Source organism: Equus caballus, chromosome 3 (genome assembly GCF_041296265.1).
Source record: "Equus caballus isolate H_3958 breed thoroughbred chromosome 3, TB-T2T, whole genome shotgun sequence".
Lineage (NCBI taxonomy): Eukaryota > Metazoa > Chordata > Mammalia > Perissodactyla > Equidae > Equus > Equus caballus.
In genome coordinates this window covers 70,809,039-70,881,127 of record NC_091686.1, presented here as the reverse complement: position 1 = coordinate 70,881,127, position 72,089 = coordinate 70,809,039, and the positions used below count along the sequence as shown (strand labels likewise).

At 34.8% G+C, this 72,089-nt stretch overlaps 2 protein-coding genes across 6 annotated transcripts; one reads left to right on the top strand and one right to left on the bottom strand.

Annotated features, from left to right (window-relative positions):
- The first annotated feature begins 16,162 nt into the window (after positions 1–16,162).
- On the top strand, positions 16,163–32,406 carry CSN1S1 (casein alpha s1). Of its 2 annotated transcripts, NM_001081883.1 has the most exon segments (19): positions 16,163–16,215; positions 17,633–17,695; positions 19,316–19,348; positions 19,820–19,840; positions 20,194–20,232; positions 21,304–21,327; positions 21,414–21,455; positions 22,678–22,701; positions 23,755–23,787; positions 24,587–24,610; positions 24,707–24,751; positions 25,607–25,648; positions 26,751–26,768; positions 27,244–27,276; positions 28,175–28,201; positions 29,162–29,185; positions 29,995–30,152; positions 30,781–30,824; positions 32,015–32,406. In NM_001081883.1, coding segments are annotated over 17 exon segments (639 nt in total). In that variant the 5' UTR covers positions 16,163–16,215; positions 17,633–17,644; the 3' UTR covers positions 30,782–30,824; positions 32,015–32,406.
- Positions 32,407–40,201: 7,795 nt separating this feature from the next.
- CSN2 (casein beta) lies at positions 40,202–48,590 on the bottom strand. 4 transcript variants are annotated; one of them, XM_070261648.1, is made up of 9 exons: positions 48,542–48,576; positions 46,496–46,555; positions 45,733–45,759; positions 45,578–45,622; positions 44,208–44,231; positions 44,068–44,112; positions 42,188–42,715; positions 41,296–41,337; positions 40,202–40,536 (listed from the first exon to the last, which is right to left on the bottom strand). In XM_070261648.1, exons 2-8 carry the CDS (start codon positions 46,544–46,546, stop codon positions 41,332–41,334), a joined length of 726 nt encoding a protein of 241 aa, XP_070117749.1. In that variant the 5' UTR covers positions 46,547–46,555; positions 48,542–48,576; the 3' UTR covers positions 40,202–40,536; positions 41,296–41,331.
- Between the last annotated feature and the right edge of the window lie 23,499 nt (positions 48,591–72,089).

The following is a 72,089-nucleotide window of genomic DNA, read 5'->3' as shown; positions in this document are numbered from 1 at the left end:
TTTTTTCTTCATAAAGAAGGAAGTAGTAGCGGACTGCTAGTCACCCTAGATACTATGCTCCTGATCTCTTGGCTTTCACAAGTTCTCTCAATTTCAAAAGATTGGAAAATTATTAACCAAATTCCACATTTTTTTAATTAACTCACAATTTGTGGAGACTCTGAATTTCCTAATGGTGTAACCTACCTTCGATCGGTCACATGGTACATTAGGTAGGTCACAGGGTTTTTTCTAAGAAGAGTATGATCAATGCACAATGTTTCGTATTGTGTGAGTTTACAGATATTACTTCTGTAAGGAGGATCAGCATCATCTCTATAATATTTCCCAGAAAACTTTGTTTTAAAAGTTAAAGAATATTCTGTAAAGTGGATTAATAACCTCTAATCTACTCCTTTTGCCTATACAACATGATTTTATTCTATATTATGTGAATATAATATAGAATAATTCTATCACTGTGATAGTATCATTTAAAATTTCATTGATAATTATATTACTACCAGAATATTCTTCTGAATACTCAACTTGAGACCCAATATGCGTACTGTGACATTAAATCTCTGTAAGCAGCCAATATTATTATAATCTTTTGATCTTCTGTTCTCAGAAACTATGATCTTCTATACTTCTTAATTGATCTTCTATTCATGTTTGTTCATTCGCTCAACAATAATATCTTAGTTTAATCTATATACGTGTTAATAACATCTATGGACCAATTACTGATTCATTATTATTATTATTACCATCAGAATTTTAATTTCTCTCAGCTTGAGATAATATAGCCTGTAGACTACACCAGATCCTAGAAAGGTAAAGTTTTCTGTATCCTGCCTTACAAATTCTAAAAGCTCTTGCTCTGTGGTCTATACCACACTTGGATTATGAATGGCCAAAAAATACTCTATGTCTTGTTAACCCTCAACTTGTAAACTAAAACTTTTTTCCCACTGGAAATTCATCATTTTATTTCAGAATAAACAGTGGAAATTTACACATCGACATGGAAATGGAAATGGTAAACATAAACCATCAAATGGCCAAGAAGTCACTATAAAAAAAGAAGTCTGTGTGGAACTTGTAGCAAGAGAAGGTGAGAGTATGTGATAATCTAAGTAAATACAATTTTTTAAGAAATCTGAGATGCACTAAGAAGGCCTCTTCCTAGTCAGTTTTACTGGTATCTCCCAAAATTTTAGAGATGTAATTGATACGTCAAAAAAGAAAGGGTTCCTTTATTAATATGTTTTGGAAATACTACATTCTATAACCTTTCTCTTGGAAATTTGTAAAGTAAATTAGTGCATTAAAAGCTTGAAAACTCTCTTGTAGTAAAAAAAAAAAGGCTTTGGTAGTCTTCAACCAACACTTAACTAAATGTATTTAATCATAGATTTGTTTTCCCCTTACCTTGTAACATTTTGCAAAGTGGTATTTAGTTTGTAAAATGGAGATTCAGATTTATCAATTGAGTATTACAGAGAAAAATATAAGTAACTTCCTCAATATTGTTGGAAAACCATTGATTGTCATACAATTTTTTATTTATTTTATACAGGATTCTTAAAGTGGAATAATCTTGACTGCGAAGAAAGAAGGTCCTTCTTGTGTCAAACATTGTAAGTCTCTCAAGGGTTGTAGTTTCTCATTCATCCATCTTGGAATTTGCAGAAAATCCTATCTTACATTAATTACTCTCACAGTTATAAAGATAAGAATGCCTCCCATGGTGAATGCAACATATAAATATTGTTTTAAGCATTTCTTTTCATAGATTTGAGAAGAAGCCACATTTTTTCAAACCAAAACACTTCCCGAGCAATGTTTCTTATGAGATCAAAAGCCAGAAAGTCAGAAAAACATGTATGATTCCAGGCACTTTAAGTTCCAAGTTAATTAAGTTAATTATAGTAAGACTATTATTGTATAATATGAGAAGAACTCAGAAAATGAAATTGCGAGAACATATTATTCATATCCTATCTATTGCAGGAGATACAGTGACCTCTGTATCCAGTACATACATTTCCAAGCATGGTACTAGGCATTGAGAGTAAGACAAAAAAGATTCCTGCTCACATTCTAATGGAGAAGTCAGAAAATAAAGTAAATAAATATACACTATGACTACCAGATTATAAATACTATGTAGATGTGTGTTATCTACATTAAAATTCTCTTATGTACTAGTTACCCCCTTTACCAATAAAAGCAATTCTAGCCATAGCCCATGCATCCTGATTTGCTACAATGCAGTAAATATAAATGACTTACAGATTATCAAGCTGCTGCTTTATCAGCAATTGAGAGAATTTCCTCCATGTTTGAATAGGGTTTATATTGTGCAAATCCTAAAACTTCCACTTTTAAATAGCTCTCTGAATTCCTTTGGAGATACTCCTTTCCTCTATTGTGTGAGGACATTTGCACATACTTGATTTCCCACTGTGGAAGCTCAAAGAACCAGATCTTACTTTCCCATGCTTTGTTATAGCCCACATGACCCAAGCTTGATAGTCTGAAACTTCTCTCCTAGAATTGTGATCCTTGATTGAGCAACCCCAAAGTGAAGACATGTTTAGATATTTTGGACCAGCTGCTGAATAGGGCTCAGACTATTCCAGCTAGATGCCTATGCTGTTCTATCCTATACCCTTCAAAGCTACCTTGATCACTTAATATTAAATTATCCTTTAATTCTGAATCTTCTTCTCCAATAGCCTTTTGCTCAAGGTAGTCCGAGCTGGTTTGAGGAGTTTGCAATCAAGAACCATAAACTCCTGGTGTTTGACAAGTCTCCGACTAGTTCTACAAGAAATACATGGAAATTTAGATGCAAAGAGAGAAATGAGGACCATACGCCTGGAATCAGACAAAGTGGTGAAGTTTCGAGTTAGGCGCTTATCTAGTCTTTCTCTGACGACATGTGTGGTATTACTTCCCTGATACCATGAATCACTGAATAATTTTATGTTATCCAGGACCTCCCATAGCAGGATCCCCCCTACAAATCCACATAAGCCAACCACTTTCCTCTACTACTAAATTTTCAAAATCTCCTCCTGTCCACCACATTCTAGGTGTCCTATGTCTCTCACTGGCATAACCCTAATCCCTTCTAGGTTATCTAGTCTGAAAAAGAAAAACAAAACAAAGTTTACTGAGTACAGAAAATTAGCTTATATCTTGATAGGGGTGATTAGTAGAATACATACCTTTACCAAAATCCAAAATTTAAAACAGGTGAAACTGTGTCTTTTGGTGAAGCCCATTATTAAACTACATAAGCATTATTATGCCACATAAGCATGGTTACACAGGGCTTGCTTATTTTTTAGATTTTTTTTTGTTTGTTTAATAAATTTAGATTCTTACATATTTTCAGTAATAGTCCAAACATTTCTGTATTTATAGGCACCTTCATTCAGAATTACTGATGAAAGAGAGTAATGTCACAAAATTAAGCAAAGTAACGGAAAGTAATGACAAAAACAAGGACTATAAATTAACCAAATATGGTGGTAAAATAAGAGAAAAAACAACAACTAAGGAAGATCAAAAAATAAAGGAAAACCTTTTTACAAATGTAAGTTCATAGCCCATTTTATTCCTTCATTTCATTCTCCTTTTTGCATTTCTCTCCCTCTTTTCTTTCATTGCTTCTTTCTATCCTTCACTTTAGGAACTTTCCTTTCTTATTTCTGTTAATATTGATATACAAAATGATCAAACCCAAAGGACATGTGGTTAAAACTTAACTTCTAACTGACTAAAATGTGGTGTGATTATGAATAAAATTGAAAGTCTTGATTCACTACCTTTTGAAAAGTTTTGATAACCCTCTTTTTCATGCTCGTATTTTAAAAGCTCATTAAATTGTCATATTCACCACATTGGTTTCTAGATGCCAAGAGATTGACAGTTTCCTGAGTTGTATTTGTTTTGAAAACCCCTTTACTAAAGTTATTGATTTAGTGCTGTAATATCACTAGTATTCTAAAACACTTAGGGAAATTATTTCTATGGCAATTACTAGTCTCCAAGGCAAATTTACATTAGTCAATGAAGAAGAGCTTTGACATTCTATTCAGGTGGTGACTTCAGTCTGGTGTTTTGCTATCCTCATCACTGCTTTCCTCTTTTTTTTGTTTTTCCAGAATCATTCTTCAGAGAAAAGCTCAACCTCTTTGCTGATGATGACCCTGGTATTCATCTCTTTCCTTATTTCCTTCTTTCCCAAAATCAAGATCTCAAAACAAGATCTGCAAAGTTAGCTTGCTTAAAAAGATTCCTATTGAGTTAACTCTGAAGTACTCTAAAATGGCTCAGGAACTCAGTTTTAGAAATGTTGGATGGTCTATGATTTCATCCTATTTGTAGGATAATGAGATAGTCTGCTACCGTTTAAGGGATGCTGGCAGAAGACGCAAAACAGCTGAACACACAAGACAAAGGACTTTATTACACACGGCAATCACAGTAGAGTAGCAGCATTTGCACTGGTTCCACCAGTCACAATTTTTACAGTGCTGTGTGAAGAGGACCAGGTGACACCTGCATACACAGCAGTTTGTTTTACAGGGGAGGGACACCAAACATAGGGAACTCAATTTTTTATAATGAGCAGAAAGTTTACCTGATCTTTACCCTTGAGGGAGCCATTATCTTTATTATAACTGGACAGTAGACAAGCCTGCACTTTATTCTGAAGGAAGACACTATCTTTATCTTCCTAGAATGTTTGCTATAAAGCATCCTTGAAAAGATAATTCAGCACAAAGGCAGTCAGTGCCTCTACTTGCAAGACATGCAGAAAAGCAAGAGATCCCTGGGGGACTGTCTCTCAATATTTTTTGAATACCCAGAGTAGGTGTTCAAATGTTTCTGGGAAGATAGATAGACTCTAAACCAAACAATTCTGATTTTTTCTCATTTTTCAATTAGTCCTTATTTTTAACTTTATATCTCCTCTGTCAAAATGAAATCTGGATTTTAACACTGGTTTGTAAGAGATATTAGAGATAGTTGTTTGTTAGGCATATAGCACAGGTTTTCAACTATTCTTGTACAATATAAGAAGGGTAAAAACAAAAAGATGATATAGAGGAATAGTAATGCTTTTGCTTTGTTTATTCATTTTGTTTTTGTTTTAAGAAGAGAGAAATTGAAACAAGGAAAACTCATTGTCCTTATATCTGTATTATAGGTAAAGATTATATCCTACATTACCCTCTCCCCAAAATGTGAACGTGACACTAAAATAAACTTTGTAAGCAGCTATGTTTAAAATAAATTAATGTTTAATAAGTTTAAATAATGTATATAGTCCCAATTTTATTTTAAGATAAAGAACCACATGTAACATGTTATATATGAATGATAATGTAGATAAAATTGCCCAAAAATATTTAATGTTTTTTTTAATTTAAATATTGTAATATAGAAATTTGTTGGCTATTCCTTTTCCAAGTTAAAAAAAGACACTATTTTAATTTTATATCATAAAGAAGTAACTGTTTAGCCTTTAAATATTTCCTTGTTTTGAAGAATTCTGATAAACTAGTCAACCTATCTGACTGATACAAAGGCATTTTTAAGACCTGTATTGGATATACCACTGAAGAGCCATTGTTTTACAGCTAATGGATCCTTCTCTTATCTTGAGTCATAAATATTATCCAAAATGATGCAATAGTTTTAGGGCAAATGAAATGTCCTTGATCTCTATCTTTAATGCTGCCTTAAACAAAGATAGACTTGACTACTTTGACTTTCTGTTTTGTCTTAAAAATTAATAATTCAAAATTAAATGTAAAGAATGAAACCAGAGAAAAGAAATAGACATTACAGTTAGAAATTTAAAAATAGGAAAGCCAGGATCAGAACTGAGTGTGAGGCCAAAATGCACTCCTTCCAAAGGTTTGGATGCTTAGGATTTTTCTCCTTGGATTTTAGAAAAAACAATCTTACCACAGAAGTATGAGGTTTTTAACCCATCACATTAAATTACATTTATTATATCAACTCAGTGAATAAAATAATATAAAATTATAGTAAATTTTTTAAATTTCAGAGACAATAAATATAGAAAAAGGAAACAGCATACAACAAAAATTTGACTTGTTTGATTATCTATATGTTGAAGTCTTCTCTATGTCAAACCCATCACAACATTAAAAGGCAAACATAAAAGGCAAATAGCATTTGTGAAAACATGTCCACAAAATTAATGACTGACAAAAGATAAATATATTTACAAATAAATAAAAATCTGCAAAAATATGAAAAGATTTCCCAGGAGAAAGACAAGGGATATGAAATAATTCAAGAAAGTAGACATGGCCAACATGAATTTGGAAAATGATGAACTGTGTTTATAATAAGTGAAATGCAACTCAATATTGATAAGATACAGTTTCCTGCCCATTAAATTATGAAATTAACAAAAACATAAAATCCAAAATCAGATGGAAAATATTTGATATAAAACTCCTGGCCAAAGGGACACTTTAAAACATGAATTCTGCTTTTATAAGTTGAAAACAGTGTTTCTGAAGTGTGAATCAAAGATCAGAAATATTTACACTTTTTATTTGGGAATTTCCAATTCTTCTAGAAACGTATACAAAAGACATTGCTAAAGAGTATGCAGTAAAATTCTTGTACCTGTGTGCATGTTACAACCCTATGTACAACAGCAAAAAACAAACAAAAACCAAACTCTGAAAATAATATAAATGCCCCTTAAATAGTGGCTAAATAAATTGTAACGTAATAATAAGATGAAAAATTGTGGAGTCATTATATAAGATTATATAGAACTATGGTCTTTCCATCTGTGGCCCATAGGAGACTTTAACGTGCCCCAGGGAATGCAAAGGACAATATTCCATCAGGAGGGGAAATATTCCAACCAAAGAAGTACACATTTATCTAACTTAACTTTGAGGCTTTGAAGAAAAGGATCAATTACTTAAAATTTGTTAAATGTTACTAATTTATAAAAATGACAGTGTGAGAAAATGATGATAATCCAAAAAGTAAAAAAAAAAAAAATCAGTTTATGAAATCAGTGTAATGTACTATACACAAACAGTCATATATAGTTTAAAAAATACTTCACATTTTTACCAATGATTGCTTATATTTGGGTCATGGGTTAATGAATTCTTTTTCTTTTTCCTCTTATTGATTTTTTAAAATTTTGTGAATATTTAAATAGTCACTAAACTCAAATTTACAACTATTCTGCAATAAATGAAAGTTTGTGACTCAAACCCTATACCTCTCTTTACAAGTTAAATGTCAGAAACCTATAAAACTGACTTCACTATTTCATTAATATTCCTGACTATGAAAATTTAAATAATAAAACACAGAAATATGATAAAGCCATTTGCTGGACTCATCTATGGTGCAGAAATTCTTTTGGGGTATATTTTAAAAAATAAAGCACAATGCTTAAGAGTGGGGTCTCTGGAATAAAATGGCCTGGTTCAAATGCAGCTTGGTCATTTATGTTTTAACTTGGGAAAGTCATATAACTATTGTAAGCCTTAGTTTCTCTATCTTTAAAATTGAAATAAAAATAGTATTTGCTTCCGTGAGTTGTCATGAGAAAAATCCTTACAATGAGAGAATCCATGAAAAGTGCTAACACAGTGCCTGAGTGCCTGGCTTATTAAAAGTGCTCAACAAATGTCAGCTCGCACTACTGTTGCAAGAATCTGATTGCATTAGAGAGCTGGCACTACAATAAACAGTGCATTGTAGTGAATGTCCTTCCTTGTGTCCTCAGCTGGGTGCTTAGAAACAAGGCAATCTGTTGGCCAGACCAACATAGCATGTGCATTGTTGGAGCAGGAAGAGACCTAACTCCTATATCCTTCTCAGAGAGCCTCCAGGCAGAGGAAGAGGAAGGTCTCGGAGGTACTTGGGCTGAAACAATCCGTGATCATTCTGATTTGAAACAACAAGCCGCAGTTATGACTTCCAAGAAGAGCTGGGGTGGGGAGGGCTGGAGCAGACGTGAAGAGCACAGCAGAGCGTCATGGCAAGGCCCAAAGAGAGAGTGCCAGCCTTTCAGGCTTCTGCCTTCCTCATAACAAAAAGAATTTCCAAGTCTCAGTATCAAGTCCAAATTCCTCTTTGTATTGGTCTTCTGTGTTCTGCTTGTTTTCCTTGAATGTCACCCATCACTTTCCTTATTAGCATTGTGGTACAGTCCCTTCAAACGACTGCCATTATCACACCTTCCTACCTCTACGTGTCTTTCTCCTCACCTTTTTGCTCTTCCTCAGCTCGTACACTTCTACTCATCTTTCAAGTCTCCGTTTCTAATCTTTCCATATTGAGAATAACGCGTCCTCTTTTGTGCCTTCAAAGTTCTTGTATTCCTCAACAACTACATATAATATACATATAATGTATTAATTTATAGATTCATTTCCCCAACAGAATTATTTTAGAGTTTTAACTTCATGCCTCCACACACTTGCCAATAGCACTTCCCTCATCTGAAAACTTCTCCTCTCACTTTTCAATTTTCCAAATCCCACACAAATATTAACAGTCACTTCATGTTTCTGGCCACCCATCCCATTATATGCCTTCTGTCTTCTGGACCTCTATTGTCCTTTGCTAATTATATTAGCCATTTAGAAATTAAATTCTGAAATAACTTCTACTTTTCATATTTTTATATGACTTTTCTACTATACGACATCCTTCACTGCTGTAAATTTTAATCACTAACCATGTTGAAAACATCTCCAGCCTGCTATCTTCTCTTCCTCATTTACCCTCTTCTGAAACAGTCCAGTTTCACAGACTCCTCATAGTCTCTTTCCTTGTGTCTACAAAAATTCAATTATATTACTAGTAACCTCTTTCATCTCTTTTACTTCCAAGAAAGACAGGAATTTGAAGCTGAATACCCTCAGATAAAACTACCTTATTTGATAACTCTCTCAAGTGAGGGAAGGTGGTCCTTCTCTGTTGCCACCTGTACCTGGAGGTCAGAGGGAGGGGAGGGAATTGTCATTCTACTTTCAATTTCTTGTCCTGATTACCTTCTGCCCTAACTATTCCAAGGTCCTCCCTACTTTGAGGTTTCTGTTATTCTAGAATTCAGCCCTCTTCCTTGTCTCACTGCTGCCATCTACTGGCCTTCAAGGTCCCAAATGCGATAGATTATTGTTCAAAGGTTTCTTCTCCATTCCATCTTGAATCTGTCATGGTCCTAGGCTACATCAGAGCTCACACAAATGGTCCAGTCAAACTCCTGACTTCTTTAACTTAAAAAAAGTCCACCTCACTTCACTAGTTAGCCTCTTATTGCTATTAGCAAGAACTTTTTTATCTTTAAAATTTTTCAATTCTAAAATTTCCATCTCTGCTCCAATATTTACTTTTAGGCACTTCAGTACTGCTATGTGAGTAACAAACATTCTTACTAGCTATGAAAGATTAATCAATGAAAAAACATTGTTATTATTGATATTGTTGTAGTTACCAAAAGGGAAAAGGATCAAAAGATTGTGGTTGGATATTGTTGGATTTAGGAAATTGCATATCTGACAGTCTGCAGACTTCTGCAGGAGTATTGTGAAGTTTATCTTTAGCCACATTGTGACCTTTTTTACTCTACTAGTTCCTTTCACTCTCGTACTATCCTCTGGTAGCTTACATCAGTTCATTTTATAGGCATGTTAGGCAATCTCCTCTTGCCAGAAGTTTACTATCTAAGGATACAATACCTTGCAAACATTAAGTGCTGTCATTGAGTGAAATGGTGAGCAGCTCAGTATGTTAGAAAGAGCACAGGCTCTGATGTTGGAAGATCCAAGTCACTACTTCTTGGCTGATGTATGACCTCAGGTGGAAATTAATTTATTTAACTTATGGAAGGCTTGGTTTCCTTATCTATAAAAGAGAATATAATGGCTGCTTTCCCTGCATTACATGGTGCTTGTGAGGAGTAAATGGGATACTAATTGTAAGAATTTTAAACATCATAAAGAACTATATAAACTAATTAATAAGTGAATATATTCCATTCTGCTGATGAATGGCTTATTAGCCTATCTGATAAACTATGGTTCTGATAGCTAATAGTGTCTGTTAAATACATTATATCCCCATAATAACATTGTTAAACAAGGACATCCAGTGATTAGACCCAGGAAAATATATGAATCATGAAAACTATGTTCTGTCGAGTCAGAAGAAGATATATTGCTGATAGGCAAAAATCCCCTTACCCATCAAATTACATGGTCTTTCAGAAAGAACTGACTAGGTAGGATTTAGTTAACAGAGCCAAATTTTAGCCTAATTTTCCCAGATGTCTTGGGGAGGCAAAAGTTTCATTAATGGCAAGATGCATAAAGTTTGGTTGGAGGTAAGAGAAGGGTATTGATATTGATTTTACACAGCCAGATGAACTGTTACTAGTGGGACATCCTGCCTACAAAGAGAATCTAGAGTTAGGTAAGGAAATGCTTTATTTTAAACGTTGTTATGAAAGTAAACAATTTCGCGGAAACCTAATTCAGCATTTTTAACATCACTGTGTTTTCTATGTAAGTTGCATGTTTTTACAATTTTTATGTGCTAAGTATTTTCCAATTTTTTTTACATACAAACTTTCATTATTGGCTAAGTTTAAGGGAGGAGACTATACATCACATTTTCAAATCTCCTAGGTCCTTGCTACTCAAAGTGTGTCTGCCCCATAGATCATCAGTGATGACATCACCTAGGAACTTGTTAAAATTGCAGGATATTGAGACACCTCTCAGATCTACTGAATCTGGACCTGAATTTTAACAAGATCCTCTAGTGATTCATAAGCAGATGAAAGTTTGAGAAGCACTGTCTTAGTTCATTGTTCTGTGAAAATACTAAATAGTACAGGATTACTATTAATAAATTACTAATTAATAAATTACTATTACATTAATAAAAATTCAAGTTTCCTTCTACTCTCTCCTCATATTCCCATCCCAATCTTTCTTTATTGTGGTCACTATTAGAAATTTTGTCTTTATCCTTCTACACATCTATGCATATACAAATATAAAAGCATAATTCATAAATTCTTAAAAGTTTATAAATCTATGAAGTAGGACGATAATTTGCACACAAAATAATTAGTTGAGTTTTTTTTTAATTATGTTCCAATAATGGATAATCTTAAATGAGCACTTACTTTGTTTCAGGCACTCTTCTAAGTGTGTGACCTAATTTTTTTTCTCTCAATCACATAGGAAGTGGATGCTATTGACCAGAGAGGAACATTGAAGCCCAGTAACTTCCTAAGATTACATAGTAGGTTAGTGAGAGCCAGGATTTAAACTTACAATTTGACCCCAAAGCTTTGCACTGCAACCACTACACTATTTCACTTTACTTAGACGATGTGTTTCATTTAAAATCTCCAGAGACTTATTGACAGAGCACCAAAGAATCAAAAATGACATTGTTCTAAATACAACATGAAATTAAGCATTGGTTCCATATTTCAGTGCTATTATATATTCATACTAGACAACAACTTCCTTAAAAGAATTCTATTTTAGTTTTGGGTGCCACGGTTCTATTCATACAATTCCTAAGAGCAGTTACTAAGCATCCATTGTGAATCCTCTCTTACATTCCAAATGACTTGTGGGTTTCTAGAGAAAAACAAAAATATGTTTCACATTTCTCAGTATATTTCCTTCTGGAAGCCTAGCTGTTTTTTATAAAATTAAAGGACACTTTCCTAGAAGTGTCACCACTTGAAAACTCAAATCTTCCCAGAAGAACTATGAAAACTAGCTTTGAAACGTCATATTCTGAACTATTGACTGTCTCATACAAAATGAGTCCTCCAAAGTTGGTTTGAGTCTGGACCAGAATATGTAGCAACAATATACATAACCTTGCATAGTAAAGTTTACCTCTTAACTCATAGTACTTTTTTCAAAATCTCTGTCTACTGCTGATGATGTTCCCTATCATTTTTGTGCTAATTAGTTTTTCTAATAAGTATGAATCCTAGAAAAGTAATTCTTCCAATATTGAAAAGGTGAAAACAAGGAAACTTTCCATCTAATTGTGCCTTATCTGACCTATTTCCACTTTCACTTGTTTAAGGGTTCTGTTAGATTTTCAAAACCAGTTGTGAAATCACTAGAGTGGCCATGCCTTGGGTTTGCCTAAAATAATCCTGACTTATGTTTGTTGTTCTATTATAATTATTAAGAGCAGACCCTTTCATTATCATAAATGTTCATTGCTGGATGATCAATTATATGTTCACCCTACATATGACTTTATTGCATCAGAAAATTGATGGTAAGTAAATAATCTCATTTTTTCTTCACTCATTGGGCAAAGGGCCATCTGACTACAAATGGTCTAGCTGTGAGTCTCAAATTTGAGCTTCATTTTAATGGTTGGAACTGACCAAATTCAAATGACAACAGTAAATGCAAAGTATCAAGATAAAGCAAGTAAACTCAGGCTAAAATTTTGCACAACTTGGCATTGTATAAATCTACAAAGAACGCACAAAACCATGTTTTCTCAAACTATAGTGAACACCTATATTTTGCAACAAGAATGATTTACTTAAAAAATACAAACCTAACTAAATATCTTCAATACTTAATTAAGACAAAGTAGAGATTGATCCTTATCTATAGGGGATTATAGATAGAAAAATCTGGCTTTGGAGTTCATGAGAATTCCCACTGTAGATACACAAGTTCACTAAGAGGCAGATTCTCTTATGGTGAAGATGAAGAGGTCTGATTGCTCCCCTTGATGAGAAGCCTTATGATTATTTTATCCAAGAAGCCTTGTCGGTACGGCCCCCAGTCTCCGATGCTCACAGGTACTCCAAAGGCCCTGTTCAAATCTCTATTTTTAGACTATTATTAAAATTAAACACATTAAAATTATTATAAACTACATAATTAAAATTATTATGAATAATAGAGGACAAATTGAGTTTTAAAAGGTGAAATAAATGATGAATTCTTCTCATGGTCAATATGTTGACAAAAATTGAAAATTTTCAGGGACCCTATTTTGTTCGAAGAATTTCCTTCATAGGCACTGAATTTTTCAAAAGATATAAAAGTAATTTTATTGCTATATAGGCATACCTCAGAGATATTGCAGGTTTGGTCCCAGGTCACTGCAATAAAATGAATATTACAATAAACAAAGTCACACAAATTTTTTGGTTTCCCAGGGCACATAAAAGTTATGTTTACACTATACTGTAGTCTATTAAGTGTGCAATAGCATTATGTCTAAATAAACAATGTACATACCTTAGTTAAAAAATACTTTGGGGCCTGGCCTGGTGTTGCAGCAGTTAGGTGCACAAGTTCCACTTCTCGGCGGCCCAGGGTTCTCCTGTTCAGATCCCAGGTGCGGATATGGCACTGCTTGGCAAAAGCCATGATGTGGTAGGCGTCCCACATATAAAGTAGAGGAAGATGGGCATGGATGGTAGCTCAGGGCCAGTCTTCCTCAACAAAAAGAGGAAGATTGGCAGCAGTAAGCTCAGGGCTAATCTTCCTCAAGAAAAAAGCACTTTGTTGCTAAAAAATGCTGTCACCTGAGCCTTGATTGAGCCATCTTTTCGCTGGTGAAGGTCTTGCCGTGATGTTGCTGGCTGCTGACTGATCAGGGTGGTAGTTGCTGAAGGTTGGAGTGGCTGTGGCGGTTCTTAAAATATGACAACAATGAAGTTTGCTGCATCAATTGACTCTTCCTTTCACGAACAATTTCTCCTCAGCATGTAACAGCTTTTGATAGCATTTTATCCACACTAGAACTTCTTTTGAAATTGGAGTCAATCCTCTCAAACCTGCCACTGCTTTATCTACTAAGTTCATGTAGTATTCTAAATCCTTTGTTGTCATTTCAACAATCTTTACAGCATCTGCACCAGGAGTAGATTTCATCTCAAGAAATCACTTTCTTTGCTCATCTATAAGAAGCAACTCCTCATTCGTTAAAATTTTTTCATGAGATTGAAGCAATTCAATCATATCTTCAGGCTCCACTTCTAATTTTAGTTTTCTTGCTATTTCCACCACATCTGCAGTTACCTCCTCTACTGAAGTCTTGAACCTCTCAGAGTCATCCATAAGGGTTGGAATCAACTTCTTCCAAACTCCCATTAATATTGGTATTTTGACCTCTTCTTGTGAATCATAAATGTTCTTAATGGCATCTAGAATGTTGAACGCTTTCCAGAAGGTTTTCAATTTACTTTGCCCAGATCCATCAGAGGAATCAGTATCTATGGCAGATATAGCTGTATGAAATGTATTTCTTAATATTGAGGCCTGAATGTTGAAATTACTCCTCAATCCATGGGCTGCAGAATGGATGTTGTGTTAGCAAGCATGAAAACAACATTCATCTCATTGTACACCTCCATCAGAGCTCTTGGGTGACCAGGTCCATTGTCAATGAGCAGTAATATTTTGAAAGGAGTCTTTTTTTCTGAGCAGTAGGTCTCAATACTGGGCTTAAAATATTCAGTAAACCATGTTGTAGTAAACAGATATGCTGTCATTCAGGCTTTGTTGATCCCTTTATAGCACATAGGCAGAGTAGACTTAACATAATTCTCAAGGGCTCTAGGATTTTCAGAATGAGAAATGAGCATTGGCTTTGACTTAAAGTCACCAGCTGCACTAGCCCCTAACAAGAGAATCAGCCTGTCTTTTGAAACTTTGAATACAGGCATTGACTTCTCCTCTCTAGTTATGAAAGTCCTAGATGTCATCTTCTTCCCATATGAGGCTATTTCGTCTACATTGAAAATCTATTGTTTAGTGTAGCCACCTTCACTAATTATCTTAGCAAGATCTTCTGAGTAACTTGCTGCAGCTTCTACATTCAGCACTTGCTGCTTCATTTTGCACTTTTATGTTATGGTTATGAAGACAGCTTCCTGGCTTAAATCTCATGAATGAAAGTTTGCTAGCTTCAAACTTTTCTTCTGCAGTGTTGTCACCTCTCTCAGCCTTTATAGAATTGAGAGAGTTAGAGTCTTGCTCTGGATCAAATTTTGCCTTGAGGGAATGTTGTGGCTGGTTTGATCTTTTGTCCATATTATTAAAACTTTCTCCGTGTCAGCTATAAGGCTGTTTCACTTTCTTATCATTCATGTGTTCACTGGAGCAGCACTTTTGGTTTCCTTCAAGAACTTTTCCTTTGCATTCACTACTTGGCTAACTGTTTGGTGCAAGAAGCCTACCTTTCAGCCTATCTAGGCTTTCAATACACCTTCCTCACTGAGCTTTATCGTTTCTAGCTTTTGATTTAAAGTGCGAAACATCTAACACTTCCTTTCACTTGAAAACTTAGTGGCCATTGTAGGCTTATTAATTGGCCTAATTTCAATATTGTTGTGTCTCAGGGATTAGGGAGGCCTGAGGAGAGGGAGAGAGATGGGGGATTGCCCCGGCAGTGGAGCAGTCAAAACACATACGACATTTATTGATTAAGTTTGTCACCTTATATGGCACCATTCATGGTGCCCCAAAACAATTACAATAGTAACATCAAAGATCACTGGTCACAGATCACAAAAACAGATAAAATAATCAAAAAGTTTGAAATACAAAACAAATATAATAATAATCAAAAAGTTTGAAGTATTGTGAGAATTAACAAAATTTGATACAGCAACACAAAGTGAGCCAATGATGTTGGAAAAATGGTGCCAATAGACTTACTTGACACAGAGCTGCCACAAAGCTTGAATTTGTGAAAAACACAATATCTATGAAGCACAATAAAATGAAGCATAATAACACAAGGTGTGCTTGTATTTGTCTTTCCAATTATCCATTTAGCATAAAATCATGTTCCTATAATAACTATAAATCTAGAAATTTTTGTATTTTAATTTTAAAGAATGTCATTCCATTTCCTGTATAATCTTGTTATCATAGTACGAATCATTTCTTTGTTGAAAACTCTCCTCAGAATTTCTTGGGAGAGGAATTAGACAGAAAATTAATTTCCTATTTGGGAGGATTCTTAGAATTTACGTAAACCTATTGGTTGAATTGAAACCACCAAATTAACATTTTACTAATCACTGGGTTTAAATAGCTGTGAAAGAAAGAGAACTGCCATCACCTTGATCATCAACCCAGCTTGCTTCTTCTTCCCAATCTTGGGTTCAAGGTATTGTGTTTACATATGGCAAAATTACTATGATTTCACAGTGCCTAATCTTTCACTCTTCATTAAGATGCACTTGTAACTTTTCTATTTATTTGCAAATATTAATACCTTCTTATGATATAGTGATAGCTTAAAAATGCATTTGCAAATGTTGATACGATCTCAGAAGTTTAGGTGAAAAAGAAATATAGTTTTATAAAGGCCAAATCCTATTTTTATGATTTGGTAACTAAAATCTCATATACTGAAAAAGTAGATACATAATTTCAATAGACTTGTGGTAAGATAATTTGAATTATTTTTGCCCAATTCTCTGGAGAGTTGTTGTGCAAAATGATTTTTGATTTCTGTAATTACCATAATAAAGACATTTGGTAGAATGTTTCAAGGCCATTTTTATTCCATGTCGTTTAGTTGACAAAATTAAATCTATTTGGGTATGTCAATAGTAAGCAATTAGATATAAATGACTACTTTAGTAAAGATAAATTTGGATATTTAGAAGGATACAAACGGATAAAAATAGTAAATTTATTTTGCATTTATAAATATGCCTTCTTTACTAATGCATTTAACTTCTACGGTTTATAAACTGAAGCAGTATGTATAAAATATGGCCATATAAGTTTATCGAGAAAGTATGAACAAGTTGCATTATAAGCTGATTTTTTCCTAATTTCTCTGGAAGCTATTTTCCCAGCATATGTAGCTGTGAGTATTGCTAGGTTCTTGCAATTTGTTGGAACTCTAGAAATCAAACATGATATGACATCTGAATTTTATAATCCTGTCCAATTCAATCATCTTCATATAGTCATGTCATGGGTATATCAATGTAGCAAAACATCAAGTGATAGGTAAATTCTTTTAAAAAATAATTGGTGGAGGTTAATAGTTTCTACATAATGCACTGATAGCATTTTTCATGAAGACTTTGAAAGAGCATGATGCTCTCAAATAGACTTAAAGGAAAAAAACATTTTCAAAATATTTCAGGTGAAATTAAACACCAGTTCTCAGTGGAGTTTAGTTTATTACTCACATTAGCAAATCAGATGATCTAGGAAGAAACATTTTTTTTTAACTGTATTTAAATATTGATGCTCCCGTATTCCTCTGACAAAACCATATTACCACTTCCCGAATCAAACGTTCTGTTTTAGAGTGTTGGTGAATAAAATTATTGGTAAGAAATTGGTTTTTCTAAATAATATAAGCACTAAGAAAGATAACTAGAATAATAAACATTTATACTGAGTAGAAAAATTAAAAATTGTAGGTTAATAAAAATACTACTTCTAAAATGAAGCTGCTTTTATCACAGTATGCTCTGTTGTTAGAAAAGTCAAAGATTTTCTCTTTCATGGAATAAATTTTGTTGTAGGCTAACTTTTGAAATTTTTCCTCTTTTATACAGGCCTTGACAAGCATGAAGCTTCTCATCCTTACCTGCATTGTGGCTGTTGCTCTTGCCAGGCCTGTGAGTACAGAGGAGAATTTAGAAGTTCTAGATTCTTGATATATATGGCCTGATATCTCATCTGATACGAGATACTGAGAATAATAATTTTAAATCACTGGTTAATGACTAATTAGCTATTAGAGTCTTGACACTGAAACTGTAGAAATGCTTCATATTTTAATCATCATTACGTAGCCCATTCAGAGCCTTAACTCCAAAAAAAATGCCTGACTTGAAATACAAGCACCTCACAATAAAAAAAAAATTAAGAAGAGATAAATACGGTATTGCACAACACAATAACGGCATCAAAAATTAAAATTAAGCTCTTTGCCTGGGTTCATAGAGAATTAGCATACTTGTAGACATATAATAAGTGTCCAATATTTTCTTACTAATGTAACATAAAGCCAATTTTCCAGTGAATCCTACTTTTGGAACTTTATTTGAGTTAAATCCTCTTTTGAGATGGCTTGAGTCAACCAATTTTTTCCCAAGGCATAGAAAACTGCGCTCATTTTGCTGATTCAGAGATCAAGTTATTATGGTCACTGTAGACAGTGAAACTACATAATATAAATTAAAATAACCTTTCTTCCAAGAAATAAAAACAAAAAAAACTATTTAGACAGTTATGTGAAACAAAAACGTATTCTGTTCCCTTGAGATGTGAAGCTAATGAAGGTGAGAGGAATAAACGGGAATCATCTGACCAGAAAACAATTAAGAGCAAATAATAATCTGGGATATCTGGAAGTTGAAACTATTTCATACAGAAGCAAAAGTTTCTGAAATGTTGAGATATTCTATTGTTTGCATTGATGAGAATTTTATTCTCTAAAACCCCATTTGCGTGACGCAAACTCACCAGAAACAACTTCTTAACCAATAGCGTTTTGTTTATGCTGCAACCTAAGCACCAATAGAAAGAAATCACAGATTATAAACGACAAAAAAGGTCCAAGGTCCAAGTTCCTCAGAAATGTGTCGTTGGAGTAGTTCTTATCTTGTCCTTTTACAATTTGAAATGGATAAAGTTTCCCCAGAATAGATTCTATGCCCCTGTTCCAAACAAAACATTCATTTTCTTTTTTATGCCATCACTTAACAAGCCTAAGTCTTATCTCCACAGTCAAAATGCAGATTGAGATAAATTTTTATATAATTTAATTAATGATAAAAATAAAATCCAGACAACATTCTTCTAGGAAAGTATACATTTTGCTCCAAAAATTTATAAAGGTTTAAAATCACCTTTAGAACTATCATGTGAAATAAATTATTCAGAGAACTAAATAACTTCTTTACTATTCTGGATTAATTCAAACTAACAAAATGTCTTTTTTTTCTTTTAGTCTTTTTTACATAGTTTTCTCAATTCTCTGCCATACTCTAAAGAGAGGAAATAATTAACCATTTTTGCCTTCATATTTATCAATACAAAATTATGGTTCTTTTTTTTTCCTTTTCGTTCCAAGGGAAACTTGGTCTCTGACAAATTTAGCTATTAAAATACACACCTTTCTTAAATAGTAATGTTAAAATTCATAGTATTATATGTGTATAGGGATGTTATTATATTTTGATTTTGTTTTGTTTTGTTGTTTTGTTTTCCAATTCTTGCATTGTTTTTCACAGAAACTTCCTCATAGACAGCCAGAAATCATTCAGGTGAGTATTCTAGTCTATGTTCCAAGGGCTAGCTCTAATTGTGGAACTTAAGCGATGTGCTGATAACACGCAGCCACTAGCCCTGGTTCTTCTTTCTCTATAAAACAGCCAGTTTCACACTCACTGAGGTATAATATATTCAGTTCAAGTACTGGCAAATATAGGTTTGTTCTCACAACACTTCTCAGAGAGGAGGGCACATGGATTTATATAAATATTTATAGTTAATAAAAACATTATTATTCAAGAGAAATAGTTCACTAAACAGAACATGTTAACACGGTTTATTTTAATGTATTCTTGCTTCTTTCTATCTCTCTCACTTGTACTCAAACATGATTTATAACTTGGTCTCATTTCACACGTTGAATCTTAAATTAGATACCTCTACCACACACTTCTACAAGAGTCATAATCTTCCACTCTGCCCACTAGTTAAATTAATATCCTTTTTTTTTCAATTTTTTGCAGAATGAACAGGACAGTAGAGAGGTAAGGCTTTTTCTATCCACTCCCCCCAACCTCACCCCACACACTCTCTCTGTCAGTTAACTATAATGAATGTTGAATTCTCTGTTTTCATTAAATGCGTGTTCGATTCCTCCTTTGACATTTTATTAAACATGGACTTACTAAATCTCTAGGCCCGGTAAAGAAGAGATGAAATAGGATATCTCCTATAGATTTTAAAATTAGATCATAAAACTAAACTAATTATCTTTTCTTTTACGTAAGACATAATATGGCTTACTAATTAAATGGAGAATTTGTGTCTAAATGGAAATACGTACTTCTTTTCTTTGGTATCTTTTTGATTTTTATAATTCGCAATTTAATTTCTACAGAAAGTCCTCAAAGAAAGAAAGTTTCCCAGTTTTGCTCTAGTAAGTGTTATCCACTTCTTCTTGAAAGACAAATGTATTTTTCTGAGAAAATTAATTTTTGTTGTAACGTGTCTTTTCACTTGACTTGATCAAACTTCTTTACTCGCTCACCCAGGGATCCACAAAGAATGTGAAAACCAGATATACAAGTATTAAAGAGCTGCTTTAAGTTTTAATTTGCACCTGTATATTACCTCTTTGCAAAATACTTGTGCTTTCCTTTGCAAAATCTATGTAGAACTTTATAATTTCCATGTTCATTTTAATGGAGTGCTCCCTGTCTCTAAATAGTACCCTGAATATGTTGTATTTTCTATCATTTTGTGACTTAACTGTCAAATAGAAATTTTACTTCAAGGTCACTATTTAAAAGATTTGATAGGTAACCCAACTTGTCTGAATTATTTTTAACATAATTTTTTTTTTGTAGCATACACCAAGAGAGGTAAGAAAGTCTCCATGAGATATATTGTAGAGTTAACAAAGGGAAGCAAGTGCTGTGCTGTCCAATTCTTTATTGCTTTTTTATGGAAATAGACAGTAGGTTTATTGAATCAGACAGAGGAAATCAAGAGAACTCAGAACTATGACCAAAGTAATGTGAAAGATAACAATATTCAGTGGAAAATAATTAAAAATTTTTTTTCGTTTTTTGGTAAGGAAGATTGGCCTTGATCTAACATCTGTGCCAATCTTCCTCTATTTTGTATGTAGGATGCCACCACAGCATGGCCTGATGAGCAGGGTGTATGTCTATGCCTGGGATCTGAACCCACGAACCCTGGGCCACCAAAATGGAGCCCATAAACTTAAACACTATGCCACTGGGCTGGCCCCAATTTTAAAATATTTTTAAGCACACATTTACATACTGACAGCTTAAGCAAAGAAAGCTTAGCAAAGAGACACAATGTTAGAAATGACTTAGCAAGAAATATTAGTGCATTCACGACAAACACATTTATGTTTTAATTTGCAGCAGCACAATGTAAGGTATGCTTTCTCATAGATTTCCATTTGTCTGTGTCGCTCTTCACTAATGATGATTCTGTCTTCTTTTCTATCCCTAAGGAGTACATCAATGAACTGAACAGGGTAAGGAATATCAATGATATTTAAATCATTTGAAAAGTTTGTCATTTTAAAAATGTATTTTACAAGCTACACTTTATTGGTTTTAGCAGAGAGAACTTCTGAAAGAAAAACAGAAAGATGAACACAAGGTATGAAAATTTTCTTAAAATAGTGTGGCAAAAATGTGTATTCTTGCAGTAGGAAAATTGTTTTAATTTAGAAAAAAAATTTTTATATGAAATTTATACTTTCCTTGAACTTTTCAGTCAGACATTCACAATGACTATTGAATTCTGCTGAAAATTCCAAAGAATACTGATTTTATTGACTTAACTATGTCACTATGAGGAGACAAGGCATTAGTATGAATGAATGAATGAATGCATTTATGGACTGGCCAAATGTTTGCACTAATTACCAAAGCTGAAGGAATGGTTCATCAAGGGTGTTAGATAAAGCAGTATATCTACTCCAAGAACGTGTTACATTACATAGTCACAGTTCATTATTCACTTTCTTAAAGCATGATTTTTTTTAATCTGGATTGTCTACTAGATTTTTTAATAGACTTGGTATTAAGAGATCACAAAGGTGCTCAAAATTTATGATATAAAATATATCTCCTTAGCTATCCTTCATACCTGAACGATTGTCTTTTCTTGGCAGGACACTAGCAATGAATCAACTGAAGTAAGATCCTTTGTTTTAAAACTATTAAATCCAGTGTAAAGAAAAGAAACAAGTAAAAACATTTCCTTTAAATACCCCACCCAAAATGAACAAATAATTCTCTTAAGTCAAAATTAATACAGATGTCTCTATTTCAGAGAAAAAATGATATATCACATGTTGACCAGAATTAGCTGGATAACTAAACCAGCGCTAATATTTTGAACTTAAATTCTGTGGATAATGTCACTATTGTCTACATGGCCCTGGTTATGAAACTGAACACAACATCCTAGATGAAGAAAATCCATTTTGCTTGAGTATTTAAATTTCACAGAACCAACGCTTTATGCACTTTTATCTACCACACGAGCTTTAATCCAATGTTCCTGCTTAATATCCAAAAGCCAAGTAAAGAAAAAAAGAAGTTAGACTGGCTAGAGGAAATTGTAAGATGATTTACATTGATTTACCACAACATATAAGAATCCACAATAGTTTTTTTAAACTCTGGAGTGCAGATTAGGGAGGTGAATCTTTTGGTTAGTTCAGGCCAGGTAGGCAGGCTTTTGTTTCCTTTATCACTTGGCTATTACTTCAATTTTCTACTTTCTTTGGCATCTATTTTATTTGATAATTATCATTTTACATTTGAGTACCCACCATGAAAAAATAAGATTAATTTCCTTTTCTTTTCCTAAGGAATATCTCATAGAAGACCCTGAGGTAAGACACTTTTATTTTAATAAACTCTACACTTACATATCATATATAGTATATGCTACATGTTTTATTTTAAGAAAGCTACCTTCTCAAGTTGAGCAAGATTGAACTTCTCAAACAGGGGAATTATACCCAGGAACATACAATGTTGTACTAGATAAAGGCAAAATTGAAAAAGGGAATTTAAGTCTTTTAAATGATAATCAGTGAAAATATTACTTATTTATTAAAACAAAGAGTAAAAAGCAAAATGTGCATGAACATTTAAAATGGAACATGATACTCTAGCAAAACTCTGCCTCTACCATCCCAGGGTGTGATCTCATTCTCTTCTATGCTGAGGATAGTCCTCCAGCAGAAAGAATCTACTGCAGCAATTACCTAGGATCAATGGGCTTTGTGACCCAGTCTAAAAATCTGGAAAACACATCTGCTAGCCCATAATATATGGTTAATCAAGTCTCCCTCTTAAGGGATGCACAGTCTGTTTAATATCAAAATCAATCTTTTAAAATAGGTACTTGGGAACAGAAATTGTATCCATATGTAAATATAAACATACATGATGTAAAAAAAACCCTAAATATTTCCAAGGGTAGGTATTTTAAAGGTTAATGTAATTTTAGTTCCATCTTGAAACTGGTTGTTGTATTTTAATGTTTCCAGTTTATTTGAATCAAAGTAGCCCCAAGCGTAGATGAGAATAAACTCTTAACCCAGGGTTCTAGGTAACCCAGCTCAATAGGGCTCTTCTTTCAAGGGTTTCATTTTTATCACAAAGTCTGTATACATTTTGTATTCTACTCAATCATATACCTGTGTTTATTTTAAGAAAAAAGTTTTTAAGTTATCGAGTAAGTTATACTCTCCCCTCAATATATTTTAAATAAAATTGACACTCCAGGAAAATGCATTATAGTGGTCCTGAATTTTTTTCATACCACTTGTTTCAATTCTGAAACGAGGGATAAGTAACCCAGTAACGAATGTATGGAACTAGTTTCCTTTCAATTCTAAAAGTCCCAAGGTCATTAACACTGGTTTTCTTTCTCTTAGCAACAGGAATCTAGCAGCACTTCATCAAGCGAGGTAAACGATTCTGATGGTTAATTCAGAGTCCTAGTTATAGTAAACAGTTATGAAAGCTTGTTGTTCCATGAATGTTACATATCCTGTAAGGTTTCATTGTACAAAGCATTATGTATGTGACACTCTCTTAATTTTGACATACTGTGAATATCAACCCAACAGATGTAAGAAAGCAACTATTTGTCAGCAACAAAATTGCAGAATTGTTTCTGGGAAAACAATCCTATCTGGCCTTCTGTGGTGCTCAAACATTTTTTTTCCTAATTATACTGCCCTTCTCTGATTTTGGTAGAACTCAATCTTATCATTGAAATTATATTAACAGCTATGCTTCCCAGTCAAGTATGTAGACATTTTATAGCCTGTGTAGAAATCAACCAATTCTAAGTTAATCAGATATTCGAATCCTTTGCTTCTTGTTAACCTACAGAAAAAAACAGAAAGCAGGCATAGAAGGTGATAGGGTCCTTCCTTTGACTTTGGGAGGAGACCCTCATCCAAGTTACTAAAATAAAACCAATTCGATTATGTAGCGTTCCTGGGAATTCGGTAAAGGCGAATACTTCACATCCGCCTCCATCATTCTTAATAACTTACCTGGTGAAAGCGGTGAGAAGAGAAAAGGCAACCTTGAATATAAGGTGCACCTCGAATTATTCATTTTGCTTCAGTTATTCAGGAATTTGTAGCTGAAATCAATTTACCATAGTTATTTGCCAACGGTGTCTGGTTGATTAGTATTTTTATCTTAAATGTAAATTGTCAAAAAACTAACACTGCGCGTGTTTTTTTTTTAAAGGAAGTTGTTCCCATTAACACTGAGGTGAGATATGTTTGCTAAATTTAAAATATATTAATATTATCCAGAATATGTTAAAATTTACTTACACAACTTTTATATATATATATATATTTTTAGCAGAAGCGCATTCCAAGGGAAGACATGCTCTACCAACACACTCTGGTAAAATTTCATTAAAAGTTTTTCAAAGACAAATGTACTAAGGAATGAGTAAGAATGTTGTATTGCTAAATTATTTCTCCTTCTCAGTATCTGCTAAACTTTAATCCATAGTAAGAAATCCGACAGACTCTAGATGTTACAGATTGCCCTCTGAAAATAAAACTAACTTTTTTATCCCAGGTATTTAATTCATGCTTTCAGTTGAATATCTGTATTTCACAGTCTCCTTGGGGATCTGAATAGCATAGTATTTCAATGGCTGTCTATAGATTTGGCCAGACTTGAGTTTAAATCTAAGCTCTACTTTTTACCAGCATGTGATATCAGACAATTTACTTATCTGCTATGAGTCTATAACCAAAATTTTAAAATGGTAATAACAATAATAAATATTCAATGATACAAAGCAATTAATACAATCCATAACACAACGTAAAATCTCAATAAATGTGGCTATTATCAGAAGCATCATCATTTTCATTTAATATTCTGATTTAATTTGACCAACGTTATATCTTCAGTCAGAAAGCAGAAATGATTTTCAATTTTTTTAGTCATTCTGACATATGATATGCTGTAAGTAAAATTGCCCAAATGCTCATTTATATCTGACTGCATTGTAATTTACTTTAAGTTAAAAATAAGTTAAGAAAGTAGTTTTTCTAATGTTTTAAAAAGGAATAATTGAATTGCCCAAGTTATTTGTGGTAGAAGTAACTCTAAAGTAGGATTAATAGTTCCTCATTCTTTACTTCTGAGAAAGAGCATTGTAGAATTCCAGCTTCTTTATCTGAAAATGCTGGCGTTGGACTGAATGGTATCCAAGCAATTGAGAATATTTTTCCTTTTGAATAGGAACAGCTTCGCAGACTGAGCAAATACAACCAACTCCAGCTGGTAATATTTTGTTTATTATAATACAAAATCGTATTCTGCAGAATTAAAATACATTAAATTTTAAATCAGGTCCACTTCTAAATATGTTTTCTTTTTTCTCAATAAATTATTTAGTCTAGCCTTGACCATTAATAATAATTGACAAGTTATTCATATGATTGCCTATATATTTATTATCAGAGCCACTGTTTCTATTTATGCCTAGACTAATGTTGTATGTAACATCCATAATTCCTAATCAGGGAGAAATTTACTTTCATTATGTTCTACATCAAATCCTTTTATAGCCTCCCTGATGTTGCACTATGTTTAGGAATTTATCATGTGTTTATTTTCCCAAATTCAGTCCTGGGTAGGATTCCGTAAATATGTCCGCTTGTGAAAGCACAGATATGCCAAATAAACTTTCCAATTAGGGAATCAAGGTAGACTCTAAAAGAATCAGGAATCCTAAATGTTTGAATGCTTTTGACAAAACTCTCTAGGAAAGAATGGACAGGTTGATCTAATTGTCTCTGGCCCTGGTACTTTATGTATGAAATGGAAATATAGTTATACTCACCTCCTGGTGTTATTTTGAATATTGAATAAGTAATCTCCTCCTCAGCTAGCTCAGACTCTGACTTGTTGCAAGTCCAGTAAAATGTTCATTCCTTCTCTTCCTGCCCACATTCCCCAGACTATAAAAACCTTTCTTTTAATTGCTGCAAATAAATTTGGTTTAATTAGGACTTTAGGGAAAAGGCCTATCCTAATTTAGTAAAATTACATTTTTTACATTTTCTTCTTCTATCAGTGTAGGAAGAGGAAAGTCAGTAATGAATTTAATTTGGGCTCCCATTGTTACCCTTTTTGTTTCAGTTTCCAAGTTGCTTGTTTTTAAAATACAGTACAGTCCAAATAAATTTAAATATATCAGTACTCCACTGGAATTCATCATTACCGATCTAAGAAATTACCTGATAATAGTGTTCATCACACTTCATAGCTGTGTCCCCAGTACTTAGTGTAGTCCCTGAATGAATGAAGGTACCTAGCAAATGTTTGTTGTTCATAAATTAATAAAATCAAAGTACTAAACAAAATATTCTCTCTTCCTTAGCAAGCCATCCATGCCCAGGTAAGATTATTTATTCAATCTAGAATATTTTAATATTTCCTTCATGAGTTTTGTTTTTATAATGTGTGCTCCTCTTTTTTTAATACAAATATATTCCAAGAGAGAATTTGTTCCACCACCTATATCTGCTAATATTTTATTTAAAATCTACCAAAGATACAACTTGAATAAATGGTTAATAAATAGCCATGAACAGAAAATAGGTAGTCCTGGAGAACTGGTAGGCTATTATTTTCCCCTTAAGTATGAACCTTACAAATTTTTTATTTTTCCAAACTATAGTAAGTCCAGCCTTAGTTGAAGATTTTCTAAAGTTAGAAAATAAGAAGTGTTTTGATGTTTTTTCGTAATTCTGGCATAGAATACAGTTTATCCTGAATTTTATGGATGATGATATACTCTTGGTACACTGCAAAATGAATGTGTTGTACCAGAAGATGTCTAAATAATTTAGAATGTTTTTCCTTTTATGCAGGAACAACTTCTCAGAATGAAGGAAAACAGCCAGGTGGTAGATTTTGTTTAATAAATTACAGAGTAATAATATATTGTGAAGTTGAAATATGTTTGTTTTTAAATAGCTTCACACTATTGAAGAGATTTCTTTCTTCTCAAGCAGTTATTTCTTACTCCTAACTTTCTGAAATGATTTCTATTAATCAATCTGAGAGATGAGAACTACTGACCACTATTCTTTGGATGGGAGCGATTCCATTCTGGCTGTCTCAGCTGATGTGGGCATCACGTTTATAATCATAAACATTATGAAGTGTTAGTCTCCATGGTTACCTTCATTTCTCTTTTAACATATTCCTTAATTTTATATCTTTATGTTTATAATTTGATTCTCAATATTTAAGGATCTCAAACTCAGTTGTAATTATACTCTCTTAAGCGAGGCATATTGGAAATATACTACTTGATACTTCTTTTGAAGAAAACATCTGGAGAGAAACTGTCTTTGTCAAAAAACTCCTTGATCCTCTGTTTTCTCATCTGTAAAATGAGTACGTCAGTAACGCATAACAGAAACTGATTCTTCCTCTGCTCTACATTCCACTGATTCCACACTGTCCCCGGGGCTGCTGATTCCACTTTGAAGGCAATAATAAGTTACTGTGAAATATGTGCTCCCATAACGATTCAGATTATTGTGAATAGCTAGGCCAATTCCATACGAATCATGGAGCCCTCCAACCACTACTTGCTTTTTAGTGAATCTTATAAAGATTGTTGAGGATATTCCATATGTTTTAGAAGAAATTGTCTCTAGGTAATGCAGTTGGCAAAATTAGTGTCAGTTTCCAAATCTCTAACATGAAAAGGACTTCAGATAAGTTGCTTCTTCCATCTTTGAAGTTTTACTCAGCCTTGAAAGTTAACTCTTGCTCTCTTTTCGTTTCCAGAGAAAGCCTATGAGAGTAGTGAATCAGGTAAATCTGTGTGTTGTGTGTATGCGTGTGTGTTTTAATACTGCCCCACACTGTCTGTTAGCATTCACTGTTTTTTGGAAACTATTGCACTATTTACATCATGAACTAGCGCTATGATAGCATTTCTTAGCTGTTGACTAGTGTTGGACTCTCCAGTGTTAGTTCTAACATCGTTATCGAAGTTTAGATCTAAGTTGCAAAAGGAAAATGAATGAATAATTCTATGGCCCTGAGTGAAGATAGCTTCTCGTCAACTTTTAAGTCAGGACAATTCCTACTGGCTATTCATGCTGTGAAATTTGACCTTTATAGTACTGTGCAGTAGAAATAACTTGAGTTTTAAGTCTTAGGTCTGCCACCTTCTAATCACATGACATTGAGTGAATTGTATGTTCTCTTTAAGCTTTGCTTTCTCACATGGATCTATCAATTTATTTCCTCCCCAAACTCCCATAGCCTGATTTTTGCACTGTGTTTTTGTGTCTTCACTTTTAAAGGTAGTAACTGTGCATTCAATTCAGTGACTTTGGTCCATTGATGGTTCAACTTATATATGTCATGCCAATTTAAAAAAAATCATGTAAAGAAAACCACTGAGTTTTCTCTATATGAATGTGATTAGGGAGAGAAGCTTTTCCTCAAGATTTAAAACAATGAGGTCATCAATCAATTTTATGATAATGGTTCCTACAGGGTATCAGATTTTACTCTCAATTTATTGTAAAATTCTGTAATCACTCCTTTGCCAAAATCAGAGGAAAATAAAGGAAAGTATTCACTTTATTTGAGCTCCAAAGAGTACGCTAGCCTAAACTTTCCGTGTAATTCTAAAAAAAGACGGTGATAACTATATATGTACTTTTTTCTTAATGAGAGTGTTTAATACTAGTAACCTAGTCTATCATGATATTCAATTGGATTTAAGTCACAAAACTAATTTTTTTCTCTCTCTCTATTAAGGAACAGGCCTACTTCTACCTTGAGGTGATTAATTTTATTATACTTAATTTTTTTATCTAAATGATTTCACAGAAAAGGATCTCACATATTACACCTCTTTTAATCTTCACATAGTCAGGTAAACGTAGCAAAACTTGAAATGCTTTCATTTTTTTTTTCTAATTCCAGCAAAGAACACATACCTTCTATCTAAATATATAAAGAATTACGTTAATACATAACATAAAAAGTGAAATGTCATGATAGATTAACAGAGGCAGCTATTTCAAAATTTTAGAAAGGAAAATAATGTTTTGGCACCAAAACTCCGTGGGTCAGCAGAAGCACCGGGCTAGGAATTAAAGAATCATTTTCTCTCTATTCCTGGTATTTCTGAAAGCCAGCTCTATTGACCCTGGGTTGGGACCCTTCCTTTGATGTCACTGTTTTCAGGGAAAATTAAAGTGTAGACCTAAATGGCAAAAATTGTCCTTTCCAGTCCAAATGCTCATGAATCTATAAATTATATAATAATTAAATTCACACTACACTTTATTCTGGGGTCTGGTAGTTGGGCTTGTGCTAGTAATGTAGGTTCTTGGAGTTCAATATTGAATAGTGATCTAAAGAAGGGATTTATTCATTGCTCCTCAGGTACCCTAAAAGGCCCCCTTCTGAAAGTTTCTTCACCATGATCCATCATGGAGGAGTTTGATTTCTCCTTTTCCTTCACAGAGGAATTATCTTTTGTGATGCTAATAGCCATATCAGAAATGAATGAAATGATTCATTTTCAGAGATTCAAAACAGCAGTTGCTCATACACTGTTACTTTTCAATGGTCCTTCCGTCTAGCCTTTCCAACCATCCTACCAGCTTGATGTCTATCCCTATGCTGCTTGGTTTCATCCTGCGCAAATCATGCAACATGTTGCTTACTCACCATTCCATGACACTGCCAAACTCATTGCCTCTGAGAACTCGGAAAAAACTGACATTATACCAGAGTGGTGGTAAGTTTATTTAAATTACTGTATGTTGGTGTTCTACCAAAGGCAATAAAAGAAAATCACTTACAGAACATACCATAAAAACAGATTTAGAATAAACTTGGCAAATCAATGCTTAGTGCCTCATACTAGAGTTTTCTGATGTGGAAAATTGATAATACTTTCTGACATCTATGGCTAATGTTAATCCATTAATCAGGAACGTGTGAGCAGTGCTATCCATTTTATAAGTGAAATTCAATCTGATGAGGAGAAAAAACTTCTCTTCAAATCAAAAATATTAAGAGTTCTGACATATAATTCAACTTTATCCTCCTGGCACTTTTACTAGTCTTTAAATGCCTTCCTTCTGGTTATACCTGTGATATACATAAGGATACAGTGTGCAGACTAGAGCACAGATTTTGGCATCCAGTAGTCTTAAATTCAAGTTCTGACCTTTTTGCTTACTTGAAATAATATAAAGATGCTTATGTTTCATAACTCTGAAGGTGATTAAATGTAATAAGCTTTGTTAAGTATAGTGCGGAGAAAATAGACAATAAGTAGCAGCAAGTTTTTTTCTTGACTTAGTAAAGTTTTATCGCTGATTGCCTTCATCATATGATTTTAACAATTTTTGTTCCTTCAGAAGGATTAAGTGAATTCTCAGAAACTCCACAATTATGGCCCTTGGTAAGTTTGGAAATTACCTGTCTAACCATTAATCCCATTTCCATATGAGGACTAAGTACAAAGATATTTTTGTTATGTTTTTTGCCTGAATTCTAGCTATTTATGGACACATTTGGACTGAGATAATAATTAAATTGGCTTAGACATTCAGAATTGTTTCAGAATAATACTATGTTTAAATATCAACTTAAAAATTACCTAATTTTAACTAATATAATATATTAACTCTTCTACAAGTATAGGAGTGTGAATGATACTAATTTTCTATGAAGGATGTGACTTTGAGACTCTGGTGAACCCAACAGTGGGATCCTGGTCTTTATGACCACTGCAATAGAAATCCTTAGCAAGTTACATAGTAATACCAAGTTTTGTCGGTCAACAGGCAAACTGACTGAAACATCTACAGATTTATCATTGCCTTCCTCCACTGTATTGGACTCCTAATTGCTCCAGTTTCTCTAAGTGTGCATGTGCATGTGTGTGTGTGCATGCATGCATGTGTGATTTCCCTTTCCAACGGTAGAAACTTCTCTTCCAACAGATCAAACTAAGGAAAACAATAAACCTCTGACCTATGTGGAAGCTTTTTTTCTAATTGTTTTTCCATATTTTCTATGTTACTGTACAAGAGAATACTATCTAGTAATAAATTGTCTCTGAAACTTAAATATCAGGAGCAATGTATGTATGTCAGTAACAGGAAAACACAAATAACATTGCGTTCTTTGTCTTAAGATGACGAGAAAATGACAATTAAAATATATCGTATCATGAGAGTGTCTCTTTCCCTCAAAAATAGGTAATATGGTCGTCCCTCAGTATCTGCGGGGGATTGGTTCCAGGACCCCCTGAAGATACCAAAATCTGCAGATGCTCAAGTCTTTTATATAAAATGCCATAGTATTTGCATCTAACTTATGCACGTCCTCCTGTATATTTTAAATCATCTCTAGATTATTTGTAATACCTACTACAATGTAAATGCTATATAAATAGTTGCTATATTGTATTATTTAGGGAATCGTGGCAAGAAAAAAGGTCTGTACATGTTCAGTACAAATATAGTTGTCATAGGCCTTTTGATCTGCAGTTGATTGAAACCTCAATGCAGAATCTGCAGGTGCGGAGCCTGCAGATACGTGGGGCCAATTGTATAATTAACCATAAATTTCTTTTTCTCTTTACAGATGTGACTGAAAATTCCATTCTTGATTTCTCTCCTCAATGTCGATCGTGTAAACCCAACCTATCCCAAGGCTTCAACTGTTATTTTAGAGTAGGACAATCCCAAATTGAGGGTAATCTTTCTTCCTGAGTTCTCTTCTGTATATTAGATAGCATATCTTCCTTTTCTTTAAGTTAAATTTTCCTGTACAGTTTATCGTCTGAATTCCAGTTGTATTATGCCAGTATGAAGGTCACTGAATCAGAGTGTATAAAAGTCTTTACTGAGTTTCTATATGGGAATTTTGTTTGAAAAGTCTTTAAATTGCTTCTTCTGTAAGTGTCATCATTTCAAATAATTGTGAGCAGTGACTGAGATTCTTTTCTTCTTTAGAATAAATTATATTTTAATGCATAATACCTATTTTCTGTAATTATTTCATTCAGAAGTGTTTCATAATCCTGTTAAGAGTCTTTAAGTGTGTATGTAACATTTTGTTTTCACTAAATTTCTTACGACACGTTCAATCATATTTTAATGAAAAAATTTTTAAATGTTCACTTCTGGCAGAGGCAGGTAGATTGTAAACTGGGTCCAAGATCTTTTACTTGAAATCAGCTGTTTGTAGACTATTTCCCATGAGGACATAAGTCTGCTGCCGAGAGGAACAGCAGTGTGGCAGTTGTGGGCACGCTGGGAATTTGAATGACTTGGTTATTCAGTTTACTTATGCCATCAGGATTTATGTGGGCCCAATCCACCTGATTATACTCTGAGTTTATAGCTAGGTAGATTAGATAATACAGGTATATCTAAGATATATTGTGGGTTCAGTTCCAGGCCACTATAATAAAGCAAATATTGCAATAAATCTAGTCACACAAATTTTTTGGTTTCCCAATGCATATAAAAGTTGTGTTTAGGGTCCAGTGGCACAGTGGTTAGGTTTACAGGCTCCGCTTTGGTGGCCCAGTGTTCGCAGGTTTGGATCCTGAGCGCAAACATACATACCACTCATCAAGCCATGCTGTGAAGGTGTCCCACATACAAAATAGAGGACAATTACCAAAGACATTAGCTCAGGGCTAATCTTCCTCACCAAAAAATAATAAAATAATAAATCAATAAACAAAAAGTTATGTTTATACTATACTGCAATCTGTTAAGTGTGCCATAATGTTATGTCCAAAAAAATTGTACATACCTTAATTAAAAATATTCTATTGGTAAATAGTGCTAACCATCATCTGAGCCTTCAGTGAGTCATAATTTCTATTCACTGTTTTTTGCCTTCTTACTCCATACGTTGGGGAGGTTATATGGCGATTAGACCAATTTCGAAGTATATCTATTCAAACTATAGTCTGAACCAAGGATTTAGCATGAACAGTTTAGACTATCACTAGACTTAAAAGGAGGCAAACTCTGACGGTAACACTAGTTATTAGTTGACTCAAAGGAATTCCAACATGAACAACAGATCATTAGGACATTCTCCATTCCAAGTAATAAGTGGTAAGACAGAGCATGGATCCAAAAGTCTATAAGAAAATCATATAGCTCTCCTTCTCCAGGTAAATGCCCAAAAGCTCATAGGTCAGAAGCAAGGACCCGGGCTGGAAATAGAAAGTTACAATAGGATCCTTTCTGTAGAACTTTGACTTTCCCTTCATTCAAAGGATATAGATGCATAAACTGATTCCTATTCAGAAATTGGAGGTAGGGTGAGTCATCACTCCCTCCGATGGTAGCTCTAGCTAGAATTCTACTCACCAAACATAATCTGTTCACAGGAATATATTTATATTTACATATCAAAAATAACCCTGGTAGGACTGCCATTAAATTTTTCCCTAGGAATATAATAATTAGCCTTATACAGAGATCTCTTCTGGTTTGATCATTTCTCATGCAATAATTACTCCCTACACTACACCTCTGAAAATTTTAATATCACTTTTCTTCGGGAATTTGCCTGCTATCACTTGATTTAGGGACACCAGGCTCCTTCCATTTTTCCCTGAGGTCAGAAATGCAATTTCAATTACTCCGTGCCCCCCACTAGAGTTCTCAGTCAAATGTAGTTAGTCAGGAAAGACTTTTATAAAAGTCCATTCTTCACGGGAAAAGTTAAAGGATTGTCATCCATGCTTTGTCTGCAGACATGGACAGGTGATGGGTCATTAGGATTAAACATAACTATCTGTGGATATTTTTGATATTTCCCTTTTCATTATGGCTACCAAACTGCCTTCTAGAGCCTGACACATAACACAAATGAGTAAAAAAATGGTTGTGAAAAAAATGATACTGACAGTGACTGAAGAATAAATGTTTTCCCCTTCCACTACTCCTTCCAATCCATTGTTACCACGCAGGGATTGTTATCACCCATCATGTGTGATGAGGTATGGAAACTTACAGGAGAAACCAGAAATGTAGATTGATGTGTAGAAGCTCCTGATTTTTTAATATGGTCTAATTTTTTTAAAATGCAAAAATGCACAGTCCCCTTCTTTTCATTGGCTACATCCAGCCCCTAAGATACTAGTCTTTGTACTCTGCTGTACATTAACAAAAAAACTTTCTTGTTTTTACTCTTACTTCCAGTCCCTATCAAGGTTGAATCCCTGTTGTAGTGAAGTAAAAGTGAGAAGTGGGAAATTAAGGTAACCATTAGCTACAGTAAACAAAAAAATCATGATTTGATCATGAAAAAAGAGGCACAGTGAGAGTTTCAAGAACATTTTGAAGCTGGGGGTACATTAAATCTTCCATATCTTCCAATATATTTCATGTTTTTTCCAATAATTGGAATCCTACTTTCCTATATTTCGCATAAGACCTACCAAGTTTGTGAATTTCTGGCATTTTAATTGCTATAGATTGAGTGTTGATCTCCCCCCTAAATTCCTGTGTTGCAACCCTAATCCCTGGTGTAATGGTATTTGGAGGTGGGGTCTTTGGAGGCGATTAGGTCATGAGGGTGGAACCTCCATGAGTGGGATTAGTTCTCTTATAAGAAAAGATACAAGAGAGATGACCTCTCGCTCCCCCTACCATGTGAGGATACAGCAAGAAGGAAGCCATCTGAAAACTGGAAGCAAGTCTTCACTAGACGTAAGATCTGCTGGCACCTTGATCTTGGATGGCCAGATTCCAGAATTGTGGGAAATAAATATTTGTTGTTGAAGCCATTCAGTCTATAGTATTTTGTTATGGAAGCCTGAACTAAGACATTAATTGTGTAATTCAAAAATTCAATCCTAGATTTTTTTTTTCTTCAAAAATGTAAGCTCTTGGGGACGAACCTGGTGGCACAGCAGTTAAGTTTGCATGTTCCACTTTGGCGACCCAGGGTTCCTGGGTGTGGACGAGCCATGCTGAGGTAGGTGTCCCATATATAAAGTAGAGGAAGATGGGCACGGACATTAGCTCAGGGCCAGTCTTCCTCAGCTAAAAGAGGAGGATTGGCAGTAGACGTTATCTCAGGGTTAATCATTCTCAAAAAAAAAAAAAAAATTAAGCTCTATGGCCATAAGCAGTGAAAGATCCATTAACATAGAATCATGACATACTTTATTTGAGCTTTGATTATTTTTAAAAACTTTCTCCCTTGGGGAGTAAATTTCAATGTTTTCCCATTTGTAAGCTTTACTTTCAATAATTTCAGTAAATCAGAAACTTTTTAGTTCTCCATCTGTTAAATGATTTGATCAAAGATTTTAACTAACTTTTGAACAAAATGTAACCAAAATCTGTATGCTTCATTGTATTAGTTTCCCAGGACTGCTTTAACAAAGTGCCACAAATTGGACTTAAAACAGCAGAAATGCATTCTCTCTCAGTCTGGAGGCTACGAGTCTGAAATCAATATGTTGGTAGGGCCATGCTTCCTCTGAAGGCTCTAGAGAGTCTCCCTTACCTATTCCTAGCTTCTAGTGATTGCCAACAATCCTTGGCTTTCCTTAATTTTTGGCTGCATCTTGTAACTGCATCACTCCGGTTTCTGCTTCTATCTTCATGTTACCGCCCAAGTGGGCTCATCTGCCCGCTGCAAGACATGGCAGTAGTCAGGAGGCAAGGTGGTAGGAGAGAAAAGACTTTATTACAGCTTCCTAGCAAGAGGGAAGATGGCCAACTCATGTCCAAAAGAACCATCTCACAGAACAAAGACTACAGGCCACTTACATTGGGGGCTGGTCTCCAGGTTGGGGAGGTGGCTGGTCTGTGGGTGGGGCAGACATCTGGTCCCAGTTCCTGAGAGTCCTTTGTTTTACTGAATATGCATCAGAGAAGGGAGCAGCTGCCCTATACCCTGATCTTTCAGTTGTCATTGACGATGAGTATCAGCATAGGTTCTCTGCCCAGGGGTCATCACATCCTAAGGAACTCAAAAGAACAAAAGTTGTCATCTTAAAGCAGCTGGCAGGGGCCACAAAATCTACAGAGCATGTCTGAGTTAGTTAGTCAGAGGTCATTTAAAGTTACAATATAGTTTCTTTTCTACAATATGGCTTCCCTTATGTCAACCTTGTGTTGAGCCGCTATCATTCACATGGCCATCTTTCCTCCCTTTTTTCCAAAAATTTCCAAATTTCCTCTTTTTTGTAAGGACAGCAGTCATTGGCTTTAGGGCCCAATCTAGTCCAGTGTGACCTTATATTAACTTGATTACATCTACAAACTCCCCATTTTCAAACAAGGTCACTTTCACAGGAGCAGGGTTAGGACTTGAAGATGTCTTTTGACTGGACAAAATTCCACTCACTATACTCATTTATGCAGAAAATTCAATATTTTTGCAGTATACTTAAATTGGATTTCAAATTGATTCTCTCAAAGAACCAGACATTTCTTAAATCCAGTTGATAATAGTTAGAGAAAATACATTCTGTCATGTTGAAGTATTTCATTAAAGTCAATATCAACTTTGTCACAATATCTTGTAGTTTATTTACTTTGTGTATATGTAATATTTGTAAATTTCTACAACTTCGGCTCCTTTTGGATTGATGGTTTATTGAAGTTTGCTTGGAAGCAATTATCAATTATGTGTACGTATGCACCCTAAGTAAATGGAAGTAAAGGAAGATGTAAGGCAGTGCAAGGGCCATTTCATTACAAATTGGAGGATATCCAGCAGCTATGCTTTATCAGCACACAAGATTTCTCTAGAAAGGCTATGCGTAACATTGGTTAATCTCAGCTGGTCTGGGTTGACTGTATGCTTGTTTCCAGAGTAACTAACCCTTGGCAACACTATGGTATTTAGTAACTAAAGATAAATGATCTTCTATAACCATATGTCCATGAGTTGCTTTGGGCAGAATGTATCAGGCAGTCAGGATGGTTTGGTAACAATTGCAGATGGTTTGCACCAGGATTCAGTGAAATCTAGAGGTGGCAGGATGAAGTGGGAGTGGTTTTCATGGTTAAGATTGGTGATGTAGCTAAAATATGCCTACATGACTAGCTTATTGTAAGAAAACCTCACAACAAGTAGTTTTGAGCTTCCTGGTGCTGAGGTGCTTTGCAAGCCCTCCGTTAATCATTAAGACCTGGAGTGAAAGCATAGCCTGTGTTCCAAAGCAGATGGAAGACAAATTTGCTCCTGAGATCCAAGCACCTCTTTTAATGCATATCCTTCTCCTGCTGTTGCTGTACTTTGTCCTTTGTCTGTAATAAAGCTGTTCTGCTGGGATAAACCATTTGAGTCCTCTGAATCATTTCAGCAATCAGAAACTTAAGGTGAGTATTATGTCATTAGCACCATCTGCGCAGAAGAACTGTACCTCTGAATACTATACAGAGAAGAAAATGAAGCAGGAATTAACCCTCAAGTTCGCTGCCATCTCATACTTCTCATATTTCAACTGTCACCCCTACTGGTGCATTTCATAGTAGCATTATCCAGCCATTCCACAGCTTCTGAGGAAAACAGACCCTATGTCTTAGTATGGAATTACATTCAAGTCCAGAAGCAAAGAGGTGATTCTGCGTTGGTAAAGCCCCACCCACAGAGAAAAAGAATCAGGTGGGCAAGACACTGAAGAAGAAGCACATGATTTTAAATGTAATCTACATTTAAAATTTTAAAGCAACAGACATACATATAGAAAAGCACACACATCAAAATGAATTATCACAAAGTACTCTTCACCCAGGTTGAGGGATCCTGGGTAGAGACGTAGCACCACTTGACAAGCCATGCTGTGGTAGGCATCCCACATATAAAGTGGAGGAAGATGGGCACAGATGTTAGCTCAGGGCCAGTCTTCCTCAGCCCAAAAAAGAGGAGGATTGGCAGCAGATGTTAGCTCAGGGCTAATCTTCCCAGCCCTCCCCCCCCAAAAAAAACAATTATGCTGTTAAGAACATTGGGTACGTATCTCTGGGCGCTCATATATGTGTTTCTGTTGGCTATATACCTAAGAGTGGAACCGCTGGTTTATCTCTGACAAAGATTCACACAATTTTCCAAGGTGTTTGTGCCAGTTTATATTTACATGAGCATTGCTTAGCATTCCTTCTGTTTGTTTGTTTTTGCAAACTCGATATTGCCAGTTTTTTTCATTTTAGTCATTCTGGCGATTGTATCATGACGTTCTTTGCTAGCTTTAATTTGCATTTTTCTGAGGACTAATGATTTTGATCACCTTTTCATATGTTTATTGGCTATTAAGATAGCCTCTTTTGGTGAAGCGCCTATTCAAGTAAGTCTGTTGCCTACATACTACCGTATCAGTTGTCTTTCTTACTGAAATATGCCCAATTAAATTTAGGCAAGTCAGACACCAGATCCAAATGAAGTGTTATACTTGGCCATTCTGGGTTTGAAACAGTAATTAGATACTCAGGTGTGGAGGCCAAGAAAACAAGTTGAGTGCATGAGTTTGGAGTTCAGGAAAGAAGTAAGTTTGGAGATATACATTTAGAAGCTCTTAGCCTATGGATGGACTTAAAGCCATGGAACTAAACAATATCAGCCAGAGCAAGGCTAACTCCTAGGGTACTCCAACCTTTAAAGGTTTGGAAAAGGAAATGCCAGAAGGGAGACTACAAAGAAGCGGCTAGTGAGTTAAGAGAGAAACCAAGGGATTAACAAGTTTAGGATTTCAAATGCAGAGAAGTATGATATTTCAAAAAAGAGGAGATAATCAACTCTACCAAATAGCACTGACAGGTCGGGTACAATGAACACAGATTAACAAGATGAAAGTTGTTGGTAACCTTGAAAGAAATTGTTTCCATAGGGACAAAAGCTTGATGGGAGCAGGTTAATAAGACAATAGCATATGAGATAATGGAAACAGCAGTATGGATACTTCTATGAGAGTTGCCATAAAGTAACCTAAAGACCCAAATGGGGTTTGGAGGTATACTGTTAAGGTTGGAATTTTTTCTTTAAAGATGGGAGAGATTATAGCATAAGTTTGGCTTGCACTTCATCTTGAAGTGAAGAAAACATTGAGGATGCAGGAAAGATGGAATAATTGCTAAAAACGAGTCATTATGTAAACTCAAGGGGATGGAATCAAGTCTACAAGTGTGGGAGTTGGAGAGGGACAACAAAACACGATAAAAGTTTCTCCACAGTCAGAGACAAAGGATATCAGAGCTTCATATAAGTCTTACTGTCTTGGGCACTACCATCTAAAACCACGTAACCCAGTTCATTCTGATTGTGATACTGGCTATTTCTGCTCTGGCATAAGTGGAGTCAACAAAGTGGAGCAACAGGGAACATTTATCGTGTACTGTAGAGTGCATTAATCACAAGAAAACTTCAATAAAACCCTTTGAATTGACTGTAAATGTGGAAACTGAAGTTCTGAAAGATTGAGCAACTTTCACAGCACCACTTAGCTACCATGTTGCAGAGCTGTGAATCAGATATCACACTGGAAGCTTTTCTTTCTGGGCCAACCATAAAATTTAACGTTCAATTCTAGGTACTTTTGAGAGTGAAAGGCACAGATGTAATAGTTTAATTGGAAGAATAGGTGTAAACCAAGATTTTCTAGAGCAAACACAGTGTATGATCACTTTATCTTTTCCTCCATTTTTTGATATCCTTTCATATTCAATTCAAAGCACTCTATTCAATTTCATTTTTCTCATGACTATTTTTAGCACAACATCTTAAATTGACATTAGAGAGGCCAATTAGGTTTGAAAAATTATAATAAAGACAGGAAAACTTAAATATGCTTAAAGGATTAATTTATTGAAATGACTGGTTAGGAAATAGATTCTTAAAAAATAATAAGAACAATTCTAGAAATTATTTTTATACATTTTTTTGATAGGTTTATGGTTTTTCCAAATCAAAATTGAAATTCTATAGTATTAGTTGAATTAAAATTTGGAAAATGTTGAGTTTATGAGTCAAATTCAAATTAAGATGAATGCTGTATAATACATAAAATAAATAAAGGAATGCATTTTCATTTTTTCCATGTAGATTAATTTAAAAATTATTAATTTTTGGTAAGTGATACACAGATTGGAAAGATGCCACATTTCCAGTCGCAGTCAATTCTGTGAAATAGAGAAAAAATATAGAATTAGTTACGTTATATAATATAGCTGTTTTTCTCTCCTCATTTGTAATTTTGGTGTGACTAATTCCTATGAGAAATTTTATTACAAATGCACCAATTTGTGCCCTACCTTGGAGGCATGATAAAGTTCCTCTAGGATCAAACATAAGCTCACATAGAATTGTTTTGGGGAAACGTCTAGTCTATCATGAGCACAAAGGGATTTGCAAGAATACCAAAGCTATATTCTCTCCCATTTTTAACCCTCATATGTGAACTAATTAATTTTATTTTGACTAGTAAATTAAAAGACAACATGTAAATTTTAAATGAGATAAAAACAATCAAAGTTTATAAAGCCTAAGTTAGAAAAGAGAATGCAAGCTGATCTTTAGATATTAAAACATCAAACATAATTACTTAAAAGTAGAAGAAACTATTTTCAGTTTTTCCTAAAAATGAGGCTACTCAAGCATAAGCACTTGAAAGTGCTTAGAGGCACTTGCAAGTAAACCAATCAAATCTGTCAATAGCACATAATTAAAATTTAAAATTATTTGAAATACAAGAGATACATAATTTCAGGTCAGTAAATAACAGCCAACTGTAGAGATGTGCACAGCACATTGATAATTAATAAGTAAGCTGGTATACTGATGGAGTTTGCCACTACCTTGGGCTTATCCAAGAGAATGAAATGTGAAAAGGTATTAACCACAAAAATGATCAGTTTAACCTCTCAACTCCCGAAGCTTACCAAACATGAGGACAAAACATTAACTTTGAAATTTTCTTAGACCTTAAAAATAAAAAAATACAAAATAAATAAATACGCATTCACTTTTTGGCAAGAGCACTCTCCCAAAGAATTCTATGATCAATGAAATAAACATCTCAATCATTTGCCCTGATATGTGCATGTGTCAAAAAGAAGATGTGAGTGGCTGGCCCAATGGTGCAGCGGTTAAGTGTGCACATTCCACTTGGTCAGCCCTGGGTTCCCTGGTTCAGATCCCAGGTGCGGACACGGCACCGTGGGGCAAGCCATGCTATCGCAGGCGTCCCACATATAAAGTAGAGGAAGATGGGTACAGACGTTAGCTCAGGGCCAGTCTTCCTCAGCTAAAAGCGGAGGATTGGCAGCAGATGTTAGGTCAGGGCTAATCTTCCTCAAAAAAAAAACAAGAAGATGTGAATACGGCGTGTGGGGAATAGAAGTACACAAGGAACACTTCAAAAGTGTAGAAAATAATAAACCTTCCTTATTTCAAGCCCAATTAGATTATTAAATTTAATTCTGGCTTTAGTAAGCCTTAATCCTCTTTATCTAAATTCTCAACAGACCTATTAAATCAGAATTTCAGAAATCATTTCTTCCCAATGCTCAGTTTCCTCTACACAGAAAATCAGAACAATTATATCAGAATCTCTGTGCGTAGTCTTCGATGTTGGGATTTTGAAAAAAAAATTAAAGTTCTCCAGCTTATTTTATTGTGTAGCTAGTTGTTGAGAATCACTGATCTAAACTATGTGCATTTTGGATCTACTCACTATTCATTTGCTCTTTCATTCTAGAACTATTATTTACTTATTCTAATATCATGTACACATCTTGAGCGAAATAGCAGAGTTAGTAAATTTGGACTTACAATAACGGGGTTGTGAACTGCAACAATTGGTTGAGTCGCAGGGTCTAACTCCCCAGTGGGGCCAAGTCGAGGGTCCTGGTACAGCAGAAAAGCTTGGACAGGTGTATCTCTCTGAGGGTAGGGCACCACAGGCTGAGGAAAAGGTGCGACTTTAGACTGAGGAGGAGATAGCACAGGCTGAGAAGGAAGCATCAGAGTCTGAAGAAGAGACTGGGGGACCTGGTGCATGAAAGGCTGGATCAGATGCACAGGAAGGCGCAGATTTTCACCATTAGTGGGATTCAAGATTTGGCGTTCAGAAAAGGGCACTATTGGAGATTTGAGGAAGGGCATCACTTTGCGCTTAGGAAGGATGGTCTCCTTAGCTTGGGAGACTTCCATTATTTCGGGCTGAAGGAAAGGCAGTATAGGAGGCTGAGCCAGAGGCAGGATGCTTTGTGGAACGACAGCGTAAGGGACTGGCTCAGCATAAGGATAGACTACAGGCTGTGGCTGGACAAAGCGGCTGATTTTATCCTGGCGTTCAACCTGGAAAAAAGAAAAAAGAATCTTTGAGTCCATGATTTAGCTATAATTGTCATTCATGATGAATTAACTTCCCCTCTTCTGAACAATCATAATTGAGTGAAAAGAGAGAAAGATAATCTTTTACTTATCTTGCTTAAGGAATTATTTTGGGTCATGTGAAGGCTACTAAGTAAAATGCTCATAGATGGATTTCTCCTTAACCCACTCCCTTCATAGGTGAATCCACAAACCAAACTGAAATCAATGTTTGGGCATTTCAAGACTTGTTACACCTTTTCCTGAGTTGCCTGCATAGCTGTACTATCGTCTTCTAGAAGGCATGGATTTTCACCATAACGTGTTGATAATACACCAAACCATTTTTATATAATGAAGGGAAATCTGTTTAAAAGGACTTAGAGGGATAACTCCAAGGTTCATTTTCATTTTAATGAAAAATAAGTCTGAATTTGTGGTTTAATTCAAGAAGTTACTTAAACCCGGCCAACTTCTATTACTACTTCCCTTGGAAGAGGTAGTTATTTTGAGTCTTTCAAGAGGTATCAATTTGTAAGTTCATTTGGACTTAGAAAATATTTGATGTAGGTACCAAACAATTCAACTTCATTGATAAAACAGAGAAGCTGAAATATTCAAGTTAGATAAGTATTTTATCACAAGTAATTTAATTAAATAAGCAATTTTATGTTGTCCAAGAATATCCTTATTTTTAAACAAGCTCTGCTATTTAATAACTCTGTGATATTGTCACACAACTGTATATTCAATTGTTTTGTACCTCATGTCTCTCAGCTGTGGAATGGAAATACTTTTAAGAACTTCGTGTATTCATAAATGTTGATAGAAATCCTAGCAAATGTTAATGTGAAATCTTTGAGTATTCACTGTGCGTCAGCTCATTAATCCTATGTGGGTTATGAATATTTTCCATTTACAGATGAAGAAATTGAAATACACAGAGACTTGGGGCAAGGTTACACAGCTGATAAATTATCAAATTCGGATTTGTGCCATTTACTTCTCTATTGTCTTTCATCGGCATATCCGTCTTGAGAATAAGAGGAACCTAGTCCACAACTTAGAAATGTTTCTATTAATGTTTATTGAAAACAGGCATACCATTGGTAAAATGAATAAATCAACAGTTATTGTTAGGTATTTATTCTATAATCTGGAAGTTGATTATGAGGTTAAAAAATGCGTTTATGTCAAAAACATATTTTTATATATATAAATAATTTCTTACACTGTCATCTATGTTATTACCATTCTTCAGACTGAACGTATACATATATTTTTCTGTGTTGTATTTCATAATAATTTTAGAAATGTACTCATCATGAACAAATTACCTCTCTTTGCTGCTGTCCCTCATGTTTAAATTTCTGAAGTTTCTCCTAAAGAAAAAATCACATATAAAGAAATGTTATCATCTGTAAAATTTAAATGTAGGAAACTTTGAAAACATGTACTCTTAATACAAAGATTTTACCTTGTTGATGTGTGTAATTGATTCCTTCAGAAAAGTAAAAATAAAATGAGGTTTAGTTTTAATGAACAATTCTTTTCTTTTTTTTCTCTAAAGATTGGCACCTGAGCTAACATCTGTTGCCAGTCTTCTTTTTTTCTTCCTTCTTCTTCTCCCCAAATACCCCCAGTACATAGTTGTATATTGTAGTTGTAGGTCCTTCTGGTTCTGCTATGTGGGATGCTGCCTCAGCATGGCTTGATGAGCTGTGTGATGTCTGCACTCAGGCTCGAATTGGTGAAACCCTGGGCCTCCAAAGCCGCCGAGAGTGCGAACTTCACCTCTTGTCCCCTGGCCGGCCCCTTAATGAACAATTCTTATTTGTCAATTCTTATTTAACAGTTCTTATTAAATGAAGGCATTTAATGTGTTAATGCAGACACCTTGTTTGATAACATCATTAAAAACTCAGGATAATTGCTGAAATTAATAGGTACTGTATAAGCCTCTTGTATAAAAGAAACACAGATGAATGCAGTCAAGAGAGAGAAGACAACTGGTAAACATAATACAAAAAGGAGCATTTAATAGATGTTAATTTCTCTCTATTACCATACTCCCTTCCTATGACAACAAATGATCTCTAATATCCCATCTGATTCTCAGAGAATAATATTCATTGATAATACCTTATAATAACCCTTGATACATCCTTTTAATAATTCTCAATTTGCTTGTTACATTTAAAATTCAAATGAATTATAAGAAAAAAATACCTCTCCTAAGAATCTGATTACCTTTGTGAAGAGACAAGGTATACTAACGTACCATTTAACTAACAGGTGATGACAGACCCAAAAAGAATGATGAAGGGTAAATATCTACCTGACTCTCCAGGCAGATTTAGGACTACTCTGTTTCACTGCCTGTTATTTACCAAAGTGACTATTGTAATTGCAAAATGCACTATTTGCATGTCTACCCACCCACTACTTTGCAAGCTCTATACTATGGGCATCTCTCTTTTCAGTTTGTACCACAGCTCCTAGTCAATGTCTGATGCACAGAAGGCACTTATTAAATGTCAAAACAATGAATGAGGTCAGTGCAGAGAGAGCTCAAGAGAGAAAACAGAACTGTACAGTTCATTTTAAAAAAAGAGGGTACAGTGACACAATTTCACGTCACAAGCCAACTTAGAAAGTGCTAGAATACTGAATCCTCTAGACATTTGTTCTGTCTTTAAACAGATATAATGGCAGTTTACATCGGAATTTATATGTCAGGACATAGCTGCATTGGCATCACTGCCCTAATGTAACACAATAGAAAGACAGCACAGCATTTTACTCTTCCAAAACTAAGAAATTGCCTCCAAATAAACACAATCTTACCTCACTGCTTGAATCTGGTTCGTTGCTTGAAAGGCTTTCTACAGTCTGTAAAGAAAAAACGAAAAAGAAAAAGTCAACAACCACCTTCTCCTAGGTCATTGGAGAATGTTACTATTTTATGGCTGGAAAATTTTCTCTGAATAAAAATATCTTACCTCACTGGATACATTGAGCTCTTCCTTCTATAAAGAACAAAAATATCATTTTAGTTTCTATAGCTAGTTCTTTATGAAACATTTTTCCTACTTAATTTTCATTTTCTTTATGCACAACTCTCACAAACTTCAGAAAAATATGTCTTTTGAGAGATTTGAAAGGTAAGTGTTTTTATGTTTTTTATATTTAGTAAGTTTTTATAGATACATTTTTGTTTTACCTGCATGAAGAACAGTTTTTGATGAGTAACAGAAAAGAAGATATTTTAATTTGCATTAAACACTTTTATTGCATGTGAATATGTTTATGATTATGATGACTGCCTCATACTCCACCCTCTGGATGTCTTTGGATAGACACAGGTAGAATACGGCCCAGTGCCCTAGGGTAAAAGATACCTATATTTCATCATTGGAATAAGATGTATTTATCTAGGTTGCACATGAATGCAACTGTATTTGAGCAACATTACTCTTTTTTGTGGTTTTCATAATTTGCCTTCTTGTTTTGTCTGTTGCTTATTGGTTTATTTACTTTGCCCTTAGGGACTAGTGGCACAGTGGTGTAGAAAGCATTTGACCCAGGTTTGCGGCCGCACAAAGCACTGTTGAAGTAGAGGGTGAATGTAAATTATTTTCTTAGCAGTCAGAAAAAATTCTGTTGAAATTTTGCTTTATTTGTACATTTAAAATGTTGGTGATTTTATCCTCTACACATAGGCAGATAGTCCACTATGTCTTAATTAGTTAGAGATTTTCTTACCTCCCTTGCAAGAGCGAGAGCCACCAGGCAGGCAAGGATGAGGATCTTCATGGCTGAGTCCTGTGAATGCGGAAACGAGAGAATGGTAATATATTAGTCAATCTATTTTCTTATTTAGGTAAGGTCTCTTCACTTTCCTTTTAAAGAAACCAAAGAAAACATATAACAAAAATATCTGTGTTTTAGAAAAAAGTACTAGCAGAAGTTTTATCATACAAACAAATTTAGAATCTACTATGACTCTTTACCCTTACATGTGAATTTCATACTTCTTTGCCAGTCATTCAGATTTTTTCAGGTGTCAGCTCTACCCTACCTCACTCTGTTTCATCTCATTCACAGTCCTATAGGGTTTTTTTTTTTTGAAAGACAGAAAAAACATAAATATTTGCAGAAAATTTATTAATTGATTTATTTTCTCAAAAATACTTATTTAGCACCTTTTATTGCCAGGCACTGTTTATATGGTGGGATTACAGCAGTTAATAAAATATTAAGGTCTCAACCCTGATGGAGTCTCAGTTGTTTTGGAAGAAAACTGATCAAAAAAGATCTATACAAAAAGAAGATCTTATTTTATTTTTGTCTTACCGTTACTAAACTAAATGATTTCTATGAATATTTGGTTTAATCATATCTCCTAATTTCTAATAAGACTGAGATTTTCATTTGAGCATTTCCTTTGTTTGTTCCGCTAATCCAGATGTTGTCTGGGACTGGTTGGTTTGTTTCTTCCCATTTCTACCCACTCCTTGATCTTCATCCCCACACACCTAATGATGTCTCTTCTCATTTGAGCCACATAACTTTAGAGATCATAAACTATGCTTCATTTTTTCTCTCTGACCTCTTGGTGACTTACCAAAGGGTCAGGTTCTGGCAGCATAACATAAAATATACGTTAACACCTTTGACCAAAATGTGCTAAATGCTTGATTTTGTTGCATTTCTTTAATTTCTTGTAAAAAATAACAATATCCCTCGACACATCATCTTCAAGCCCAGATTTTTAAACTAAATTTCTGAACTAAAAACATTTCAGGAAAAAAGTCCCTAATTCATCTGCAAAATGTCCTTTCCAATATTTAAAAGCTCTTTATTAAGGAAAAAAATTTTTTCTCGATTTTTCTGATGGGTGCTATATAATTCTTTATTAATTTTACTTCATGTAAGGCCTCCATAAGTTTCCAAATAATTTTTTATTGTCAGTACTCAAAAAAAAGAAGATAGTGCTCTATTATAGATCATTACATGTAGGGAAGATGGCATTGAATTTTCTTTATTTTATAATTAGTATTTTATATATCAATTTTTAAGCCAGAACTTCATTATTAACTAATATATTCTAAGTTACTCTTCCTTTAAATCTTCTCTTTCCTTTTTCTACCCAGGTCGTCTCTATTTCATCTAGAATTTTTTTACAGAACAAAACAGTTTCTTTTTAACTTAATTCTATATTTCAGGTGTATATTTTAATATTATTTTGAAATATTATAAACTAAATGATGAAGTGGGAAGTTGGATGTTCTAAACAAGTTTGCCAAATCCACTCTTCTTCTAAACAAGTCACTTGTAAACATTGCAAGTAGCACATGTTCCCATACAACCGCTGCAACTTCTTGACTCAATATGTTCCCTCCACAGACTACCTGTTGGATAAAGCTTTCCCATAGTTATTCATATTGCCAAACAATAATTTAAATATATTTTATTTTATGGCTGTGGTATGTTTAATCAAATTAGAAGAGATTTAATTCAAGAAAGAGATCTTTTAATATAGCCTGTTAATTAGCCTTGTACTAAAAAAATAGTAATCGTTACGACATTTTCTTAAACTCATAAAGCTATTTAGTTGTTATAATTTCTACCAGTCTTTATAGGTACTTCTATTTTTTTAACCTAAGTGTTGAAAATAGTGTCAACACTACCATAAATACCCTTATATCAAAGACTATATTTTAAGCAATTATTTTCTTCATATATCTCAACCTAGTTTGATATAAAGGTGAAGAGGGGATATGTCAAATTTATAGCTGAAATTCTTACCTTTTTTCCAAGGTGGAGGACAAGAAGTGAAGGAGTAGGTAAGTGGATGATGGTTTGGTCTGCCTTTGTGGCTGTTTATATACTATATTTAATGGGATGCTAATTTTGTGGTTTGAAATAAAATCAATGGTGAGTTTCAATTCCAGGAAGTCTGTATAATTAGAAAATGATTTCTATCTATTATCTGTCCCCAGAAATTCTGGGGAACATTTTAACAAGGCAGCAATTCACAAGCTAATACAAGAAATTTGTCCAGGAAATGTGATTGCCTAGTAATTAAAGACAATGACTGAAGGACAGTGAGACTCTGGCCCAGTCCCCAAGTTATTGTGGACACAATTAGGTCTCTTTAGCACTTGGTGGGTCTTCAAGATTTCAATTGTGGGACAATTACATATGAGCACCAGAGATTCACAGGGCCTTCACAAAGGCCGCATTTTCATGCTAACCTGAGCAGTTGATACTATTTTGCACTACAATGGAGAAACTGACAAGATAACAATTCCATGTGCTTAGTCAGGTAAGGCAAACTGCTTAGTTCCCAGGGCCATTTGATTTAAGACAAATAAATCATTCACTTCAAACCAGTATTTTGTACACAAGAAGAATAAACCTTCCTCTGCAATGAAACATCTCAGAAAAGTAACCTGGTAGGCTGGTAGAGGCAAAATCCTTGGTAAATCTGTTATAGAGATTTTGCAGAATGTCATGGAGTGTTATTAACCTGATAAATATTGATTAGCTTCTATTTCAGGCATAATAATTATAAGTCTTTTTTTAATTTAGTATCAACCCTATGCCACGCACTGCGCACTTTACAGACAGTATTTTGTATAATCTTCACAAAAGTGTCATGAGGTACCTCTCCTCTCCATATTTTGTTTGAAGAAATTGAGACATCAAAAGGTTATGTAACTTGCTTAAAACCATATTGTTTGTTAATAGCAAAATTCCTTTTAAAACCAGACTACATATGTGTTTCTATTTGATCATATGCAGCACCTAAGTTTTAACCCTCTGAGATTTTGTTATAAAATTTAGCTAGCAATGTAGCATTTGGCCTTAAATATGCAGAATTTAACTATGCCTGGATTAGAGGACTGGGGTATTGGTGTTGAGTATGGGCAGGGTCAGCTGGTGATAAAGGAGCTGCTATTTTAGTTGGACTTTAAAAGAATGAGTAGAATTTTTAGGGACAATTAACTAGGAATGAAGTATTTTGGCTGAAGGAAATACAGGAGCTCAAAGAACAAAATACCAAGTTTGATAGGTTCTGTATTTTAGGATACATAGAGGGTATAGAGCCAGCCTTCAGGGACTAGTGGCTAAGTTTCAGCACTCACTGCCACAATGTAGGTTCATTTCCTGGTCAGGGAACCCTACCACCCATCTGTCACTTGTCATATTGTGGCAGCTGCATGTTGCTGTGATGGTGAAAGCTATGCCACTGGTATTTCAAATATCAGCAGGGTCATCCATGGTGGATAGATTTCAGCAGAGCTTCCAGATGAAGAAAGAGTAGGAAGAATGGCCTGGCCTCCCACTTCCAAAAAACTGGCCATGGAAACTTTATGAATAGCAGCAGCCTTGCCTGATATAGTGCTGGAAGGTGAGAGGATGGCCTAAAATGGTTGGGCAGGTTCTCCTAGGGTCACTAGGAGTCAGAATCCACTTGAGGGAATGAACAGAAACAAAGCTGGTTTAGGGTATGAGTTATCACTGCAGAGGTTTGATGGAGTAAGATCATAGATGCCTTTAAATTTCAATTATGTAGTGTGACATAATTCACTGGAAATAAGGGAAGATATTAGAAATTTTAAAGAAGGAGGGATTGTGAAATTCTTTGTATTTTATGACTTGATGACAATATCTCAGGTAACATAGTAAAAGAAGCTGTTACATCATGTTAATATGGTAATTTAAGACAGTTACAGGATTCAGCGCAGGCCACCCCAAGATGTGCCACTCTGGTATGCAGATTGTTTTGAGCTGAAGACAATAAAGGCTCAGACTCAGCAAGAACGTTCGACCATTCCCCTCTAGCTGCCTAAAAGAAATTTAAAATAAAGGCCTGTCCCCAGGACAGATCATCACTATAGATAACTTTGGGTTCAGTAGACTGGGAGGATCCTTGCTAAGCCCACTCTTATCAAAGTTCTATTTACCAAACATCTGCCTTTCCATTTCCATGTGGGTTGCCTTCCTCCCGTTTGAAGACTCAAACCACTGCCCCAAAGGTCCTCCTTGTCTGTAGCTGAAGATACTTAGACAGGCAGCCTCAGCCAGTTGGCTGAGTTACTCAGTTTTTCTGGGTCTCTCCCATGTATACATATTATAAAGCTTTGTTTAATTTTCTCCTGTTATTCTGTCTTATGTGAATTTAATTCATTGTCCAGCCAGAAGGACCCAGAGTGGGTACAGGAAATGTCTTCCTCCCCTACAACACACATTATGATGACCTCAACTAGGAAGATGATGCTGAGCTTCTCAGTCATTGAAAGACAGACTTGTCATTAAAACATGAGAAACACAAGAAATCAGGGAAATGAATAAATAGAATATGCCTGGGTGATTGAAAGTTAGCCATGCTATTGCAGGGGACTGGAATTGGCCACCTCAAGATACATCTCTTTGGCATGAGGCTTATTTTGGGCTGCTCACTTTTAAAAACTGCAGACATGAGAGAAACTCTGAAAAGTAGAAGTTACCCTTTGTTAAGAGAAATTTACATTTGTAAAGGAAATCTCCATCTGTAAAGGTGTGACCCTCTCTGTACCAGGGAGAAGGGGGAATGCCTTATCTCTAGAAACTCTTATCAGTGTGGAAGACAAGGACTTAAATCTGCATAATACCCTTACTCTTGTTTACTGTACTTTTCTAGTAACCTCCCATAACTGACTTCCTCCACCCCCAAAATCCTCCTCTGTCTTTAGCTGTGGATGGTATTTAAGGTGAGAGCTTCCGCCATTTTGGCGAGTTGCTCAGTTTTTTTGGGTCTCTCCCATGTGTACATGTTATAATGCTTTGTTGGATTTTCTCCTGTTATTCTGTCTCATGTGAATTTAATTCATTGTCTAGCTAGAAGGACCCAGAGTGGGTAGAGGAAATGTCTTCCTCCCCTACATTATAAACCAAGATAAGAAACCAAGCTGAAATTAGAAGAGAATTCAAGTATGCCCTATTTTTCAGGGGCTGGTAAAGCAAAAGGAACTAGGAAAAATACAGAGTATCAAGGAGAAGAGAATAGAGGGTCATGGGAGCCATGGGAAGAAATAATTAGAAGAAGCAAGTGGAATCAAAAGCATAAATGCTACAGAAGCTTGGATTAAGATGGAAACAGGGAGGAGATTTTTGAGCATAGGGATTCATTATCACTGAGATGCAGTCCAAGTGGTTAAGAAGTAAGTAATGTGTGAGGAACTGGAAGCAACACCACTCATTTGAGATTTTAGAAGAGGAGGTAAGGAAACCTACGGAATGGTGTCTATGACTACAGGGACAACCAGAATCACAGGAAGGTATTTTTAGAATAGAGATTTGCAGCTTAAAAGTAAAAGGCCAGTGGTGAGAAAGAGCTGAAACACACCAAAGGTGTGGGAATAAATTGATGGAGCAAGTTCCAGTAGGATCAGAATCACAGCCAAAAGAAGTAGACCTATAAAAATTGCACCAGTTTTCCTGAGGCAGGAGAAAAGGAAGAGAAGATAAGTAAATATGAAACATACTTTGAAATATAAGGTAGAGAAGCTGAAATTAAGTGGTCTTAATTTTCCAGTGAGGTGGAGGATGGGGTTCTCAACTGACAGTAAGGAAAGTGGTTAGGAGTTTGGGAGATTTAAAAGAGAGGAAAATTTTGGTTAATGTGAAAATAAAAATGAATAAAAGATCCACAGCAGTAAGTAATACCTAGATGAGATTAGACATTAGATTGTTTTCTTTACTCAAGTAAATACATGTCAAGATGGTGCAGTCTAATATCAAAAGGTCAAGAGAATTGCTGAGGTGAGGAGAGGGTATTGAATGTATTTGTACTGATATGACTAACAATGAAGTATTGATTGAGCTAGGAAGAAAAAGAAGCCAGTAGTTGAGTAGTCAACCAGCACACTAGAAAGAGCTTGAATGACTAGAGATAAAAAAAGGCAAAGACCAGGCCTTATGAAAGTGAATCAGTCTTCAAGGTTCTTTGCTTCTTTGTTGACTGGTGTTCACAAATGTAACTGACTGATTGTATTTGGCACTACTCATTTTTGTAATGCTCTTTTCTTCTATTCACTGCCTGAAATGGGTATATGAGGACTTAGGCACAGATAGATGTCCTTCTAAAGAAAGCAAGTAGAGTATTGGCATAATTAATAATTTTCTTTCATGACATAAACTTGCATTCATATCTTGCGTGTATGAGGGAGTGGATTGCTTCTGATTTTCATATATGTTTGCTTAGAGAACCTAAGTCAATGTCTACTATGTACTTGAATTACTCAGTTAATATTCATTCTAAGACTATGTTCATATTGAGCCAGAAGGAAGCCATGAATAGAAATTGTGAAATGACCCCAATGTCAAAAGTCCAATTAAAAAAGCCCTTGGCTGCCCAGTGTGCCCTTATGTATTAGCTCTCAGCTGCCAAGGCCATAGGCAAAAAAGTATGGTTTCTAAGAAAAGGAATTCAAAAGCAAGCATGCCCTACCCATTCAATATTTCCTTTTTCTTTTCTCAGCAAGATGTTCTAGATATTGTGCAATAAATATGGCATTTCCTTGTGACTTTCTTTCACCAATTTTGAGTTATGTTAATCAGTACAGTTATGGACTCAATTGAGCCAGAAAAGTAATCAAACCTGGATCAAGAAAATCACTAACAACATACTAGAGAAAGAGTCTTGTCCGGGGGAAAATTGAAAAGCCAGAGATTTAAGATCACACAGGCGTCACTAGCCAGGTAAGCATCAGAACACAATGATAAGTAAAGAGCAAAGTGCCATGTGGGCAACCCAAGCTTTCCTAATGCATACCTTATGAATTGCCATTTTCATAAAGTAAAATGACAATTTCATCCATTGAAATTTTATAAGACAATCCTGGGGGAGGAGAAAGATATAATCAAAAAAGATGTAGGACTTGGACTATTTGTCATAAACAGAATTTATTCAGTCAAAGCTCTTTCCCATATTGGGTGATGGACATGAAATAGGCAAGCATGAGATTTGGGTGAAGCAAAAAGGTGAAGCCATGTAAATAACACCCTCAAGAAAGAAAGCAGATAGAAAGGCAGGATAAAGAGTACAATAAAGGGACCAAACAATGTTCAGAAAATAAGAATTGGAAGAGACTCTAGATCTCATCCATATGCTTTAAAGATATTTTAGAGATGAAGTCCTGAGAATTTGCAATATTTGCTTAGGATGCTACAGCTATTTATAAATGGAGCTTGTACTAAAAAACCTCTATTTCCTGAGTAATATTTAAGGCATTGTTTAACAACTTTCAAAACATGGGGGGAAATAGGAAAATAAAATAAACAAATAGTGTAGATTTGTATAATGAACCAGGTTTATGAAGAATATAACATATCATTGATTAACTCTGACAAATTATTAAAGATAAATATCTTAGCCTTATTCGTATAGATGGAGTATTTTAATTCTCACAACAAGATTATTCAAATATAATAAAATAACATCTTATTTATCTGAAATGTATCTGTTAAAATTAATTTGTAAAGTTAAGAATCATAGATTAAGAAAAATGTTCTCTAAGCAGAAGGCCATCATGGAGCCATAAAGGTGCTGATTCATAGGACAGATTCTTAATCGTAATTACTCCTATTTTACATAGAATCATAAAATTTCACTCAACTTCAAGATGCATTTGTTAATTAACACACTCTACGATAGACCAAGGTTTCTCAACCTTTGTACTATGGACGTGTGGGGCAGGGCAATTTTCTGTTGTAGTGGCTGTCCTGTGTATTGTAGTATGTTTAGCAGCGTCCCTGACCTCTACCTATAAAATGCCAATAACACCAACCACTCAGCTATTAGAACCAAAAATGTGTCAAGAAATTCTCAAATGTCCCCTGAGGTGGGCAAAATCATCCCAGATTTAGCACCATGCTGCTACATGATACAAAAGGTCACACAATGATACAGAGATGAAGATGACATGTTTCATGCTAATGAGCAGATCACAAATGTGGAAGGACAAATAGACTTTGTCATGTAAGTAGCTTCATCATTCCATAATCTTATTTTCATCCTTCCTACTCTCCTATACCATTTCCTATCCACTGAATAAACCCTTTTTAATATCTGAAGTAAAAAGTTGATTCCATCGGAACCTAGGATCTTCCAATGAACCTAACAATTTTTCAACGCCCCTTAAACTCCTTATGTCTACGTGTCCTTTTCCCATTTCGAACTTCATGGTAATCATATTGTCACACCTTTACATATATACTCAAATTGCGTACTTGTCTCTGATTTTACTATACTAGCTTAACTAAATCATCTGCCAAGTTAAAGCAAATTCTACTTACTGCCTCTGTGAATATAGCTGAGAAAAAATACTTAACCATGACAATTGTTCTCAGTTTAAAATGAAGCCTAGCAGTCACATTCTATATTTATTCCCATTTTTCTAGACCATTATTTAATACTCAAAGCAGCAATACCACTTCTCCATCTTCATATTCAACAGCAGATGACTTTGCTTCCTATTTTACTGAGAAAATAGAAACAATCAGAAAAGAGATTTTAGAAGTTTGCCTCACCTCATGACTCCCCCATCTATTTATATTCCCATAGTCTTTGTCTCTTACTCTGGAGGAGTTATTCCTGCTCTCAGCAAAGCCAAACACTACACTTGTGCTTTAGAAACCATCGCCTCCTGCCAACTCAAGGAAATTGCACGGCATCACCATTTTCCCTTCCTTAACACATCCTTCTCGTCAACCTTCTGTAATTTCTCCCATCTTAAAAAGCATACTCCTTTGATCCCATTCTCTTGGTGACACTACTCCATTTCTCTCCTACTGTTTGCAGGGGTAGGAGAAATAACTTTATCAAAAGGTATCCATAGTTGATATCCCCAGTTTCTCTTCTCTTGTTTTTTTTTCTTGTAACAACTCTTAGCAAGGTCAAAATTGACATTTGTTTTTCTAAATCAAATAGACATTTCTAAGTCTTCCTCTCACTTGTGTTAACAGCAACATTTAACATTTGTGACACTTTCTTTGTTTGACCCCCTGCTGCTACCCTCTCTTCATTCTTCTATCTTTTTGGTCAGTTTTTCTCAGACTCACTGATAGTTCCTCCTCATTTACAGGACATAGGATGGAAAAGTGTCCTAAGGATCAGTTCTTGGGCTTCTCTTTTCTTTCTATTCTCACTTCTCTGTTGAACTTAATCCAGGTTCATGTTTTTAATTATCGTCAACTTATGTCTGTCAAATTTAGCTGCAAGCAAAACCTCTCCCCTAAATTTCAGACTTGTATATCCAACAGTTTAATCACCTATCTCCTTGAATGTCTTAACAGAAAATGTCCAAGTTAACATATCTAAACCCGAACTCTTGATCTTCTGCAAAAAACTTTCTGCTCTTATAAGCTTTCCATTACAATTGACTTTCCATCATCATTCCTCAGGCCAAAAACTACGTAGTCATCCTTGACTCGTCTCCTTTTTTCTCACACCCCACATCTAATCCATTAGCAGATCCCTTTGGCTCTATTTTCAAACGATGTCCAGAATCTGACACTTTCACTAGCTTATTGCTACCTCTATAGTTCAGGCCACCATTATATTTTGCTTGGATTCTGGCAGTAGCCCTCTTAACTGATTTCACTGCTTCTTCCCTTCAAGCTATTTTTAAATGAAAAGTCAGAGGGACACTCTTAAATGCAATTCATGGTTTCTCACTCCGTTACATACAATCTTCCACTGGTTTCCTGTCACTCCCAGATTAAAACCCAAAGCCATTAAAATAACCTAAAATACCTTACTTCCTCAGGCTCCTTGATGCTTCTCTGACTTCATGTTCTAAACTCTCCATCTTGTTCTTGCTCTTATCCTGCTGGGCTCTTTGCTATTCTTTGAGCACACAAAGTCAGCTGCCACCTGAGAGCTTTCCACTTGCTGCTTCCTCAGTCTGGAATTTTCTCCTTAGATAAACACAGGAACCACTCTCCTCTCTTCTCCTCCTTAAGTCTTTGCTCACTTTTTTCTTGAGGCTTTTCCTGGCCGAATTATCCAACACTCCTCCTGACATTTCCTACCCCACTTTCTTTACCTAATTTTCTTCTTAGCATATATTATCATCTAAATACCATACACTTTACACTTTTAAATTCTGATTTTTTTGCTACCTATCTCCAATTATTTGTGTTTCTAGAACCCTGCACACTTTTAAATCTGTATCCCTTAAAAAGAATGTTAGTTTCGTGAGGGCTATATCCCAAGAGTCTAGAATAATGCCTCTAGTTTAGTTTAAATTGTTTTTGTAATAAATTTACATATGTTTATTTAAATATTTTAAATAACTGTTGAATGAGTGAATGAATGAATAAATCTATGTTATTAACTAAAATATAGCATCAATGTAAATACTCTGTTAATGAACACATCAAACAAGCAATTACTATACCTATCCGAGGCTTGGAAGATATTTTCACAGAAATGTTCAAATTTCAACTTTGTCTTGGAAAATATATAGGAGTTTGTTAGAGAATGTGAAGGGAGGGCATTCTCTGTCAGAGGTCTATAGGAAAGTCATAAAGACGTAAAATTAGGTTTTCAGGAAATGGAGGAGGCATAAGGAGAGGTAAGAAGTGAGGCTAGATGTATCTTCCAGGAAAGATGTGAAATAGCCTTGAATGCTCTGCTAATACCGTGGATATTATTCAGTATATTATATGAGGCCATAAAAATATTTTTTTGCGGTGAAATGACTTCTCACATCTGTTTTTGCAATATACTTCTGAGAATAATATGGATAGTGACCTAGAAAAATGTCAGGTTAGAAGTAGAAAGACCAATTAGGAAACAAATTACAATTATTCAATAAAATGATAGTGACATGAATGAGGCGAATGTCAGGTGAATGAAGAAGTTATGGAACAGAATCCACAAATATGTGTCTTTTTGGTTGTTTGTTTTCCTACATATTTCAAGGTAAAAGGTAGGAGAAAAGTGATGATGTAGCTCAAGGAATTGAGAATTATGAGGTAGTATTTGCAGAATGTAGGCTCAGAGAAAACTGATGGCCTGTCTAAGCTAAAGGAAGACCGGTGGAAATCAAGTAAAGATGTAGAGAGAAAAGGGGAAAAATAGGATAATGGGTTTAGAGGAGGCATTAAGGGAAGACCTACCCAAGACAAATGATTGGTCCAGAGCTTCTCCGGAGAGTGAGAGGAATGAAAAGCATGGGTATCAAGCTCCAGGCCGGTTGACGGGGATGCACAAATGACAAAGATAGATTTCTTGCCCTCAGGAGACAACGTTTTATAATAGATTCATACAAAACAATATGACTGATAGGCAGTCATAAAAATCGATGGGCACAACAATGTGGTTGAAAAGACATACAAATCAGAAACAGTAAAAAAATAGCAATTTTAGGAACCCACTCCTATGTGACAAACCACGTTAAATTAGTCAATGACTGTAAATAAAATATGCAATAATTGACCTTCCTTAAAACTACTTTTAAGCCATCATTTTAAGAATATTTTCTTTAGTATTTCAGAGTTTAGTAATGTGTGGTAAATTTTAAAATTCTTTCTCTACAAGATGGTTAGTGATTTTTTTAACATCTTTATGCTTAAAAGTTAAATTTTAGGCTAAAGAGAACACCGGCTGTCCAAAATGACCCATTCCCCAGAATACAGAGAACACAAACATTGAGCATAAAACAATATGTAATAATAGTTACATCTTAGAATTCAGATGGGTTAGTGGTATTTTAAACCACAGAGTTACCATATCATGGAGAAACAACGTTTAAATAGTGCTGAGATAACCCATCTCAGAGCATCACTCCCTGGATTTCTTGTCTTCCTTTTAGGAAAGAAGGTAATATTTTCATATATGTTTTGTCTTGTGCATTCTTACCTATGAAAAATATATGTACAACCAAATAATATTTAGCCAAAAGATACAAATAGTATTTTTAAAGACACTAAAATAAAGATATTTTTGAGAATGTTTCTACTAATTAGCACAAGACTCATTTATCATTCTTTATCAGGTTTTTCTTGATAGAATTGACATATAGAAACGAAACAGTTTATTATGTTGGTTTTATTTTATTATTACATGCCAAGATCTTACTTTTTAATGGGAGGACATTCAAAATGAAGATTTTAGAAATTCAGGAAACTCTTCATCTGTAAAGTAGTGATTTTTTTATCATGTCTTCATATATTTCATTTCCCTTTACTCATTATCTGTGAAAAAGATACATAAATGCAAAAAAATATAACTTGAAAGGAGGAAATGCACTACTGATTTTCTCTATCTATGTTCACAGGACTAAGTAAACATGAAATTCCTTTTCCTTGCCTGCCTTCTGGCTGTTGCAGATGCTAAACATGCAAGTATAATGGGACTTTTAACCATCTCCATCCTTATTCAAAGAGAAAATCTCAGGACATTTTACTATGTGCAGAGGATAGGGGGTGAACAACACTGATTATGTTCAAACTCTGTGGCTCTGAGCTATTAAACAGCAATTACAGACAGCACTAACCCTTTCTTCTCCAGAATGTGAAAGTGCTATAATATCACGGAGGTTTTGAGATGCCCTCACTGTTGTATTGGAGTTGCGGTTCTAACTAGATATGGAAAAGCAGGCATTATACCCTATGTTTGAATTCGCTTGAGAGCTCACATTCCTTTGGCAGGGTAGATAAGGGGCCCAGGTACATCATGGTTTGTTAGAACAATGGCAGCATTTCACGATACTTAATAACAATGGTCCAGAATCCGTGATGGTTAGACACAAGAAAACAATATGTGACAAAGATCTGAACTTGCATTCAGAATGTCTGACTGTGAGTTGGAACCGTGCAATTTACTAGTTCTGTGGCCTAGTGAAAATACCTCAGTTTGTCTGAGCTTTATTTTCCCTAGATGTGAGGAACTCATAACGGTACTCATACAAATTTTGAGTATTTAACTAGATAAGAAATACCAAAATGCTTTATACATTAAAACAACACTATAAAAATGTAATAAAGCATCATATTCATTATCATCTTACAGAATATTATAGGAATATCTCATAGTTTGTTCCTTAACCTACAGGGCACACCCTTCCCTTCTCCTGCCTCAACTGCTCACTCCCTCTCCTCACAATGTATTTTGGTGCTGAAAGCCTTCGCTACATTCAGTATCTGATGCATACATTTTGAAGGGCTTTGATACAGTCTTAAAATTGTAGATAATTTCAAAATTAAAATGTGGGATTTGCACTCCATATATAAACAATTTGTGTAAAAAGAAAAAATCTGAGTAATTAATCATTCACATCAATCAGTTGGTTGACTCTTCCTTTCCCTCTTTTATCCTTCAACCATTCTTTACTTTGTTTTCCTTCCAAGAGTTTGACTCCATCATTTCTTTTCATGAAATCTTTTTACTCAGCTTAGAAAAAAATAAAGCCGTTAGCAGTTGTAAGATAATGAGAACTACAAACTGCTTTTGCCATCACTTTCTAAGAACTTAAGGATAATGATGGATTTGTATATCAAGTATTCACAATAAGAAAATTACTTCAGCCTTCAATTCTGACTTTGGTAGGTGAGGAGACACTTGCTAAATGTTCTTAATTACAACGTAAAATATAAAACAAGATGAAACATATTATTCCCCTGAAGATCTAAATATGATACCCAAAATAGTTCAGTATCTTATGGTAGGTTTACATACAAACCATTCTATATTTAAAATATTTGACAAATTCATTGACTTTATTAAAAATCCAAGAGCCCAAGCAATTGCAAAAAGTAGGAAATGTATTAAGGGGAGTAGGATTTACTCCAAACACAAAATTTTTAATGTTTACATTGTAGAAGGCTGCAAAATTACTAATTTTCCCCCCAGTAAAGTATTGTGAAGGTTTTCTCACTAAATGGAAAAAAACAAGATACCGTTTGGTTTTATGGGTGAAACTAAAAATGAAAATATAGTCTTTTTCATTTCTATCTGGAAGAACATACAGCTCTCTTCCTCCACTGAGGTAAAGAACTTTATTAGGAATATGATATCCTGGCACCTAGTAAGAGAGATTGCATTCTGTGCGACTCAACCCTCAACTGTCGTAGAATACAGCAAGTTTGGGGAAGGTGCACCAGCAACACATACATTTGAAGGCACAGATTGGTTTTGTTCACTGTCGGAATCTTCAGAAAATTCCTCTTTACTGTTCTAGATGTCACTGAACAACAGTAATGTTGTCACCATGACCGTCATGTTAAATATACCTTGAGAACAGAGACAAAGTGAACTCTGAAACAAGACAGGGCTTTCCGCTTCCATTAAAGAGCTAATTCAATATCGCTGAAGAATTGGCCTCCCTTCCCTGCTGCTTACTTTATCTCTAAAAAGGAGGAAAGTAATCTGAGGAAAAGTAAAGAATTTCCTCCCATAGTTGATGTTGATTTTTGCAAAGAGCTGTAATTCTCTCTATTTAGCCGAATTTGAGAAGATAAAGACTCAGCTATGTGGAATATAATGAGTTAGTTACCTAGAGAAAATTTGACTGTATGATGTTAGAAAAAATTGACTTTACACTATGGTCATACTTACACTATAATTCAGCTAGAGGCAACATATCTTACCCGGAGTTTTCATATGATTGTGGTTCTATGCTTCTTTTGTATATATATGGAAAATAATGCGAGAAAGTAAGTCATCAAAAAAAAATTTTCCCCTAAGGAATCTGCCAACTTCTCTCAGGAAGTAAGTCATAACATTTTTATACTACATAAGAATTTAAAATTGTTTTTTAATATTGCCAGAGTTATTACATTAAATGTAATTTATTTTGCAGAAATATGGGTGGTGTAGAAGGTGGACATCATTCCAAGTCAAGTAAAACATATTCATTGTCCTGTTCATTTTTTATTTGACAAGGTATATCTTATTCCAGTAAACATTACTGATTTTCCCACTCACCCAGAATGAGTGTTGTTTTTTATATTTGAGTGTAAAGGTGTGATGTTTTCTCTGCTGTACCAACCGTAGACCTGTGTGAAGGGATCCCAGGCAGGAAAGCTGACTCCTGGGCCATTTGAGAACCACACTGTCAAAGCAGGATCTCTCTGAAAAGAGTTAATGTTAATGTTCCATCACCTTCATTTGCTTTTCTCAATTCTGTAGTCTTTTGATCACAATTTTGTGTTTTGTAAGGTACTATTTGATTTTATACCAAAAAATACTGTCCTGGCATTGCTGTAGAAGATAGATTTCTCTTCAAATGAGTTAAAACAACACTTATTTTTTGTTTCATTTCTTTTCAGGGAGACATTCAGTTCACATTCCATTGAAGTAAAACACCTTGACCCATGTCATCATAACATGAATTTAAAATATTATTCTCATTTTTATGTAGGTTTAAATTAAGGAGATGGTAAAATAGAGCATAAATTTTAGAGCTCATCTGTTATTTCCTTTTTCTGAATAGGATGGAGTGTAAAGTCCAAATGCAACATATATTTTCTCATCTCTCATATCACACCTCACTACCACATATTTTGGTAAATTTAGCAAAAGGACAGTGCAGAAAAAACGAAGACCATGATGCAATGTAGTCACTGTGTTTTGTGATACTTGCCTTCCTGATTGATGTTTGAGGAGATGGTTGTAATTTCTAACTGTTGATCTGTTTACACTGCTGTTTCTAACTCATGGAAACTCATTTTTTTCTTTCTTAAAGAAATAAATTTCAATCACAACCTTATGTTTATAGTCTTAATTTCTATTTTTCATATTGACAGACTAAGCTGGCATAACCATTCCTTTAACTGCTTCCTTTTCCCAGTTTGAGTAGCATTGAAGCAACCTTCTATGAGAGTGTCTTTGAAGTCAACTAATTCTAACTTATTTTATTGTATTTCGTATCCTCCAAATATATAGTACATAGCTTCAGCTGGGTTCTCTGAACTATTTATTCTGGCATTTCCCTGAATTGTCCCTGGCTCCATTTACCTCAGTATCTATCCTAAAGTATCTAACTTCACCAGGGTCCTCACATTTCCTATATTAGTCCATAGAGGCCAAAGTTAACCCCTAATGTCACTCCATAGCAGTAGGCAGGCACTGAGAACATAAATCTTTTGATGCCTTCAATAGCGGTGTCAACGGTGAACTCCATTCTCAAATATTTATTCAGTGTTTGTTTATTGAGTGGCTAGCCCTCAAGCACTGTCCTAGGTGCTGAAGGCGTAGCAAGGAAGAAAAGAGTCAAAAGCCCTGCCTTCATGAACATTAGATTGCAGTTGGAAGGAACAGGCAAGAAGTAGGCTCATAATCCATAATCCTTCACGTGATGATAAGTGCTCTAAAGAAATAAAAGGCAGGGCAGGGTCACCGTGGCAATTCTAAATAGGAGAGTCAACAACATCTTCACTGGTACAGTAACATTGAAGAAAAGTTATAAAGAAGTATGGGAGAGGGCATGGGGGAAGAAAGTTACAAATAGAAGAAATAGCAAGTGCAAATTTACTGCAAAAGAAATACGTTTCTTGTGTTTGAGGAAACTTCAAGGAGACCAGCCTAGAGAGAGAAGAAGGCAAGAAGTGAATATAAAGAAACCAGGTCACAGAGAAAGGGGAGTGCAGGCTATTAGAGCGTCTACGTTAGGTTTAGACTTTGGTTTGAGATGAAAGCCATTTGAAGAGGATACAATCTTATTTATATTTTGGAAAGAGGCAAAAGTTGGAACAGAGATACTTTTACATTGATTTTATAGAAAACTCTAGGCCCTGGATCTTCCCATTTCCTGTTATTTCCTCTGTTCCTTTTCAATTAGTTCATTTCTCCTAATCTAGCATTTCATATTCATCATTTACTACATGCCTGCAATAACTCAAATAACTCCTGTGAACCTCTGGTTTTGAGGAGCCCTACTTGTTTAAATCTCACTCCTGGGAAGTCCTTAAATTTCCTTATACTGCAGCCCCATCAAGGATACTCAATTCAAGAGGAAAAAATATTCCTTTTATGTTTTCCAAACATAGAATAAAACACTGTTTACCAAATATTTCCCTTGTATTTGGTCATACACCTCTCACCTTTTCCCTTCAACATATATCATTAATTTTTTGAAGCACCTAAATCATCCTACCTGTGAGTCAATTCTGGAAAATGATTATCTATTTCATAATGAAAATTGAGTTCAGTTGGCATAACTGCCTTCAACTTCCCACCCTCACTCTTCTGTAAATTGATTTTTGCCTGATCAGATTTCTAACTTTCACCCTCCATTCTTACAGGTTCAGGTAATGCTCATATTTTCCAAAGATATTTCGTCACTGTACTTTGATCTTCATTTCCTCCTTTATCCTTAGAGAATTTTTTAAATGAAGATGTTCTTTCTAATGAAGATTATGATCACAAAAATTAAAATTTATAATCCTTAATGTTTATATTTGAACAACTCCTATTTGCAATGTGATTTATGTACATTCTCATTTAATCCAGTCCCAATTATTGGGATAACTATTCCAGATAAGAAAATTGTAGTTTAAAGAGATTAAGCAACCTCCAAGGTCATTGTTACCTTTGTTCATGATGATTAAACTTCCTTCTTGAAATCTGATCCCCTTGGCTTCCACAATTCACCAATTGCCTGGAAACTCTCCTGTCTTCTGTTATTCTTTCCCTTCCAGGAGATTTTTGTGGACTTCTCCATTTTCTCTCACACATTACATTGGTCTTCTCTAAGGGTTCTGTCCTCATCTTACTCCTCTTCTGACTCTGTATTTTTTCTCCTATATTATCTCTTCAATTTTCACAATTTTGATTAAAATCGAGAAGATGATTTCTCCTATATCTTCAACTATAATCTGAACATTTTCTAAATTTAGATGCATAGATTCAGCCGTTTCCTAGGCTCTTCTCTCTGCAGTTGCCTTTAACCTTGTTTGTTTCACAAAGTAGAAGACGTCTTAGTCAACTAACCCTGCTCTAACGAAGTACCAGACATTGGGTGGCTCAAACAGCAGATATTTATTTTTCACAGTTCTGGAGGCTGGGAAGTTTTATTATTTGTCTACAGACAAATAATACATTTATGAGACTATTTTGTGACTTCTTAAACTTTACGGTACACAGGAATCTCCTGAGATATTGTTAAAATGAGATTCCTAGTGCACTTCCAAGAGCCTGATTCAACATGTCTGGAAAGACGGCCTATGTATTTGCATCTCCAACAAATTCTCAGGTGATGCTGATTCTGATGGTCCCATATACTACACTTTGAGTAACAAAGGACTTGGATACACAATTTACTTAACTTTTACAAATCATTTTATGATATTCAATTCTGAATATACTGAATCATCCACCCAATAGCAAAGAGGACCATTTTTATCCACCTTAGCCTAGAGACTTGGTGAAACCTAATTTTTCCCTCTGACTAGTATAATCATGCCAACACATAGCTTCCCTTGAAGAACAGGAACCCCTAAAGACTCAGAAGAAGTAAAACAAATTCCAAAGCATATGCATCTAGTTGCTATGTGAGATATATAGTATGGAGCTCCTGTGGTCATTTGACTTTAAAAATAAGAATTATTTTATCACACAATACCTAAAGTGTTACCAAATTTTTGCAAACATTTGAATATCCTATCAGAGTTAGTATACTCTAAAGTCAATAGAATAAATGTGCAATTTAATAATTTGTAGGAAACACATTTGAAATAAATCACGGCTCATTTCATTATGCCAGATGTTACCATATGTTAGGCAACAGGGCACATTTTCATAAGACATATCATTTTTAACATAGATTTGTTCCATGTTGTACACACAATTGTTGAAATAGATTAGATGGCCTTCTACGGAAATATGTTTACCATTTCAATTCATTTCTATACTTGATTTACTCCTGTAAACTTTTCCCTTTGTCTTATTCACACATGCTGAGACTAACACTGGGATTAACATTTGCGGGTCCATTTGGTTCCTGATCACTGCTTCACAATCTTCTATTGTAAAATCACCCTGTTAAGTTCACTAGTATCTGTGGGGACAGATTTTGGGCATTATTTCCAGTTCCATAATGTGATGTCATAGTCAACATGATTTAGATAAACAAATGGAGGATTTCAGTGTGTTTAAACAGATGAGTCTTCTGGAAAAGCACATTGTTTCTGAGGAATTCAGAACTTCAGCTTCTTTGACTCGAGTCTCATCTTCGGTAAAAGGTACTATATTCATATACAATCTAATATGATGTCTTATTCTAATCTTTTGTTTGCTAGAGTAAGTTGAAAAAATTTATAAAATGTATATTATTGATTGATAATTTCTCATAAAGAAACACTTTAAAGCAATGATAACTCTATGTCAGAATCTGAAGGTGAGTTCACGATCTCAATGCCTCTGAATTGACAGCAATCATTTTACAAAGTGAATGATGTGGAAAATGGAGGAGATGTGTTCTATCTTCTTTGTTCGTGGGATACCTAGAAGCCTTTTTATTTTTTGACTAAATATATTATATCCACATTGTTAATAATTACTTTTACCTTTAACTTCAGGCTGAAGTTTAAATTGTATAAGAAAATGATCTCTTGAGTAGCATAAGCTCTCTTTTTGCAAATATATGTATTATTTCCAAGGTTCAAGTAACCTTTTTCTTTTCTTTTCTTTTCTTTTGAGGAAGATTAGCCCTGAGCTAACTACTGCCAATCCTCCTCTTTTTGCTGAGGAATATTGGCCCTGAGCTAACATCCATGTCAATCTTCCTCTGTTTTATACATGGGACGCCTACCACAGCATGGCTTTTTGCCAAGCGGTGCCATGTCGGCACCCAGGATCCGATCGAGGGAACCCGGGGCCGCCGAGAAGCAAACGTGCACACTTAACTGCTGCGCCACTGGGCCAGCCCCACAACTAACTTTTTTCAAATTCCTTTATTGTCATCTAATTCATTTTCCAAACCTTTTCATAATTCAAAATTGTTTTTGTTTTTCTGCATAATTAACACTGTGTAAGAGACTATTTTGTTTCAATAATTCATTTCATTTCATACATTTTCATTTCGTTTCTGATTTGGCTGCACATAAAGGTTTTTCTGTGTTAAAATTTTATCATTGTGTTCTTTGGTAAATATTTTCTCAAAGCCCTGAAGTTACCTCTCTCTCTCTCTCTCTCTCTCTCTCTCTCTATCTATAGAAGACTACTTTCTGTGAATTTCCTTCAACACTCTACTTTCAATAAAATTCTAGGCATAAAAACAATGAAAGTTGCATCCTTTTTTGTGTCATAACATGACTGGCTATTTGATTCAACTAGTAGATGATACAAAAATTTCGTCAAGAGATATATAATTTTCACAGTTTTTCTAATGCCACAGTGCTGAGTTTAAACCAATGAGGGAAAAGTAGCAGATGAGAAACAAAGGAAGTGCCATCAGTTCTGACTTCTGCTTCATGTGTTAGAGGTTTAGAGTAAGTTAGTAGAAGAATAGTTTCTTCTGTCATTAGACAATGTTACTGTAATGTTGTATCTAAGCTGATGGCTAAAATGATCAAGAGAAAAGAAAAATCCTTAATCCATTATTTACCTTATGGTTTGTAAAATATTTTCATTTAGATGTCTATAATTCAGAAATAAGTAATCTGCTTAACTTATTTTTCAACAGCAACGGAATTGGGTTCACTTGCATATACAGAATTACAAAGACATATCAAAGATTCCCAGAGTAGGTTAATTTTGCTGAATAAGATCCTTTGGAAGATTAAATCATTTTTACCAATTCACTTTATCAAAGCATCTACAAATATTTTCTGTGAAACTTCTTTTCAATTTGATTTTTCTCTACCCAGTATCATTAATTTTGAATACCACAGTTATACTATCTACACAATTTTCAAGCTTGAAACCAGGATCGTTTACACTAACTCTATTATAAAACCAGTCCCTATTGCTTGTCATTCTACCTTCTAAACATTTCTTTTAGTTCTGCCTTAATTATTACCGTAAATGTCTTTATGTAAGGCCTGTATAATCATAACCATCTAAGTGGTCAGCCTGGCTCCATTTTTCTCCTTCTTACATGCTGAACTACTTCACTTCCTACATGTGATCCTCTCTCTCATTTTTGTTTCTTTACAGGCTCCCAATATATCTCTTTACTTATTCTAGATCATCTAACACTAGCATTAGCCTTTCTTTACTTTAATAGTCTCATTGTCTTGATTTGTGTAAGATGTCTATTTTGTTTGTTTTTTTAACATTTTAGAATTTCCATATCAAAGCACTTACCTTTACTTATCAATGTCCCCCACTAGTCTCTAAGTTCCATGATGTCAGGCAATGTGTTTCAGTTGTCTTTGTATTTCTAGTATGTTTCACAATGCTTGGAGCCTAGTTTGATTAACAGATGTTTGATTTGTCATACAGGAATGAATTTACTACTGATTTTTCATATATGCTTTCACAGGACTCATCCAAACGTGAAGATCCTTGCATTTGCCTTTATCATGGCTCTCCTGGTTGCCATGATTGTAAGTATATCAGGAAAGTTTGAAGCATATGTTCTCAATATTTCTCCAAAACATCTCTCTTATTTCCTGGGTTCTGCCTATATTTGTATTTAGCTCAACATGGCTTTATAAGTTTTAATGGTTTTATATGGTCATTTTCCTTGAATTCACTTATATAAGTTTTTTAAGGACTTAGATAAATCTTGAGTATACACACACACTCTAAACACACACAGACACTCAAGTGTAATTAGCATAATTTAAGAATAAAATTCTTTTTTTTTTTTTTTGAGGAAAATTAGCCCTGAGCTAATATCTGCTGCCAATCCTCCTCTTTTGCTGAGGAAGACTGGCCCTGAGCTAACATCCATGCCCATCTTCCTCTACTTTACATGTGGGATGCCTGCCACAGCATGGCTTGCCAAGTGGTGCCATGTCCGCACCCAGGATCTGAACCGGTGAACTCCAGGTCGCCAAAGTGAAACGTGCTAACTTAACCGCTGTGCCAGCAGGCCAGCCCCCAGAACAAGATTCTTAAAAGAGCTCAGTAAAGTTGTAGAACTGAGAGGCTGATAAAAGACAGTAAATTATTAAAAGCTCTAGACCTACCAAATGTCAGGAGTTCCCTACAAGTATCGTCGTTCACTACTGTGCGTCCAGGAAAAACGCTTGACCGCTCTAAAATTCCTTCCTCTTCTTCCTCCTGCTCTTCTCCACTCTCTTTTATTTCTTCTTCTGTTAAAATTAATGGTTCCTTTCACTTTGGTATACTCTGTGTCTAGTTACTGAGAAATTCATCAAGAAATAATAATACTTCAATTCATCCAACAAGTTCTAGTGGATGTTTCAAAAATAAATTAGTTATGACAACCCAGTTTATCATATTACTTTTTTATAAAAGGATAGAAATGGAAAGCATAAAAATCAAGGAGAACAGAGAAAAACAAAATAGCAGACCCTATCAGCATAACAAATACTTGAATGTAAATAGCTTTTGAGCTACTTCAAACATAGTCATTTGAAAACCATTGCATTGAGCAAATCCAAAGTTTAACTTTTCATTTTTCACTCTTCTTTTTACAGTGATGGATTTTCCTCCCTTTCACACATAAAAGAAATACAAACCAAAGTGAACTGACATTTGAATGTACCAAATTATTCATAGCAAAAGCCCACTCTTAACTCATTTGAAAGACATCATTATTCAAAAAAGAAACTAGTTTAGTGGATCTGTAACTCAAGACTTCGCTTGCGTTTTGTTTAATCATGTGCTTTAAACAAAGTAGCTAAGTTCATTTTTACACTCTGCAGTCATAAAATTAAGATGTTAACTATTTTCTTCTTTTCTTTTTTCCAAGGGTGCTGATTCTGGTGAGGTAAGACACTTTCACTTACTAGAAAATGAGAAATTAAATATGTATTCAATTTTTAATCTGTTCTTTATTTTAACAGAAATGTTGGTGTAAGAGGAAACACCATGTAAGTATTTCACTGATACTGTGGTAGAATACAAACATGTTTTCCTCTCTGACTGTTTAATCTATAATAAGAACCAAACTTTATCCCTGACGTATATCTGTATAATGAATGACTCAAGTATACACTGATTTTATTTGTGATACACTGGTAAAGACCCAAAAGTCTTGTGTACTAGTAGCATTTAAATAGAAACTCATAATGCCTCCCTAAAGAATCCAATTGTTCTCTCAGGTCTTAGGTGTTTTTTGTAGGTAAAGAATTGCCTTGACTAAAGAGTAGTTTAAATTCTTATTCATTAAGGAGAGCATATGCCTAATGGAGCATAGAGGCTGCTAAAAACACATATGATGTGGTGAGTTTCCACCTTCTGATTCTTTCAGAGGGTGATGTAGTCATTAGGTTAAACTGACCATATTAGATAAGAGAAAATTTCATTTATTTAATGTATTTCTGAACAAAATCTATCTTTGATGATCTCATTATTTTCCTACTCACCCAGAATGAGTGTTGTTTTTTATACGTAAGTGTGAAAGTGTGATGTTTTCTCTGCTGTACCAACTGTAGACCTATGTGAAGAGATCCCAGGCAGGAAAGCTGACTCCTGGGCCATTTGAGAACCACACTGTCAAAGCAAGTTGTCTCTGAAAGGAGTTGAAGTTAATGTCCCATTACCTTCACTTGCTTTTCTCAATTCTGTAGTCTTTTGGTCACAATATTGTGTTTTCTAACCTACTATTTGCTTTTATACCAAAAAACACTATCCTGGCATTGCTGTAGAAGATAGATTTCTCTTGAATTGAGAGTTAAACCAACAGTGATTTACTATTTCATTTCTTTTCAGAAGGACATTCGGTCTACATTCTATGAAATAAAACACCTCGAACCATGTCACCATAACATGAATTTAAAATATTATTCTCATTTTTATATAGATTTAAATTAAGGAGATGGTAGACTAGAGTATAAATTTTAGATAGCTAATCTGTTATTTTCTTTTTCTGAATAGCTTTGAGGGGAGAGTCCAACTGCTACATTTATTTTTCTCATCTCTCATATCACATCTCACCTCACATCACATCTCACTACCACCATATTTTGGGAGAATTGTCAAAAAGATGATGCAGAATAAAACAAGACCATGATGCAATGTAGTCTCTATTTTTCATGACACTTGCCTTCCTAATTCATATTTGAAGAGATGGATGTAATTTCTAACTGTTAATCTGTTTTCACTGCTGTTTCTAACTCATAGAAACCCATCATTTTTCTTTCTAGAAGAAATTAACTTCAAGCACAATCTTACGTATGTAGTCTTTATTTTTGTTTTCCATATTGACTGACTAAGCTGACATAACCATTCCTTTAACAACTTCCTTTTCCAGTTTTGGTAGCATGAAGCCAGTTTATATGAGAGTCTCTTTGAGGTCAACTAATTCTAATTTATTTCATATCCTTCAAATATATCATCCACATCCTCTGCAGAATTCTCTGAACTATTTATTGTAACACTTCCCTGATTTGGTCCTGGCTCTGTTGCCACAGTATCTATCCTAAGCTTTCTCAAGGTTCCTCACATTTCCTATCTCAGTCCATAGAGGCTAGAAGATATCCCCTGATGTCACTGCATAGCAGTAGGCCTGCACTGAGAACGTAAACCGTTTAATGCCCTCCATCAGTGGTGTCAACAATGACTTCCATTCAACAAATATTTATTCAGTGACTATTTATAGAGTGGCTAGAATTTAAACACTGTTCTTGGTGCTGAAGACACAGCAGGGAAGAAAAGAGACAAAAGCCCTGCCTTCACAAACCTCACATTGCAGTTGGGAGGGGCTGACAAGAAGTAAACAAATAATCAATTATCTCTCAGATGGTGATAAGTGCACTAAAGAAATAAAAGGCAGGGCAGGGGCACAGAGACAATTCTAAATAAGACAGTCAAGAACATCTTCTCTGTTAGAGTGACATTGAAGAAAATTTATAAATAAATTGGGAGTGAGCATGGAGGAAGAAAATTCCAAGAAGAAGGAATAGCAAGTGCAAATTCACTGCAAAAGAAACATGTTGTTTTTGAGGAACTTCAAGGAGTCTAGCCGGGATAGAGAAGAAACAAGACATGAAGACAAAGAAACTAGGTCACAGAGAGGGATGTGCAGGTTATTAGAGTATGTGGGTCAAGTTTAAACTTTGGTTTCAGATGGAAGCTATTGGAAGAGGATATGATCTTATTTATACTTTGGAAGGAGGAAAGGGCGAAGGAAAGATATCTTTCCTTTGACTACAGAAACCTCTAAGCCCTTGATCTTTCCATATCCTTTTATTTTCTATGTTCCTTTTTAATTTAGTTCCTTTT

Coding starts and splice junctions, on each gene's coding strand:
- CSN2 (XM_070261648.1), bottom strand. CDS start 46,546: ATGAAGATCCTCATCCTTGCCTGCCTGGTGGCTCTCGCTCTTGCAAGG. Junction 45,623..45,732: donor AGCTCAATGTATCCAGTGAG/GTAAGATATTTT, acceptor TTTTCTTTACAG/ACTGTAGAAAGCCTTTCAAG. Junction 44,232..45,577: donor AACCAGATTCAAGCAGTGAG/GTAAGATTGTGT, acceptor ACTTTTCTGAAG/GAATCAATTACACACATCAA.
- CSN1S1 (XM_070261651.1), top strand. CDS start 17,645: ATGAAGCTTCTCATCCTTACCTGCATTGTGGCTGTTGCTCTTGCCAGG. Junction 19,841..20,193: donor ATGAACAGGACAGTAGAGAG/GTAAGGCTTTTT, acceptor TAATTTCTACAG/AAAGTCCTCAAAGAAAGAAA. Junction 20,233..21,303: donor AGTTTCCCAGTTTTGCTCTA/GTAAGTGTTATC, acceptor TCTATCCCTAAG/GAGTACATCAATGAACTGAA.